This window comes from Zea mays, chromosome 7 (assembly GCF_902167145.1).
Source record: "Zea mays cultivar B73 chromosome 7, Zm-B73-REFERENCE-NAM-5.0, whole genome shotgun sequence".
NCBI classification, from domain to species: Eukaryota; Viridiplantae; Streptophyta; class Magnoliopsida; order Poales; family Poaceae; genus Zea; species Zea mays.
Genome location: NC_050102.1, coordinates 135537115 through 135608107, shown reverse-complemented (window position 1 = coordinate 135608107; position 70993 = coordinate 135537115). Strand labels below are relative to the sequence as shown.

Below are 70993 nucleotides of genomic sequence, written 5' to 3'. Positions count from 1 at the left end.
CCGAATCATAGTCTTCATCCCCCGGTGATGGTACATGTACTCCAATCTCAACAACATCCCAAATGCTAGTGTGGAGTGAGGTTAGATGATGCCTCGTTTTATCACTCCACATATTATAATCTTCACCATAAAACATGGGTGGTTTGCCTAATGGGACAGAAAGTAATGGAGTACGTTTTGGAATGCGAGGGTAGCGTAGGGGAATCTTACTAAACTTCTTGCGCTCAGACGGCGTGTCGGAGCCGGAGGTGGATGGCGACGAAGAGTCGGTCTCATAGTAGACCACCTTCCTCATCTTCTTTTTCCTGTCACCGCTCCGACGTGACTTGTTGTGTGAAGGGGATCCCTTCACCTTGTTGGCGGACTCCCCAGATGGAGCCTTCCCATGGCTTGTGGCGGGCTTCTCGCCGGTTCCGAACTCCCTCTTAGCGGATGCTCCCGACATCATTTCGAGCGGTTAAGCTCTAATGAAGCACTGGGCTCTGATACCAATTGAAATTCGCCTAGAGGGGGGGTGAATAGGGTGAATCTGGGATTTATAAACTTAAGCACAACTACAAGCTGGGTTAGCGTTAGAAATATAAATGAGTCCGAGAGAGAGGGCGCAAAACAAATCGTGAGCAAATAAAGAGCGAGACACGATGATTTGTTTTACCGAGGTTCGGTTCTTGCAAACCTACTCCCCGTTGAGGTGGTCACAAAGACCGGGTCTCTTTCAACCCTATCCCTCTCTCAAACGGTCACTTAGACCGAGTGAGCTTCTCTTCTCAATCAAACGGAACACGAAGTTCCCACAAGGACCACCACACAATTGGTGTCTCTTGCCTTGGTTACAATTGAGTTTGATCACAAGAAGAATGAGAAAGAAAAGAAGCAATCCAAGCGCAAGAGCTCAAATGAACACAAGAGTCACTCTCTCTAGCCACTATTTGATTTGGAGTGATTCCGGACTTGGGAGAGGATTTGATCTCTTTGGAGTGTCTAGAATTGAATGCTATAGCTCTTGTAATGTGTTGAAGGTGGAAAACTTGGATGCCATTGAATGTGGGGTGGTTGGGGTATTTATAGCCCCAACCACCAAAATATGGCCGTTGGAAGGCTGCTGTCGCATGGCGCACCGGACAGTCCGGTGCGCCAGCCACGTCAGCAGACCGTTGGGGTTCGACCATTGGAGCTCTGACAGGTGGGGCCTCTGGACTGTCCGGTGGTGCACCGGACAGGTCCTGTAGACTGTCCGGTGCGCCAACTGCGCGTCCTCTGTCCTCTGTGTGCGCAGGCGCGCATTAAATGCGTTGCAGTCGGCCGTTGCGTGTGAAGTAGTCGTTGCTCCGCTGGCACACCGGACAGTTCGGTGAATTATAGCGGAGCGGCCTCCCATTTTCCCGAAGGTAGCGAGTTCAGCGTCGAGTGCCCTGGTACACCGAACATTGTCCGGTGGTGCACCGGACAGTCCGGTGCGCCAGACCAGGGTGCCTTTGGGTTGTCTTTGGCTCTCTTTGTTTGAACCCTTTTCTTGGTCTTTTTATTGGCTTTTTGTGAACCTTTGGCACCTGTAAAAACTTTATAGACTAGAGCAAACTAGTTAGTCTAATTATTTGTGTTGGCCAATTCAACCACCAAAATCAATTAGGAAAAAGGTGTAAGCCTAATTCCCTTTCACTCCTCTCGACGTAGAGAGGTGAGGAGTATAGTGGTGGCTTGGGAGTTGAAATGCACGATTTGGGCTACATCGTCCTCATCATAATCTTCATCCCCTACGGATGGTACCTGTACACCAAACTCAACAACATCCCATATGCTTTTGTGGAGTGAGGTTAGGTGATATCTCATCATATCACTCCACCTAGAATAATCTTCACCGTCAAATGTCGGTGGTTTGCCTAATGGGACAGAAAGTAATGGAGTATGCTTAGGAATGTGAGGATAGCGTAGGGGGGTCTTACTATACTTCTTGCGCTCTTGGCGCTTAGAAGTGACGGACACGGCGTTAGATCCGGATGTAGAGGGCGAGGAAGAGTCGGTCTCGTAGTAGACCACTTTCTTCATTTTCTTCTTCTTCTCGCCACTCTTGTGCGATCGAATGCGTGAAGGGGATCCATCCTTCTTGTTGTTGGCGGACTCCCTCGATGGAGCCTTCCCGTGGCTTGTAGCGGACTTCTCACCGTCGATCACCATCTTCTTGGCGTGATCTCCCGACATCACTTCGAGCGGTTAAGCTCTAATGAAGCACTGGGCTCTGATACCAATTGAAAGTCGCCTAGAGGGGGGTGAATAGGGCGAATCTGAAATTTATAAACTTAAGCACAACTACAAGCCGGGTTAGCGTTAGAAATATGAACGAGTCCGAGAGAGAGGGCGAAAAACAAATCGCAAGCAAATAAGGAGTGAGACACAAGGATTTGTTTTACCGAGGTTCGGTTCTTGCAAACCTACTCCCCGTTGAGGTGGTCACAAAGACCGGGTCTCTTACAAACCTTTCCCTCTCTCAAACGGTCACTTAGACCGAGTGAGCTTCTCTTCTCAATCAAACGGAACACAAAGTCCCCGCAAGGACCACCACACAATTGGTGTCTCTTGCCTCGGTTACAATTGAGTTGATCACAAGAAAGAATGAGAAAAAGAAGCAATCCAAGCGCAAGAGCTCAAATGAACACAAGTCACTCTCTCACTAGTCACTATTTGATTTGGAATGAACTAAGGACTTGGGAGAGGATTTGATCTCTTTGGTGTGTCTTGTATTGAATGTTATAGCTTTTGTAAGGTGTGGGAAGTCAGAAAACTTGGATGCAATGAATGGTGGGTGGTTGGGGGTATTTATAGCCCCAACCACCAAACTAGCCGTTTGGTGGAAGGCTGCTGTCGCATGGCGCACCGGACAGTCCGGTGCGCCACCGGACACTGTTTGGTGCGCCTGCCACGTCACCTGGCCGTTGGATTCCGACCGTTGGAGCTTCTGTCTTCTGGGCCATCGGACAGTCCGGTGGTGCACTGGACAGGCACTATTCAGTGTCCGGTGCGCCATCTGGCTCTGCTCTGACTCTGGCGCGTACTGTAGCGCATTTAATGGCTTCTGCAGACGACCGTTGGCGCGAAGTAGTCGTTGCTCCACTGGCACACCGGACAGTCCGGTGAATTATAGCGGAGCGGCCTCCAGAATTCCCGAAGGTGAGCAGTTCGGAGTTGGAGTCCCTGGTGCACCGGACACTGTCCGGTGGCACACCAGACAGTCCGGTGCGCCAAACCAGGGCACACTTCGGCTGACTTTTGCTCTCTATATTTGAATCCTTTTTCGGTCTTTTCATTGGTTTGTTGTGAACCTTTGGCACCTGTAGAACTCATGATCTAGAGCAAACTAGTTAGTCCAATTATTTGTGTTGGGCAATTCAACCACCAAAATCAATTAGGAAAAGGTGTAAGCCTATTTCCCTTTCACAATTCTTAGTAACCTTTGCACTTACATTATGCAAACTAGTTCAATTATGCACTTCTATATTTGCTTTGGTTTGTGTTGGCATCAATCACCAAAAAGGGGGAGATTGAAAGGGAAATAGGCTTACACCTTTTCCTAAATTGATTTTGGTGGTTGAATTGCCCAACACAAATAATTGGACTAACTAGTTTGCTCTAGGTTATGAGTTCTACAGGTGCCAAAGGTTCACAACAAACCAATAAAAAGACCGAAAAAGGATTCAAATATAGAGAGCAAAAGTCAGCCGAAGTGTGCCCTGGTATGGCACACCGGACTGTCCGGTGTGCCACCGGACAGTGTCCGTTGCACCACCGGACAGTGTCCGGTGCACCAGGGACTCCAACTCCGAACTGCTCACCTTCGGGAATTCTGGAGGCCGCTCCGCTATAATTCACCGGACTGTCCGGTGTAGCACCGGACAGTGTACGGTGTAGCACCGGACAGTATTCGGTGGCGCACCGGACTGTCCGGTGTGCCAGCGGACCAACGGCTACTTCGCGCCAATGGTCGTCTGCAGAAGGCATTAAATGCGCTACAGTGCGCGCCAGAGTCAGAGCAGAGCCAGATGGCGCACCGGACACTGAACAGTGCCTGTCCGGTGCACCACCGAACTGTCCGGTGGCCCAGAAGACAGAAGCTCCAACGATCGGAATCTAACGGCTTGGTGACATGGCAGTTGCACCGGACAGTGTACGGTGGCGCACCGGACTGTCCGGTGCGCCAAGCGACAACAGCCTTCACCAAACGGCTAGTTTGGTGGTTGGGGCTATAAATACCCCCAACCACCCACCATTCATTGCATCCAAGTTTTCAGACTTCCTACACCTTACAAGAGCTATAGCATTAAATACAAGACACACCAAAGAGATCAAATCCTCTCCAAGTCCAAAGATCATTCCCAATCAAATAGTGACTAGTGAGAGAGTGACTTGTGTTCATTTGAGCTCTTGTGTTTGGATTGCTTCTTTTTCTCATTCTTTCTTGTGATCAACTCAATTGTAACTGAGGCAAGAGACACCAATTGTGTGGTGATCCTTGCGGGGACTTTGTGTCTCGTTTGATTGAGAAGAAAAGCTCACTCGGTCTAAGTGACCGTTTGAGAGAGGGAAAGGCTTGAAAGAGACCCGGTCTTTGTGACCACCTCAACGGGGAGTAGGTTTGCAAGAACCGAACCTCGGTAAAACAAATCCTTGTGTCTCACTCTTTATTTTGCTTGCGATTTGTTTTTCGCCCTCTCTCTCGGACTCATTCATATTTCTAACGCTAACCCGGCTTGTAGTTGTGCTTAAGTTTATAAATTTCAGATTCGCCCTATTCACCCCCCCCCCCTCTAGGCGACTTTCACTTTTATAACTCCAAGGCAGCTAGGAGCTGTTGGAGACAAAATCGGAAGGCCATCCTTGCCTTGTGTCGAGTGGCGCACCGGACAGTCCAGTGCGCCACCGGACAGCTACTGTAGCCTGTCCGGTGCGCGATTGCCTTCCTAATCGGGCACAGATGACCGTTGCAGCTCCGGGCCCGTTGGCGCATCGGACACTGTCCGGTGCCCCCCGCCGACCATTGGAGCTGTCACGCGTCGCCCGCAAATTTCGCTGACGACCGTTGGCGCTGGCGACCGTTGGCTCACCGAACAGTCCGGTGCACCACCGGACAGACCGGTGCACCACCGGACAGCCCGGTGAATTTTAGCCGTACGCCGCTGATCCTTTTCCTGAGAGCGACGAGTTCGCCGCGGATGACTCGCCGGACAGTCCGGTGCACCACCGGACGGTCCGGTGAATTATAGTCGTACGCCGCCGTCGAATCCCGAGAGCGACGAGTTCACCACAGACCAGCCCCACCGGACAGTCCGGTGTGCCAGACTGAGCTGAAATTTTGGCTGCACAGAGCCAAGTCTTCCCTTTTCCTCTCTTCTTCTTTAGTCACTGTTTCTAGCACTTGGATAATCATGTTAGTACATAAAACAATTCATCAAGTCTAGAAACATACCTTTTGCCTTGATTTGTACTTCTCACTTTATTTGGCACATGAGAACTTAATTAAATGTGTTGGACACTTAATCACCAAAACATTATAGAAATTGCCCAAGGGCACATTTCCCTTTCACATGCGAGTGATCAAATAAAAAACATGTGTTGAGTTTTCATTTTCTTTTCATTTTTTGCACCTTGTATGTTTTAAAAAATGATTGGGTATATGAGCTCCATACCTTTATAGAGGATTGCTGGTCAAACATGAACTGCCAGTCAGAGGAAAGAATCATGTTATGGTGAAGGGTTTCTTTTGGCATATCATATATATCTAAGTATTTGAGTCACTCTTATTTCTGCAGATCCTTAAACCAAGGAGCATATTAAGAAATTTCTCTCAATGGGGCATGTGTCTTATGAAATTCTATTACATGTACGTCTCTTATTCTTAAATGGTCTTCCAAGAGCAATCTTTTTGTCTTTTCATTATTATATGACCCGGCGAACACCAAACTATTCTGCAGGTAAGATTTTTAGATATATGGGAACTAGCTGGCTTGCCCACGCTGCGACGACATGTTATGCGTTTTCTCCAATGGTTATAGATATGCACCCTCCTCCCTTTGGACCATATCTGTGGTGTTTCTACCTATGCGGTGTCTCCCCTTTGATGTGAATGTAATGCCTACTTTAGACCAGCATGACTATTGGTTTGATAAAAGCTTGCAATCATCAAGTTTTGAAATACATTTTTTTAGTAGTACTAATTGATAAACTATAATTTTCAGAAGTAACGTTTCTTCCTTACATATGTTGCTCTGGTCAGTGATGGTCAGGGACATACATGTGTATTCTTGCTGCAAAAAATGCAGGTACGTTTGGATTTTTGTTGTCCACAAATAGCAGCAATTCTATGCTTTCTTGCTTGATACAGTGTGGCGAATGACGGCTTGCTTCTACTTGTACGGTAAATGCAAATATTTTTTAAATGATCGTTTATTATCCTCCAATCATGATCTCCTCTATGTGCTGCGAAAGTTGGAGCGGCTGATGCATGTTTTGATTCAAATATTCAAAACTACTTGTACGCCATGCTCCTTAAACTGTTTTGCAAAATTCAGTTGCAATATCTTCCTCAATTTCAACTTCAACCATGTGTCTTGCTATGTCAGGATCCGATTTAGTTCTACTTACTCCATATAAAACTGAATAGAAATTTACACATTTTGCAAACAACAAAATGCCCCAGTTGTAGGAATGAGCTGGTGAAAGGGAAATGTGCCTTTGGGCCATTTCTAAGTATTTTGGTGATTGAGTGCAAACACAAGTGCTTCAATGTGAATCAATGCCCATGGATGAACAAAGTGCAAATCTTCAACAAAGGTATGTTTCTAAGTCTTAGTACATTGGTTTTGTGTACTAATATATTTGTCTAAGTGTTAGAAACAGATAGAAGGAGAGAAGAGAAGACTTGGCTGTGTACAGCCAAGGGGCTGTTTCGGTCTGGGGCACCGGACTGTCCGGTGGTGCACCGGACAGTGTCCGGTGGTGCACCGGACAGTGTCCGGTGCGCCAGGCTCCCTCGGCCGAAGAGCCCGCTCTCGGGTTTTTTCTCCGGCGACTTCGGCTAAAATTCACCGGACTGTCCGGTGTGCACCGGACTGTCCGGTGAGCCAACGGTCGGTCGCACGATCGCCGCGCGACACGTGGCCGAGCCAACGGTCGGAAGGAAGCACCGGACTGTCCGGTGTGCACCGGACTGTCCGGTGCGCCAGATCTGCAGTGGTCGGCAACGGTCGGCTGCGCCTGTTAAGGAAAGAAATCGGGCACCGGACAGTGTCCGGTGTGCACCGGACTGTCCGGTGCGCCCGACGACAGAAGGCAAGGATGGCCTTCCAGAATTGTTCTCAACGGCTCCTAGCTGCCTTGGGGCTATAAAAGGGACCCCTAGGCGCATGGAGGAGAACACCAAGCATTCCTTGAGCACTCTTGATCACTCACACATCAATCTCACGCACTTGTTCGACATTCTAGTGATTTGAGCTCTGTTCTAGTGTGCTCGTCTTTTGAGCTCAAGTCTGGGTCTTGTGTGTGCGTATTCGCTGTGATCTTTGTGTCGTGTGTGAGTTGCTAATCCCTCCCTTGCTCTGTGATTCTCTGTGAACATCTTTTGTAAGGGCGAGAGGCTCCAAGTTGTGGAGATTCCTCGCAAACGGGATTGAGAAAAGAAAAGCAAGAACACCGTGGTATTCAAGTTGATCATTGGATCACTTGAGAGGAGTTGAGTGCAACTCTCGTCCGTTGGGACGCCACAACGTGGAGTAGGCAAGTTTTGTACTTGGCCGAACCACGGGATAACCACTGTGTCATCTCTGTGATTGGATTCTTGTGGTTATTGTGTTTTGACTCCTCTCTAGCCACTTGGCATAAACTGTGCTAACGCCTAATCAAGTTTTGTGGCTATAAGTTTAAGTTTTTACAGGATCACCTATTCACCCCCCCTCTAGGTGCTCTCAATTGGTATCAGAGCCGTTCTCTTCAAGAAAGGGACTAACCGCCCGAAGAGATGGATCCTAAGGGGAAGGGAATTGTGATCAACGACAAGGAGAAGGAGTCCTTCGTCAACGAGCCAAGGGATGACAAGTCCAATGACTCGGGCTCGGGCCACAAGCGAAAAGATGGGAAGAAGAAGAAGACAAGACGCATCAAGGAGATCGTCTACTACGACAGCGATGAGTCCTCTTCTTCCCAAAAGGACGACGACCACGACAAACAAAAGACGGTTAACTCAAACTTTTCTTTTGATTATTCGCGCATTCCATATAGCTCAAATGCTCATTTGCTCCCCATTCCACTTGGCAAGCCTCCTCACTTTGATGGAGAGGACTACGGATTTTGGAGTCACAAAATGCGTACTCACCTATTTTCTCTCCATCCAAGCATTTGGGAGATTGTGGAAAGTGGAATGAAATTTGATAGCTCGGATAGCCCTTCATTCATTAATGAGCAAATCCATAAGAATGCACAAGCTACCACTGTTCTTCTAGCTTCATTGTGCAGGGATGAATATAACAAAGTGAGCGGCTTGGATAACGCCAAGCAGATCTGGGACACCCTCAAGATCTCTCATGAAGGGAATGACGTTACCTTGCTCACCAAAACGGAGTTGGTGGAAGGCGAGCTTGGACGGTTCGCGATGATAAGGGGCGAGGAGCCAACTCAGACATACAACCGGCTCAAGACCCTTATCAACAAAATAAGGAGCTACGGAAGCACGCGATGGACGGACCACGACGTCGTCCGACTAATGCTCAGGTCCTTTACCGTTCTTGATCCTCATTTGGTGAATAATATTCGTGAGAATCCCAGGTACACCAAAATGTCGCCCGAAGAAGTCCTAGGAAAATTCGTCAGCGGGCGAATGATGATCAAGGAGGCAAGGTATGTGGACGACGCCTTGAATGGACCGATCAACGAGCCGCAACCTTTTGCTCTCAAAGCCACAAGGAACAAGGAGGCGCTACCCAGCAAGGTGGCGCAAATTGAGGCGGCCGGTCTTAATGATGAAGAAATGGCCCTCATTATCAAGAGATTCAAGACGGTGCTAAAGGGTCGCAATGGACAGCCGAGCAAGACTAAGACCAAGGGGAAGCGATCATGCTTCAAATGCGGTAAGCTTGGTCATTTTATTGCTAACTGTCCTGATAATGAAAGTGACCAGGAAAAGGGGAACAAAAGGGAGAAGAAGAAGCACTACAAAAAGGCCAAGGGCGAGGCGCATATAGGCAAGGAGTGGGATTCGGATTGCTCCTCCTCCGACTCCGACAATGAGGGACTCGCCGCCACCGCCTTCAACAAATCGGCCCTCTTCCCCAACGAGCGTCACACGTGTCTCATGGCTAAGGAGAAGAAAGTAAGTACTCGAAACTCTACTTATGCTTCTTCTAGTGGTGATGATTCTAGTGACGATGATGAAATAGACTATTCTAGCTTATTTAAAGGTCTAGATAGAATTACGATTGGCAAAATTAATGAATTAATTGATGCATTGAATGAGAAGGATAAACTCTTAGAGAAACAAGAGGATTTATTGTATGAAGAGCATGATAAATTTTTAGAAGCTCAAAAATCTCATGCTCTAGAAGTTAAAAGAAATGAAATGCTTACTTGTGAATTATCTTCATGCCATGAGACAATTTCAAAATTAAAGAGCATTAACGATGAGTTGAATGCTAAGATAGAAATAGCTAGTAAATCAACAACTTGTGTAGAAAATGTTGTTATTTGCAATAGATGTAAAGACTTTGATATTGATGCTTGTAGTGAACACATAGCTTCTATTGCAAAGTTAAATAATGAAGTGGCTAGTCTTAATGCCCAACTTAAGACTAGCAAAAGTGAATTTGATAAGTTAAAATTTGCAAGGGATGCTTACACAATAGGAAGACATCCCTCAATTAAGGATGGGCTTGGCTTCAAGAGGGAAGCCAAGAACTTAACAACCCATAAGACTCCCATCTCCACCAAGGAGAAAGGGAAGGCTCCTATGGCTAATAGTGTTAAGAAGAATCATGCTTTCATGTACTACGATAGGAGATATTCTAGAAATGCTTTTAGAGGTCATGATGTTTTTGATTCACATGCTTATGACTCTTATGCTATGACTGCTTCTAGTTCTCATGTTATGCATGGTAGAAATGGGCTTAGAAGAAATGTTGTTCATCAAATGCCTAGGAGAAATGTTGTTAGGAAAGTAGTGAATGAACCTTCTACAATTTATTGTGCTTTAAATGCTTCCTTTGCTATTTGTAGAAAGGATAGAAAAGTAATTGCTAGGAAGTTAGGGGCAAAATGCAAGGGAGACAAAACTTGCATTTGGGTCCCTAAAGATATTTGTGCTAACCTTGTAGGACCCAACATGAGTTGGGTACCTAAAACCCAAGCCTAAATTTGCCTTGCAGGTTTATGCATCCGGGGGTTCAAGCTGGATTATCGACAGCGGATGCACAAACCATATGACGGGGGAGAAGAAGATGTTCACCTCCTACGTCAAAAATAAGGATTCCCAAGATTCAATTGTATTCGGTGATGGGAATCAAGGCAAGGTAAAAGGGTTAGGTAAAATTGCAATTTCTAATGAGCACTCTATCTCTAATGTGTTTTTAGTAGAGTCTCTTGGTTATAATTTGCTATCTGTTAGTCAATTATGCAACATGGGATATAACTGTCTATTTACAAATATAGATGTGTCTGTCTTTAGAAGAAGTGATGGTTCACTAGCTTTTAAGGGTGTATTAGACGGCAAACTTTATTTAGTTGATTTTGCAAAAGAAGAGGCCGGTCTAGATGCATGCTTAATAGCTAAGACTAGCATGGGCTGGCTGTGGCATCGCCGCTTAGCACATGTGGGGATGAAGAACCTTCACAAGCTTCTAAAGGGAGAACACGTGATAGGTCTAACTAATGTTCAATTCGAAAAAGATAGACCTTGTGCAGCTTGTCAAGCAGGGAAACAGGTGGGAGGCTCTCATCACACCAAAAATGTGATGACGACATCAAGACCCTTGGAGATGCTGCATATGGACCTTTTTGGACCCGTCGCCTATCTGAGCATAGGAGGAAGTAAGTATGGTTTAGTTATTGTTGATGACTTTTCCCGCTTCACTTGGGTGTTCTTTTTGCAGGAAAAGTCCGAAACCCAAGGGACCCTCAAACGCTTCCTCAGGAGAGCTCAAAATGAGTTTGAGCTCAAAGTGAAGAAGATAAGGAGCGACAACGGATCTGAGTTCAAGAACCTTCAAGTGGAGGAGTTCCTTGAAGAGGAAGGGATCAAGCACGAGTTCTCCGCTCCCTACACACCACAGCAAAATGGTGTGGTAGAGAGGAAGAACAGGACGCTCATCGATATGGCGAGGACGATGCTAGGAGAGTTCAAGACCCCCGAGTGCTTTTGGACGGAAGCCGTTAACACTGCTTGCCACGCCATCAACAGGGTCTACCTTCACCGCCTCCTCAAGAAGACGTCGTATGAGCTACTAACCGGTAACAAACCCAATGTATCGTACTTTCGTGTATTTGGGAGTAAATGCTACATTCTAGTGAAGAAGGGTAGAAATTCTAAGTTTGCTCCCAAAGCTGTAGAAGGGTTTTTATTAGGTTATGACTCAAATACAAAGGCGTATAGAGTCTTCAACAAATCATCGGGTTTGGTTGAAGTCTCTAGCGACGTTGTATTTGATGAGACTAATGGCTCTCCAAGAGAGCAAGTTGTTGATTGTGATGATGCAGATGAAGAAGACGTTCCAACGGCCGCCATACGCACCATGGCGATTGGAGAAGTGCGGCCACAGGAACAAGATGAGCAAGATCAACCCTCTTCCTCAATTATGGTGCATCCCCCGACTCAAGACGATGAACAGGTTCATCAAAAGGAGGCGTGTGATCAAGGGGGAGCACAAGATGATCACGTGATGGAGGAAGAAGTGCAACCGGCACCTCCAACCCAAGTTCGAGCGATGATTCAAAGGGATCATCCCGTCGACCAAATTCTGGGTGATATCAGCAAGGGAGTAACTACTCGATCTAGATTAGTTAATTTTTGTGAGCATTACTCTTTTGTCTCTTCTATTGAGCCTTTCAGGGTAGAGGAGGCCTTGCTAGATCCGGATTGGGTATTGGCCATGCAGGAGGAGCTCAACAACTTCAAGCGCAATGAAGTTTGGACACTGGTGCCTCGTCCGAAGCAAAATGTTGTGGGAACCAAGTGGGTGTTCCGCAACAAACAGGACGAGCACGGGGTGGTGACGAGGAACAAGGCTCGACTTGTGGCAAAAGGTTATGCCCAAGTCGCAGGTTTGGACTTTGAGGAGACTTTTGCTCCTGTGGCTAGGCTAGAGTCCATTCGTATTTTGCTAGCATATGCCGCTCACCATTCTTTCAGGTTGTACCAAATGGATGTAAAGAGCGCTTTCCTCAATGGGCCAATCAAGGAGGAGGTGTACGTAGAGCAACCCCCTGGCTTTGAGGATGAACGGTACCCCAACCATGTGTGTAAGCTCTCTAAGGCGCTCTATGGACTTAAGCAAGCCCCAAGAGCATGGTATGAATGCCTTAGAGACTTTCTAATTGTTAATGCTTTCAAGGTTGGGAAAGCCGATCCAACTCTTTTTACAAAGACATGTGATGGTGATTTGTTTGTGTGCCAAATTTATGTCGATGACATAATATTTGGTTCTACTAATCAAAAGTCTTGTGAAGAGTTTAGCAGGGTGATGACGCAGAAATTCGAGATGTCAATGATGGGCGAGTTGAACTACTTCCTTGGGTTCCAAGTGAAGCAACTCAAGGACGGCACCTTCATCTCCCAAACGAAGTACACGCAAGATCTGCTAAAGCGGTTTGGGATGAAGGACGCCAAGCCCGCAAAGACGCCAATGGGAACCGACGGACACACCGACCTCAACAAAGGAGGTAAGTCCGTTGATCAAAAAGCATACCGGTCAATGATAGGATCCTTGCTTTATTTATGTGCTAGTAGACCGGATATTATGCTTAGTGTATGCATGTGTGCTAGATTTCAATCCGATCCTAAGGAATGTCACTTAGTGGCGGTGAAGCGAATCCTTAGATATTTAGTTGCTACGCCTTGCTTCGGGCTCTGGTATCCAAAGGGGTCTACCTTTGACTTGGTTGGATACTCAGACTCTGACTATGCTGGATGTAAGGTCGATAGGAAGAGCACATCGGGGACGTGCCAATTCTTAGGAAGGTCCCTGGTGTCTTGGAATTCTAAGAAACAAACCTCCGTTGCCCTATCCACCGCTGAGGCCGAGTATGTTGCCGCAGGACAGTGTTGCGCGCAACTACTTTGGATGAGGCAAACCCTCAGGGACTTTGGCTACAATCTGAGCAAAGTCCCACTCCTATGTGATAATGAGAGTGCTATCCGCATGGCGGAAAATCCTGTTGAACACAGCCGCACAAAGCACATAGACATCCGGCATCACTTTTTGAGAGACCACCAGCAAAAGGGAGATATCGAAGTGTTTCATGTTAGCCGATATCTTTACCAAGCCTCTAGATGAGAAGACCTTTTGCAGGCTGCGTAGTGAGCTAAATGTCTTAGATTCGCGGAACTTGGATTGAATTGTAGCATACATGTGTTTATGCCCTTGATCATGTTCATTCTGCATTTTGTTGCTTATTATGGTGCTCAAGTTGTACAAACACTCCCTGGACCTCACAAGTCCGTTGCAAAGTAATGCACATGTTTAGGGGGAGATGTGTTACAACTTGACCCTTTGAGACTAACCATGTGCTTGAGTTTGATGATTTAGTCTCGAAGGAGAATTGAAAGGGAAAAGGTGGACTTGGACCATGAAAGACTTCCACTGCACTCCGATGAGAGGGTAACTAATTCCAAGTTCATCTCATGAAATCTTATTGCCATTTGCTCTTAATTGAAGACTTTGGTGAGGCAATGGAGTTAAAAGGCCAAGATTGATCCCGTTTTGGTGCTTGATGCCAAAGGGGGAGAAAATAAAGGCCAAAGCGATTAAATGGATCAGCTACCACTTGAGAGATTTTGAAAAATAGTAGAATAGAGTTTTTGTGTTGTTAAACTCTTTTATTGTCTCTCTTGTCAAAAGTTGGCTTCTTGTGGGGAGAAGTATTGATTATGGGAAATAGGGGGAGTTTTTGAAATCTTTGATCAATCTCTTTTGGAATGACTCTCTTTATGCTTCAACATGTGTGTTTGACTTAGAGATAGAGATTTGAGTTTGATTTGCAAAAACAAACCAAGTGGTGGCAAAGGATGATCCATATATGCCAAAATTGAATAAAACTCAAAGTTAGTTTTTATTTGAAGTAGTTTTGCACTTGTTCCACTTGCTTTATGTTGTGTTGGCATAAATCACCAAAAAGGGGGAGATTGAAAGGGAAATGTGCCTTTGGGCCATTTCTAAGTATTTTGGTGATTGAGTGCAAACACAAGTGCTTCAATGTGAATCAATGCCCATGGATGAACAAAGTGCAAATCTTCAACAAAGGTATGTTTCTAAGTCTTAGTACATTGGTTTTGTGTACTAATATATTTGTCTAAGTGTTAGAAACAGATAGAAGGAGAGAAGAGAAGACTTGGCTGTGTACAGCCAAGGGGCTGTTTCGGTCTGGGGCACCGGACTGTCCGGTGGTGCACCGGACGGTGTCCGGTGGTGCACCGGACAGTGTCCGGTGCGCCAGGCTCCCTCGGCCGAAGAGCCCGCTCTCGGGTTTTTTCTCCGGCGACTTCGGCTAAAATTCACCGGACTGTCCGGTGTGCACCGGACTGTCCGGTGAGCCAACGGTCGGCCGGGCCAACGGTCGGCCGCACGATCGCCGCGCGACACGTGGCCGAGCCAACGGTCGGAAGGAAGCACCGGACTGTCCGGTGTGCACCGGACTGTCCGGTGCGCCAGATCTGCAGTGGTCGGCAACGGTCGGCTGCGCCTGTTAAGGAAAGAAATCGGGCACCGGACAGTGTCCGGTGTGCACCGGACTGTCCGGTGCGCCCGACGACAGAAGGCAAGGATGGCCTTCCAGAATTGTTCTCAACGGCTCCTAGCTGCCTTGGGGCTATAAAAGGGACCCCTAGGCGCATGGAGGAGAACACCAAGCATTCCTTGAGCACTCTTGATCACTCACACATCAATCTCGCGCACTTGTTCGACATTCTAGTGATTTGAGCTCTGTTCTAGTGTGCTAGTCTTTTGAGCTCAAGTCTGGGTCTTGTGTGTGCGTATTCGCTGTGATCTTTGTGTCGTGTGTGAGTTGCTAATCCCTCCCTTGCTCTGTGATTCTCTGTGAACATCTTTTGTAAGGGCGAGAGGCTCCAAGTTGTGGAGATTCCTCGCAAACGGGATTGAGAAAAGAAAAGCAAGAACACCGTGGTATTCAAGTTGATCATTGGATCACTTGAGAGGAGTTGAGTGCAACTCTCGTCCGTTGGGACGCCACAACGTGGAGTAGGCAAGTTTTGTACTTGGCCGAACCACGGGATAACCACTGTGTCATCTCTGTGATTGGATTCTTGTGGTTATTGTGTTTTGACTCCTCTCTAGCCACTTGGCATAAACTGTGCTAACGCCTAATCAAGTTTTGTGGCTATAAGTTTAAGTTTTTACAGGATCACCTATTCACCCCCCCCCCCCTCTAGGTGCTCTCAGCTGGCCATATAGGGTATGATTCAGTTGTACTTCCTCCTGATAAAACTGAATAGACTAGAGAATATCTGAGAACATGAACTAATTTGATTAGTTTGATTTGTTTCAATGTTTGGTGTCAAACAATGTAATCCATTGCTTTCTGAACCATAGGAGCAGTGGCCTGAAGTAATATGTAATTCAGTTTTAGTGCAACAACTATGGATAAGTACTATGTGATTTTGTGAAATTAAAAATGAATAATAGTTTTGTTTTCTAAAATGAGCTAAAAGAAAGGACAACAATTTGTTTGTCTAGGCACCGATCAACGTTTAAGATCTATAGAAATAAAAAATATTTCAAACTATTAAGTGTTAATTATCTAATGTATTTAATGAAGTAACATAGTTAGACTTACCTAAAGAGGCCAGTCGAAGCTTCACTGGATGCATAGAGAAGTACTTTTTTATTATCATGTAAATGCATGGTTCTTTGGAACCATTTGGCCTATCTGATTAATTATTACTATCACTGCTCATAGATAATAAATCATACACGTTGTCCATACAACTCATAGTAACTCGTAATGTACCAAATTAAATGTTCTATTTTACCCTGTAATATCCTATTTGATTAGGTCTTTCAAAAATTTCAGCTTGATCTAAACAATGGAAATTTATTGTGCACTTCAGTACTCAGATGAACTTAAACCAATCACATAACTTACTATGCCTAACTCATCTTGCCTGTCTCTTTTGCAATTCCAGGCATATGCGGGATTCCAAGAATTGCAAAGCATCATCCTGCTTAGCACCGGCACCAACACGGGTGGTGGCTAACTAGCCCCTCGTTGACTGTTTCTCGTCATAGACATCGGGCTGACACTAATCTAGGTCGTGCTCAACACATTCGTGCTTGAAGTCATGGCGTTCCTCGACGTGATCTCCATGTGGTGGTAGGTAACCGCTGCCACATTGGAGAGCCATTCCTCTCTTGGGGCGCCATGCTCCTATTCGTTGCCCAGCTTTCAGCTTTAGCTGATGTTTGGTGTTTGCATGCAGGTGATCGATGGCACCGTCATTGTGGTGATGCTCCTGCTGGTGGGACGCAACCGGTGTCGTAGGTGTTCACCCACTTCTAGACGTCGCTCTACATGACGGAGATCAGTAGCAATGTGGTGCCTACGCCGTCATCATGTCCTTCCTGGTGAGCCAGTATTCACTGTACGTGTACGCGGCAATGCACTACACACCTGACAGAGGAGACCAAAGGCGTCGAAAAGAACGACCCCATCGCCATCCTCTCCAGCATCGGCATCATCTCCGTGTTTGGCTGGGCGGACATCCTGGCCCTCACCTTCAGCATCCAGGTACTTTGGCGGTGAGGCTGTTGTGTTGGTTCCTCCTCTCATCCTGGCCTTCATACATTTCAGATTGATTAAATAAAAAAACATGTGCTTTATTTACCAGCGTAGGACTTCATCCCATGGTTGCTACATGATTCCAACAAGCAACTCGATGACAAGAAGCAGTTCATGGTTGCTACTTATACTTTGAGTGGTAGATGGTAATTATTTAAGAGTAAATAAATTCTAATAATTATGTTTATATCATCTATTGATTTGTCTACCTTCATTAATTACAGCGTGTATTTTTTTGCTAAGGTAAAATTTTCTTGTCAACATGAAGATAAAGTAGTTTACTTGATTGAAGAGTCAAATTATTTTTGAATTGTAGAAAATAATAGTAGAAAATATGAAGTCAAAGGGCGGACTAAAGGTGAAATCAACAAGGGAATGATATTACCATTTCAACCACTAACAATGATGTTTCACAAAATTAACTATTTTGTTGATATGCCAAAGGTTGTTCTTCTAAAACTTTTTATTTATATTTTTATAGTTGATCACCAGCCAAAATTGTTTCTACATGCATATAGGAAATAAAATCATAGGTGTAACTGATAAAAGACTACAGTTGTTATCTGAAGAAAGTGGAGTATTTAGGCCATGTGTCTTAACGACAATGGTTGGCTCAAGTAGTGCTGGAAGGACGACCCATCTTGATGTTTTAGCTGGTAGAAAAACAGGTGGATGTATTGAAGGTGATATCAAGATTTCTGGCCATAAGAACAAAGAACTTTTGCCAAGATAGCTGGTTATGTTGATCAAAATGATATACAGTCGCCACAAATAACAACTGAAGAGTCCTTATGGTTTTTATCAATCTTACGACTTTCGAAAGATATAAGTACAAAAACAAGACAAGTATCACTTGTACTAACTCTTTTTAATCTAGGGGCAAGTGGATATTTTAGATAATGCACACTTTGAGCTATTTTGCAGGAATTTATCGAGGAGGTTATGGCTCTGGTAGAGCTTGATCAGTTGAGATATGCATTAGTAGGGAAGTAGGGTTCTACTGGGTTTTCAACAGAGCAAAGGAAGCGCCTTACTAATTTTTCAAATTATGTTGCTTATTGTAGCAGATTGCCAGAGTTACCTTACTTTTTTCTTGTAAAATAACTATTTTGTTTGTTACTGAATCTCGATTTAGGGGGGGTACTTCTGCAACTATCTGCCCATGATATCATTAAATGTTTTTCTAAGATACTTGTTCTCCACACAAGGCCCTTTTTATCTGATACTAATATTGTATCATCCAATGCAGGTAATTTCAATCTTTTGGAGGATCGTGCTTTTCTTTTGGATTTTGTCTTCAACTATCCTTGTAAGGGTTGTGTTCAGGTTGAGTTGTCCTGAATTATTTGGAGCTCATGGTTCTCCTTTTCTCTTCTTTTTCAGCATTAACCTTTAGATTTGTGTAATGGATTTCTGCAACATCAAGATTGATACTGGCAACTCCATTGATAAGACTGCATGCTCAAATAAAGCTTGGACCATGAAGTGAGATCGAGCTCATGGACAAGTAGCGATCATCTTTTATCCAATCTTAGTGTATTCCCAATAGAGCACACATGAAGAAGAATATTTTGTTTGACTACTGTAAATGTTTAAGGCAATGGAAATTTACAAATCTTAAATAGTCATAGTATATGCATGTTATTCAAAGGAGACTTCGTCTTCAGTTTACTATTTCCTTCGGTTGCACACATACGAGCTTACAAGTGCCACACTTATGGTTTTGAATTCTGATCACATGAGGTGCAATGCAAAAATTTAATATTGCATCTATGGTCTGAAATGTTACCTTTTCTTTGCCCCTATTTACTTAGTTATGTTTCCGTGTTCAGTTAGTGATGGCATAATCTGACTTTCCTACAATGTAGGGACTAAGGTTATGATAATTTGATGACTTTGAGAATCAATAGATTTTATTTTAAATTTGGTCCATGAGTGGTTTTAATGCCTTCTTAAGTGGTTTTCATTAATAGGTGGTTGGATATGCAAGTTCTGTGACGATAGTCCTTCAGATTTACAAGTTTGTTTACTTCTCATGCTCTATAGATTTGCAGCATATGTGTGCTTTATGAGTTCGTTTCATCAAGCTCGATGCTTGCTCCCTCCCATCCAACTACACCATTACTTGTGTTGCCGGGCATATTTTATTGATATTAATGACATGCTTGGGTTTTCTGTCAACAAGCAAGTTGTAAAGAAGAAAAGAACACATCAGGTGTATCCGTTTGAATTATAAGACCTTGTGGTAGTTTTTGAATGTTTGTATAAGTTTGTAATTTATTGTGATAGTCTTAGCATTTAAATGATGCAACTGACATGACATTTTTAAAATCATGTATAGAAGTCTGAATGGTACTGTTGGTTGCAATGTAGTGATGAAATAGCTGGATTGAATTAACAAAATTTATGTATGGCTAGGATCACAAATTAATTACAAAACATTTTCACATAACAGTATAACACACATTTGTTCATAAGTTATCATGATATTATATGTTTCTGTTGCAACGCATGGGCACTCACCTAGTGATTATTGAGATTAATACGAGTATAACCGATGAAGTTTTAGTCCTATCGGAGGTATGTCGCACATCATACTTCGAGGACATACATTGAACACCAGATTTGGTACATGGACATGGATGAATCTATTTACTAGCTAATCGTGGTGGTGCCTCGGACATGTGGTTCCAACGGCCGTGCCTCAGACAGTCTCAGGGTCCGTTGGTGTTGGTGTAGCCTATCCAGTCCGTGATTAAATTAATTCAGACAATAGTTCTTATCCTGCGCGTGCTTATCTAGCTAATCGTGCGGAAATCTATTGTAAACCGCATAGGAACGGGTCCAAACCTCTAACCTTATATTATATATATGATAGGGTATGATCGATTTAGACATCACACAATCGATTAAATCAATCTATTTACTAGTTTCTTTATATTTTCGCCCTAGAAGTAGCAGTAACTTAGTATAGATTAGTTTCTCTCATCCTCAATCTTCACCTCTTCTCAGCTCAACGTTGTTTAGAGACGTCTTGGGTGGCTTGTCATCCCTAAGACAACCCTATGTCCCTATTGATCTTTCCTACCTAACGGGGTACCTCCCGAGGGCAAGATCCAGGTTCTTCAAGAGATTCACAAAGCCATGTGCATGCCTCGCGGATGGTTTGCGCGCCCGCAGGGAAGACTTGAGCCCCTCTACGTAGTCGCGGACGGTCCACCGCTCATCGCAGACGGTCCGCGCTCGTTTAGAGAGGACCCCAAGGACCCACGCACCGTGTGCGCGGCCCGAGGGTTCGTTTGTTGATTGGCTGAAAAGCGAGCCAACATTATGATAGGAAATGTGCTATACTCTACCATGTCACGCAGGAAACTTGCAAGTAAGAGATTGTGGATCATTACCACTAGACACGCAGCGCAGCGGAAGACGAGTTAGAGTAGCGATCCAACGTAGGCACACGTCGATGGAGAGGAAGTAGCCGATCACGATCGTCTCCTCCTCCACAGTCTGTCAGCGCAAAAGTCGCAACTACGGCTCCACGTAGTCCACACGTACGGGGAAGGAACATCGTGCGCTAGTGTGTTAGCACTGCGCGCGCAACGAGGATCTCACGACTAGGTATGGGAAGACGACGGCTAGGGTTTGCACGTGTGGTGGAGTCACCCTAACCCTAGCCCCTTCCCATATATTTATAGAGCGTGTTAATGGGTTGCATCCCATTAAACCTCTAATCCCAATTGGGCCCTAATATGAATTGTGTATGATTGCCTCTTGGGATATCACTAACAATCTCCCACTTGCAATAGAGGCAATCAAATACGCAAGTTCCAATGTTCCATCCCATTAAGTTTGTGACCCGTTAGGTTCGTGTGTATACGGCAGTGAATAGAACCTTTCCAAACCACAAGTCAGTAGCGGTACCTAGCAGGACATATTAATTCCTGAATATACACAAAAAACATATCGGTCAAGCTCAACAAAAGATATGTGTCATCCTTGTTATAGCTTAACCATTCACTCGATCAAATAGTGGATTCAATTCATGACTAACAATTAGTCATTGAGATTAACTCTTTAATCACACGGGCATGGCCATGCACTTTCAAATCCAACTATCTCGTGGGGCCTAGAGATATCTCTCTTGTTATCTAAGAGGGGCAAATCATATTTTGATCTGCACATATCCCATTCCATGCTTCATGGTACACTTGAAGACTCCTTTTATGACTACCCAATTACGAGTAGTGATTGGGAGTCCCAAAATGAGCAACTACAAATAGTGAGAAACAATGGCGATCTCAGGTCTAAGGATTTAATAGGTGTACCACTCGAAAACAACTGATGGCACATACATAATAATAATTCCAACAGTGTTTCGGGGTGGGTCAATCTGACATCATGTTCATTAACATGTATTCACATTTTTTAATCTGATATATCTATATCCAGGATCCGTGAAACACGATCATCAATTAATATATGTGCTAGTTCGTGCGTACTCATTATCTCATATAATGATATGGACTAGGGTTTATCTAGAATAACACATTAATCAACAAACAGTTTCACGAACAAGTCACATACTTGATAATCGATGTAAATGATAGTTATTCAAACAATACTTTATTCAATAGTACATAAACATAGTCATGATATATGTCTCTCACACATTAACACTATAATCAGTGATGTAAGCATCTTATACCCATAGATCTTGTGTGTGCCTCATGTTTTGCATGTGAAAGAGGATCCGTCAATGAATTTGCAACATTTGAATCCATGTGCACCTTGCAAATCTTCACATCACCTCGTTCTATGATCTCTCGAATGAGGTGATACCGCTATAGTATATGTGATATTTTGGTGTGATCTAGGCTCCTTTGCATGTGCAATGGCTCCACTATTATCACAATAGGGATCCACTAGACTCGACGCACTAGGAACAACGTCTAACTGAGAAACAAAGTTTTTGATCCAAACAACCTCTTTTGCAGCTTCTGAAGCCACAATATACTCAACTTCCACCGTCGAATATGCTATTGTACTTGTTTGAAACTCTTCCAACTCACTGCCCCACCATTGAGGTAGAAAACAAAACCGGATTGCGATCTAGAATCATCTATGTCTGTTTGGAAGCTAGCATCGGTTTAACCAATTACAACGAGCTCTTTCTCACCACCAAACACTAAGAACACATCCTTAGTTCTTCTTAAGTACTTAATGATGTCCTTCACAGCTATCCAATGGGCTTCTCCATAATTTGATTGATACCTGCTCGTAACACTTATAGCATAGGAGACATCTAGACATGCACATAGCATGACATACATGATGGATCCTATAGACGAAGCATAAGGAATTGCTTTCATCCTTTCTTGCTCATCAATTGCTCATCAATTGTCACCGGGCACTGACTCTCGCAAAGATGAACGCCATGTGACATTGGCAAGAAAATCCTTTCTTAGAATCCTATATATTGAACCGATTCAATACTTTGTCAAAATATGTATCTTATCTTAATCCAGTTAGCCTTTTTGATCTATCTCTATAGATCTTTATGCCCAAAATATATGATGCCTCTCCTAAATCTTTCATTGAGAAACTCTTTCTCAATGAAGACTTAACGTCCTCAAGCATTAGTATGTTATTCACAATCAACAATATGTCATCTACATACAGGATCAGAAATACAACCACGCTCCCACTAATCTTCTTGTAAATACAAGGCTCCTCTAGATTTTTTTATGAAACCAAACCCTTTGATCACTTAATGAAAACACATTTTCCAACTCTGAGATGCTTGCTTCAACTCATAAATGGACTTATGAAGTTTGTGTATCTTCCCAGCATTTTTAGCATCAACAAAACCTTCAAGACTTATGAAGTTATTTTAGATAATTAATGGATTCATACAATATTTGATATATGTGTCTAGATTTATTGTTATTCTTTTTAAATATAGATGTAAAAATTAAGAGCTAAAATAAATAATATTTTAGTCTGGAGGGAGTAGATGTTAGTATCCTTATATAATTTTGATTATTTTTTTAATCATTTACTTCTTAAAACATATAGTAAAAATTGTATTTTTATAGAGGGAGTATAACTTTTTTAATAAATAAACAAACATGCGTCGGTCGTACTACACTCGCATGCTGAACGCCTGAACCTTTTACCAGACCAACCATCAGTAGGCCCAGCCCACTCGGCCACCCCTTCCGCAGCAAAAGAGCAAACTGCCAAGTGCAAAGCGAAACCATCAAACCGGTGCCGATGCTCTGCCGGCGCCCGTGCCCCGGCGTGTTCCTCCGCCTCTTCGCCACTTCCTGCCGCCGCAGCTCCCTCCACCCCTCGCAGCCGCACCTCCGGACAGCTACAGCTCTCCCGACGCTGCCTGTGGCGAAGAAGGTCCCCTTCAATGTGTCGGCGCACGGGAGGTCGTGGAGTGACCCGTACCACTGGATGCGCGACACCTCCGACCCGGACCTCGCGGTCCTCCTCGCCGCTGAGAACGCGTACGCCGACGCGTTCGTAGGATCGGCAGGTGGCGGCGGCCTCCGCGCGCACCTCGCCGCGGAGATGCGCGCCCGGCTGCCCGCTTCTACTGCCACACCGCCTCAGCTCTGGGGACCTTGGTTTGTATCGCGCTGCCTCGTTGTTCTATACTCTGTATGGCTGGGAATGTGTTGGCATGGATTTCTAAATTGAGGCGATTTTAGGGCGTTGGTCTAGTCCTGTGTAGTATTTAGTTATGGTTTGGCATGGAAAACTGTCGGAAATGAGATTTTGCACTTCTACTGTTTAATTAGTCGATTAGATATTCAGCTGTTTTCTGAATTAAAATGTTAACAACGTAGTATTACTAGGACAGATGTACAAGGACTGTTGTTTAGCTTAGCTAAGAGTTTTAAGAGTATGATGGCTGGTGAAAGTTTTCGGATTGTTTGGTAAGTCCCCGGTTGCAGTAGTAAGATAGTATCCTTGAATGCATTTTACACACTGTGCCTAGGAAAATTTGCATGGTCTGTGTACCATAGATGGATCTGATTGAAATTGTTGCTTTTCAATTTTTATTCGTCTCTTAGATTTTTTGGAGAAAAAACTGTAGCGAAAGGGTGAAACAATTAATTTTATATTATGTTGGGTTTTGACCACTAATTTTCAGTTCTAAAATCTTTATAGTTCAGGATTTAACGGTACAACATGATTGCTTACCGGGAACTGGGAACGTGACCACGTTCCTTGTTTCGGGAACGTTCGTTTCGGGAACGTGGGAACAATCTCGTTCCCGTAATGTTAAAACCTAGTTTTATTAGTGTACCGTGGTAAGTGTACCACGTTCCCGTTTCTCGATCCCATCGATCCGGGAAGCTGGTTACTAAGGTTGTACTTGCTCAAAAAGATGCAGAGGTAGACCTTAGAATATGTAACTTTCTTTTGGAATTCAGGTTGTATTATCAGTATGTTCCAGAGGGAAAGGAGTACCCTGTTTTATCTAGGAAGCTGAGGCCCTCTAGTGGTCTGGTAGGAACTCTGCTTGATTACCTTTCTGGTTCTGAGAAGGAGCAAGTGTTGCTTGATTGGAACGAGGTTGCAGAAAAAAATGGTAGGTGCTAATTTCAGTTTTTAGGCTTATGCTTATTTTGACCTGATATACTTTGCATAGTGTCATATACATTGATTATTTTGCTCATGCAATTTGCTATTCCTTTATGATAATGGGAAGAAAACATCCAGCCTCTGCACCATCCTATTTGCTCCTGTTTACTGATTTTTCAAAATGAGGATGTTTGTTGAGTGGCTGCATACATTTATTATCTTGTTATTTTGGATATTGCACAGGTTATGTCCACATTGGGAGTTGTCGAATCTCTCCAGATCATAGGTTTCTTGCATATACAGTTGATACATCTGGGGGTGAACTATTTTCCCTTGAAGTGAAAGATCTGCTGTCTGAGCATGTCATCTTTAGTTCACCAGACAAGGGAGTAGTTAGTTTAGCATGGTCTGGCAACAATGAAAGTTTATTTTACACTGTCTGTGATGAGACTCTACGTCCTAACCAGTAATTTCTCTCCCACCAAAGTCACATATTCCATTAATTTGAAGCTTGATTAGTTTTTGGTAATTATTAATTTTAAAATGCTAAAATGTGATAGGGTTTTCTGTAAAAAGTTGCAATCGGATGAAGCAGGGTTTCTAGTTTTCACGGAGAAAGATGTAAACTGTTGTGTGGATATTACAAGCACAAAAGATTTTAAGTATATGACTGTCAATTCTAACACTAGGACATCATCTGAGGAAGGTTTCTTTTCAAACTTTTTTCTGATACCCAATGCACTTTGCATCATTGATCTTCTGGCCTTTTGCATATATACTTAATTATTATATTTTGCTTCTATTTCTGCAGGTTTTTGTAATTGAATCTGATAATCTAAGAGAAGGATTATGGCCTATACGGAAACGTGTTGACAAAGTTCAGTACTTTTTGGAGCACCACAACGGGTTCTTTTACATTCTTACCAATGCTCCTGTAAATGATACCGAAACGACAACTGAAGGCTACTATCTGGCCAGGTGTAGGGCTGAAAAGTCACTGGTGGATAGATGGCAGGTTTCTCTCTTTCTCTGTGGTTTATGGTTGATTTAGTTCCATTTTGGAAGTTGAACATATATATATTCATATAGCTGCGTCACAAAAGAGATATGTAGGCAGTGCCTAAGTTTAGTAATGTTATTATATTTGTATTCAGTAGCATTGATAATTTGATATCTCTAATATCAAAAGATGTCGGTCACATCCGCCTTTGAAATACACAGCTTCAATACAATTCTCTGTAGTATGGGTGAATTGTTGTTATCTGTAAGCAGTTTTTCTTTATGTAGGCAGTATTATTTCAAATTAGGGGTGATAATTTGTTTCCTAAGTTGGTGATTGCATGCCTATTTCTAGATTGTGACGGTACCTGACTCGGACTGCACCATTCAGGATATGGACATTTTTCATGATAATTTAGTTCTCTTTCTTCGAAAGAATGGTACTCCTCTTTTTTGCTCCATCAGTATGCCAATTGATGTTGATGTTCAGGTACATTTTCTTGCCTTGTATCATTTGCAATATTGTTGTTTTAGTGTGATAGAACTCATAGACATAATACATATCATATGAGTCTGCCTTAGACTATAAAGCATCTGTTGGAAGCATTGACTTATTTGGGATTGTTTTAAGTTTATTAACGACAGTTGTGGATTAGAAACTGTATTTGATTTTTATTATGGTAACTAAACATTAAAGTTTTTGCTTCTATTTTGTGAATCTCAAGTCGTCTTAGAGCAACCAGATAGATTTAATATATTTATGAATCCTGCAGGAGCCAAAGGAACTTGATGATCTCAACCCATGGTTTTTTCCCATACCGTCAGAGTTATGCAGCATTGTTGCTGGATCCAACAATGATTTCATGTCATCTACTTATCAGCTAGTTATTTCATCACCTGTGGTACAGCTTTTGCTTGTCTATGTGAAAAGTGATTTTGTGTAATATTTTTATTCCAGATATAATTAGACCTCCATTTCTTGAGTTCTAACATCTGATGCTTCATTTAAAACTATTAGACCATATAGCTTAGGGAGTTCCATTGTATCCCTCACGCTGGTAGTGCAGTTTCACTTACAAAACAATTGGGTGTATTTCACAAAACTAGTACAACTAAACAATAGTTTTCCACCATGTTAAAATGCCTAGTTATTTTATTAACCAACGTATCGTACCATACAGACTTGCAGCTTTGTAAAGTCTGTTTCTATAAATCTTTAAATTTGCATGCCTCAGATACCGGACTTAACTGTGGACTATGATTTGAGAAAAAAGACTTTCACCATCCTTCATCAAGAGGAAGTAACTACCATCTCTGCAAATCTAGGCGGCCTGGGCTTTCAATCCAATGTTTCAAGCATCCAACAAAACATGCAGCTTGTTAAAACCTCACAAAATTGGAGTGATCTTTCCAAGCTATTCTCATGTGAAAGGGTTGAAGTTATATCACATGATGGTGTTTCAATACCTTTAGTGATCCTGTATTCATGGGGAGCACATTGTCATGGAGAATCACCTGGGATCTTATACGGTTATGGAGCTTATGGAGAGGATTTGGACAAAAGCTGGTGTTCTGAGAGGTTAAGCCTCCTCTCTCGAGGTTGGGTTCTTGCATTTGCAGATGTTAGGTACGTTTATGCTACAGAGCTGCAGTGACTGCTGTCCCCATCATATTGCAGAGTTTTATATAAAAGTTTGTTTGACAATCAGACTATCCTTCTTGCATAAGTGGCCAGGAGTTATTGCATGGCACAAAAAAAGGATCCATATCCATGGATCCAATGAATCTTAGGGTATGTAGCCTCTGGATTGTTTTTTAGAACAATGAGGAGAACTTTGTGTCATTTCATTAAGGAAGAAAAGAATTAGTTATAATGAGGGGTTTTAACACCCCCAGGCACACTTGAAACACACTACACAGCAACTGAACACAACCACCCTAGACCACACGTCCACACCCAGCCTAAGGGGCAGGAGCCTCCCTTAGGAGGAGCTTCATGAGGTTAGAAGCCCCAGCACATATGGGAATCAGCGGTCACTTGAGCCAAAACCACTTGAGGCTGAGGTTGAGCACCATTGAACACGAAAGCGTTTCTGTGCTTCCACAACTCCCAAGTGACCAAGATGACCAAGGAATTGAACCCTTTTTCAAGTATAAGAGGCGGTTAAGAGACTGCACAATGAGGTGTTTTTAAAATTAGCTACATCATAAATGTAGTTTAGAGGCAATATGTATGAAGAGTCGTGTAGAAATAGAATCTTCACGAAGAGACCGTCTTTTGTATCTTTTTCATTTAACCCCTTAGAGACCCCTCAAGAGGCGGAGTATTAAATGGGGTTGTACGTGCCCTGCAGTACACAAATTTTAACTTTTAGTTTCTGTTAAAGACATAATTTGTTATTTTATTGGGATTAATGTTGCTCCATTTTAGGCAAAAACAACACGTGATTTACTGTCCTGGCATATGTAGTTCCCTATTGAACATTCCCTTATTACAGAGGCACTTGTGAAACTACCTACTTTGCAGTCATGAAGTTCTAGTTTTCATCCAAAGTTGCTTTGTGGTCTGAACAGCCAAGATACTGATATCAGGAATGATGTGCGATATGAATAGAAAACTATTCTCAATTCATTTTCTGTTGTGATAACTGTTGTTTATTTTGATAACTTCTTTTTATATGAGGCACCGAGTTCTTGAACCTAATCATGTAGGGGTGGAGGGGATTTATCATGGCATATGGCAGGAACCAAAGCTAATAAAATGCATTCAATTCAAGATTTTGCTGCATGCGGCAGGCATCTCATAAAGCAAGGCTTTGTTCACCAAAATCGCCTTTGTGCTATAGGCTGTAGTGCTGGTGGTCTGTTGGTGGGTGCCGTCATTAATATGCTTCCAGACTTATTTTCTGCTGCAGTTCTCAAGGTAAGTCAATCGGTTCAGTTAGACATACAAATTTTTGGGCAAGTAGATGGGTCCATTTCATACTGGGGTTTCTCTACCTACTCATGCTTTGCTAATACTCATTTTGTTCAGGTTTTCATTTATCGTTACCATGTATTTCTACTTAAAACAGGTCCCCTTTCTTGATATCTGCAACACAATGTTGGATCCTACTTTACCTCTCACTGTCTTGGACTATGAAGAATTTGGTGACCCTAATAGCCCAGATGAGTTTGAGGCGATCAGCAGTTATTCTCCTTATGATAACTTAGCACCTGATGTGTGCTATCCTCCAGTCCTGGTGACTGCCTCGTTTAATGATACAAGGTTTTTCCGTAGTAAATCCTTTTTTTTGTAGACTGCATGGATCATATGTATATACTTTTTCCACGTGAAACTGTGGGCTCATGTTTTTTTACTACCTCCGTTCACAAATATATGACACCGTTGATTTTTTTAAATCTTTGACCACTCGTCTTATTTAAAATATTTATTCAAAAATTTAAAATTTTAAGTCAAGCACAAACGACCTTAAGTGATAAAACAAATCACAAAAAAATAAATGATAACTCATTATTTTTTGAATAAGATGAGTGATCAAAGTTTTTTTATAAGTCAACGGTGTCATATATTTATGAATGGACGGAGTACATATTTTTTCCTTTTCCTGCCACCTCACAGTCACAGTATTTGGGTACGCTTCTTAGTTGAACATCGTTTGTTTCCTTGTCAGTTTTTCATTATCTTTGTTTGACAGGGTAGGAGTTTGGGAAGCTGCTAAGTGGGTTGCAAAAGTAAGAGATGTCGCGTGCCCATCCTGTTCCCAGTCAGTTATTCTCAAAACTAATATGCAAAGTGGCCATTTTGGTGAGGGTGGGCGTTTCACGCACTGTGATGAAACAGCCTTTGAGTATGCATTTCTCATGAAGGCCTTGGGTTTGGATGACGTAGCTATGATGTAGCGTACTCATGCCTGAGGATTTTCACGGAACAGATTTTTTTGTGGCTCTGGAAGCAAAAACTGAGATAATTACCTTTTGTGATATGCTCAGGGATAAGATTGTATCCTCATAATTATTGATTAAAAGAGCTCGCAATGGAAGGTGATGCACCCTTGAGGTGTGTTCTGTTTGGCATTGGCTTTTAATAGTCAAGCTGTGGATTTCTACATGCATATTATCAACTTATGCTTTCAAAAATAGCACACTTGGATGCTGCTCATCAACAGTGCAAAGGTGAAGCGTTTAGCACTTAAGTTCAGTAACCAGGAGTACTTGATGTAATTGCATTATTAATACAAATAAGTCTTTTACAACAGTAGTAAATGAGGTATCTAACATACCGATCATCTAGGAATTGTTCAGTGACAATATGAATTGATTTTGTACGTCTCTTGCATGAAAGTGGTCTCTTTTTTTCTTTTTTTTTTTTGCTGTGGAAACAAACCATCTTGAATCATGATCAAATATGTCGGAAAAAAAAGAATCATAATCAAATAAGTCTGACTTTATCATGGCTTTCAATGTTTTTTCCCCTGAGTACGCAGGTGGCAGATGAGATCCTTATTATGGTGTTCGATATGGGGCTTTTGACCAAAGGATAAATGGTTGATCATGGATGTTGATTTTGACTTCTACTTCATACGGCAGGTTGGTGCATGTTGCTTTCTTCTCTTTGGGTCATCTGGCAGATGATGTACTCTTTTTACGCCATCCTTAAATTAAGCTCAGGTTCCATGTCACATCCTTGTGCTCATTTTTTTAGCGTAATCGTAATCGTCCTCGGCCGGTCGGCCCCTTGCTATGCCCACACATACTCCTATGTTCAGTGCAACACTACAAATTAAATGATGGCTTGCTAGAACTTATTGAGCACATTTCTCCGAGCTTATCCTAGGCACCCTTTCCTTCCTTTTTTTTCGAGGATCCTAGTCACCGTCTGTATGTATACTTGTGCCCACTTTGCTTAGTGCAGCAATGCAAAGTAAATGATGACTGTTTGAAACGTACCGAGCACATTTCTCTCTGGGCTATCCTATTTTAAAGATCGCGCTTTCCATAGTGATTCAATTATTTAGGCTTGTAGTGCACGGTGCTCGTGCCAATAAGTACCAGTTGGTGCATATGGATCTGCGATATATAAACAACTACCGTACCAAGAAATATTCTATGGCTAACAAATCCCAAGGATAAGTCGCGGAGTTCAAAACTGTCCTCGGTTTTGTCAATATACGCAGTACCCGCGTAGGCTGACTGTTATTACGCATGACCTTTGCACTTGCACATCTGGTGATATGCATGATATGTACCAGCCACTTGTACCGAGTGCTTGAAGGTGAATCTACAATAAAATATATGGATCTGATTGCTGGCTACTTTTCCAAGTTGGTTTCGCTGGTGAATACTTGAGCAAGAACTTCGTTGGAGGATGCGATGAACGGCCTCCGAATCTCAGTTGGTTTCATGATTTTATCATGCACGCATGATCACACCTGATTCCGTGATTCGTCTCTTTGGTTGAGCAAAATGTAATGTGACCAGATTACGGAGGGGATCGGCTGACAATACACAGCTGCTTGGTTCAGTCCAATCCGTTATCAGGTAGCCCGCAATCAGATATCGACCCATTGTACCGCTCCTCCGCCAGTCCTGTTGCATTCTGCCACTGCTGCTTCCCTTGCTATACGCAACCAAACAAATCAAGGCACCTGCTGAGACTCAAGACTCCCCGCGCACTTCCCCCCTTGATCTGTTTTCCTTGCTACGTACGTTACTAGTCACGGAACCAAACGCTATCTAAAGAAGCATTCAGTTGGTCATCACGATTCATAACCATTACGCGGCCACAACTTTACATAGTCCACATGTAGGACATGCCAAGATGGCCTCGGGACGTTGGTGGTGTTGGTGTGGTTGATTTGACTATATGCCGGGCTAGCGCATGCCATCGCATTCGGATTGGGCATCGAAAGGCAGTCTCGTGAGATTATCTACTCCCTTCCGTCCAAAAACGAATTAAAGTACTACTATTTATGATGTCTAATAAGTCCAGTATTGTGATATATTTTTATAATTCAGACATTAATTATGATATATTTTTATAATTCAGACATATTAATAGATAAAAAGGTTTAAATTTGAGATTCAATAAAATCGCTTCTTCAAAATTGAGAAACACATATGTATGCATTTTTTTTTCAGAAGGCGTTACTTTATTTGTCCGACTGCTGTGTTGAGCACTGCTACACAGCCAGTGCTTTTGTGTTAGTACGTCTGAGGCAGAGGCAGAGCACCGCTTGCTTGCTGGAAAACGCAGGACGCCGGCTGCGTTGGTTTCTATGATGACGCGATTATTGCGTCACCTTTGGAATGCGTGGTGATTGTTCTATTGCTATGGTTTATTTGCTCCCACCTGTTGCTATAGTACGTGGATTGTCTTTCAAGCTCCTTGGTGTCAGTGTTGATGCATTGGTGATACAGATATAGGGAGTAGTGATAGTCGTAGAGTGGAAGTAAACCACCTTAGGGCCTGTTCGATTCTGCAGGAACGCACCAAGAATTGTTCCTGTTGATAAAAACTTATACAAATTAGAAAAGCAATCTGGCCAGTAACAGTTCCGGTAGTCCATTCCATATCAACCGAACGAGCCCTTACTCGGTTAATGAATGCATCTTGGATCCGTTCCAAATGAAATCAACCTCTAAGTAGGAGTAACTCCTAATTCGAATTATTTTAATTTTGATCGAATTTATAGAAGAAGGAGAAAAAACATTAATATCTGCGAGACCAAATCAATACCAGCACTAGACGCATCATGAAATAACGTTGCATAATATGCTTATTTTGGTGTTGTAAACGATCTTACCATCTCCCATAAAGTTGGTCAAGTACAATATAGTTTGGCATAGTTCTAAGAAATGGTTTTATTTTTAGGGAGGAGATAGTAACAGTGAAAAGCACCGTCTCTTCTTCGCAGAAACGGCACTCTAGGTGGTAGAGCTCGCTTGAAGGGTGGCTACCAACGGGGAGAGTGGGGGAGCAAGAGCGCGCGTGTCAGGTTCATCCTGTACTGACTCATCAGTTCACGCCTTGCCATGTCTGATCGTGTCCTAGACGATAATAAGTCGACAGGTTCAGGCTAGGTTAGACAGCTGCTCCCAGAAGTGTTTGTTTGACAGAAGAAAACCTTACGTGTCAATTGTGACGACCGCGTGCCAGCTGCTTATGCAAGTATAACCCTGATAATCAGACAAGTTTTCTGTTGAAGACGATACCAGAATCTTACCGCTATTGCTCCAACCCAGTGCCAGTTTGGTAGCACGCCAAATGTGATGCCGTTGCGAGAAGAAGAGCAATCTCGCAGCGATTGGTCCAGAGCAAACATTCCTCTCCCTATACGCAAAGCGATGCCTGGCTCCAGCCAGGGGTGGCTCACTGGCCTTTCTCAAGCTGAAGACGATGAGGCCCCCCTCGGTTTTTGGATGGCTCCATGGGATCCATGCACAGAAGCAGCCCCACGGACATTCCGGCTGTCATCCACTCCTTTTTTTTTAACTTTCCCATTTGTGGCATCTTATTTCTCTTTGGCACTTGGCAGGCCAGAACATTCAAAAGTGCCGTGCGGGTCATAGCCTAATCCTGCCCCACATGCCAGTGTCACTAGTTGCAGATGACCCGTTTTTTCTCTGATATATCTCCAGTCTCATATATCTCAGTCTATCTTATATATAAGCCGGAATTTTTATTAGCAATCTCAAAATCTTCTGGCAGCACAAACCGACGTTAACAGACTTTTTCTTTGTTGAGAACCTATCTTTACAATATACATCTTTTAAATTTAAAACATTTATCTTTTAGATATTAGCACTACACTAGTTAATGCTTTAAAATTGGGTTCGGACAAAACTAGATGCACTCGACTCGCATCTGTAGTTGTCCAATGCGCGTGCTGAAGTCAAACCGGAGGCTTCCTGCACCGAGTCCATGTCCACTGTTCCCCCGACATACAGACCCCGCACATTGGTTTTCCCCTCACAGGCCCGTAGCCTCTGCCCACGCAGGGTCTCAGGCCTCCCTCTCGGCTCTTGCACACGGACAGGCCCCGTGCGCGTACAAATAAGCCAAGCTGGGCGGCCATCCACACGGGCGCGAACTTGACACGCGCCCCCTGCCCCGCCGCCGCAGTTCTCACCTCTCACGGCCACGCCGGCACGTCCGCTCGCGCGCACACTGTTTTTTTTTTCTTGGTAAGGGCCGGCGGCCGGGCCGATAATCGTAAAGGAAGGCGAGGCAATACACCCACCGAGAGAGAAGAACTAAGCTTTGGACACGGAAGATCGCAAGAGCCTCAACCACACTATTCAGGTGGCCTAGGACTCTACGAGGGACGTTCGTCGTGCCTCGGATGAGATGGGTGGCGGCGGCGGAGGAGGAGGAGGCGGGAAGTCCGAGAAGGCGCGGCGTTCGTCGGCGCGGGTGAGGTTGTGGGTCGCGCGCGCCAGCACCGTGCTGCTCTGGACGTGCCTCGTCCAGCTCGCGGCCTACCGGGAGCTCTGGGCGCCCAGCGTGCTCTCCAGGTGGCCTGGCTGCCTCAACCAGCCGCACGTCGTGCAGAGGCCATCGGAGCGTGTGGCGGACGCCGGCCAGACGCAGGCAGCGCGCGCTTTGGTGGTGCTCCCACCCAAAAGTAAGTTGGTGGCTTCTTGGTTCATGTTTTTTTTTTGTTTTTGGAATCAAGCTTCTCTTCTTCCATTGGTCAGGAATTTCTTGGTTCTGTCCTTCCCCTTTGAGAACTTTCGGTGTGAGTCGTTTCTCCCTTCTTACCGCGAAGAGATCATCTTCTCCCCACAACCTCCCCCCTCAGTGAACTTTGAATTGTCTAATCTTTCTCATTTCAGTTGCAGTGTACGTATTCGATGTAGGTTATTTCTAGTCCAATTCAATTCTGTGTTCGCTTTGTCTAGTCACCGGCCAATTTATTTGCCGGCCTAGCTCTGCAGATTAATTCCATTTGACCGCTCCATGTATTTTTCATGACTTCATGTACCTACGCATTACGTCAAGGCACCAGTAAAAGCATGGACGATCGTTTGATTTTTACCAATACTACGTGCAGGAATCTACAGGAACAACGGCTATCTGATGGTCTCCTGCAACGGCGGGCTTAACCAGATGCGAGCAGCAGTAAGCACTGTGTATCGAAATCTAAATACAATTGTCACAAGTTACATCTATGAATGTCTGCCATCGTTAAGCTTTATAATGTGTCTGATACTGAAAATTCAGGCCTCAAGGTTCCACCTATTTCTTGTTGTTGTTGTTGAGACAGATTTGTGACATGGTAACCATCGCAAGGTATCTGAACGTTACTCTCATCGTACCGGAGTTGGATAAGGCTTCATTTTGGGCTGATCCCAGGTACTATTTTCCTTTCTTTCTTTCTATACCGATTCTCTTTTCTGTTCCCTTTCTAAAAAGAACCGTTTTCTTCGGTTTATTCTTTCGCAGCGATTTCCAAGACATATTTGACGTGGACTACTTCATAGCGTCGCTGAGAGACGAGGTCCGGATCCTGAAGCAGCTGCCTCCGAGGCTCAAGAGAAGAGTGGAGATGGGATCCCTCCGGTCCCTGCCACCAGTCAGCTGGTCCGACATCGGCTACTACCGCCGTCAGGTTCGGTCGCGTCCTCCTTAACATCGCGAGCTGAAACCGAATCCGAAACCAGGTGAAGACTGTTTGTTTCATTGGGTGGTGTGGTGGTGGGGAAAAAAAACAGATTCTGCCTCTGGTAAAGAAGTACAAGGTCGTTCACCTGAACAGGACGGATGCCCGGCTCGCGAACAACGGCCTGCCCGTGGAGATGCAGAGACTGCGGTGTCGCGTCAACTACAATGCCCTGAGATTTACCCCTGAAATCGAGGATCTGGGCAGACGCCTGGTTCGAGCTCTTCGCCGGAACGGGCCCTTTGTGGTCCTTCACTTGCGGTATGAGATGGACATGCTTGCCTTCTCCGGATGCACGCACGGTTGCAGCAGCATGGAGGCTCAAGAGCTCACGAAGATGAGGTAGAGCTACATCGTCCTCGTGACGTCCCCCTCCCCAAGATTTCCCCAGGGTGTGTTTTTCATAACCTATTTTTGTGTGCAAAATAAAAAAAATATAAAAAATTGTATTTTGATCTTTTATAGATATGCCTACCCATGGTGGAAGGAGAAAGTGATCGACTCGGACGCCAAGAGGAAAGACGGGCTGTGTCCGTTAACGCCGGAGGAGACCGCGCTGGTGCTGCAGGCGCTCGGCATTGACCGCGGCTACCAGATCTACATTGCCGCAGGCGAAATATACGGCGGGCAGAGAAGAATGGCTGCGCTCACCTCGGCTTATCCCAACGTGGTCAGTTCTTCACCGCCACCATGCATCGACGCTAGCTAGCTCTCAGCGCGTCCTAATGTTTGTCATGGCTGGGTTCCTAAAAGTATCTAGTTCTGTGGCGTGGACGAGCGAGCAGGTTAGAAAGGAGACGCTGTTGCCTTGGGAAGTCGGCCTGTTCCAGAACCACTCCTCCCAGATGGCTGCGCTGGACTACATGGTGTCCCTGGAGAGCGATGTCTTCATACCCACCTACGACGGCAACATGGCCAAGGTCGTAGAAGGCCATCGCAGGTAGGTACTGTGTGAGACTGAGACTCAGACTGAGGTGCCACGGCATAGCTCTCGATAAAAAAACGGTGCTGCTGACGGGAACACACGCACGTCCTGTTCTTGCGAGCGCAGGTACCTGGGGTTTCGGAAGACGGTGCTGCTGGACCGGAGGCGTATCGTCGAGCTCGTCGACGAGTACAGGAACGGCACGTTGCGCTGGACCGACTTCTCGTCTGCCGTCATGGCGTCGCACACCAGCCGCATGGGCGAACCGTCCAGGAGGCAGACGGTTCCTGACAGACCCAAGGAAGAGGACTACTTCTACGCGAACCCGCACGAGTGCCTGCACCAGCCGGAAGATGTCTCCGCCTTGTGATACCCGCGCTCCCGCGGTACAATACAGTACAGTGGATGATGCGCGGGCTTTCGGAGTCCAGAACCACATGTATATGTAATAGACTAATAGCGCATTCGACAGCGTTGCGTTGGCAGAGGGTAAACGTAAACGGACGAGGAGGGCCTCGCGTTCGGTCCGGTTGAACGAGCATGTGAGTTAGGATTCGGTACACAGATTCATGGAACGGTGGTTCGCCGATTCTTTTTTCTGTTCAGAATAAGCAGACCCTTTCGTTGTTGTTCTTGTGTACAGCAGACGAAGTCGTGAAGATAATAACAACAGCAGCAGAATCGTCGTGAAAAAGTCGTTGGAGTAGACTGGTAGAGGTGATTGACTTTGAGACGGAGGTATATCTGTTTGCATCCGTACGTGATGGCAGTGCCTGAAACACACCGCAACCGTCCTGTTTCTCCTCGAGCGATATATATATATATGTGTACGGAGGCACATGTATGCGCGCGCTGCTGGGATTTCAACCCGCTATCTTGTAGGCCTTTCAACGGTTCCCGCCGACCTCCCCTCCCCTACCCCTCTAGCAATTTAGGGTGACGCGTGAGCGCGTCACCTGCAACGGCGCGCTAAACGGCCCTCTACCTGGTACAGTGTAAGAGCATCTCTAAGATACTCTTTATTTTTGACTCTCTATTTGTCTCTCCATAAATATTAAACTGTGTATATAATACCTCATTCCAACAGACTCTCTAAAATACAATTTAGCTTGGCTAGCGAGAGTTGCTAGCTAAATTTGGCTAGTGAGGGAGTTAATTTAGAGAGTCAGATATCTTAGCAAGTTAAATGACTACTCTGTTGGAGAGCTATTATGCTATTAAGTAGCTAAAATTTAGCTTGACAAGCTATTTAGCTAACCTCTTGGAGATGCTCTAAGGGGGCAACCTTCTCTCTCCACAGATATGTGGGCAGTCGCCGTCTTTCTCTTGCACTGTTCGCCGTTGTTTTATGTGCACTTGAGTGTTTCTTAGTTGGTAAAAAATAAGAATAGATGATGAATAGATATGAAAAATGATATTTTATGATTACAGTTCGGACTATCTTGTACACTGTGTTCTTCGGTTGCACTAGGATCAGGAGAAGAGATTAGGGAAGATTAAAAATCCTTTTACTCAGTTCTGACTAGCAAAAGGATCTAGATCTCTTCGAATTCTGTTGAATCCATTCCTGACCGGACAAGCACCTGGGCTCTTCTTCTTCCACCGCGGTGGCCTGAAGCCCAACAAGTGCTCTGGTACGCACAAGAGGAGTACGTGACAAGTACATAGGGGGTAGCATGTGCCGACGCGACTTTGATAGGCTGCCCTAGCTTGGAAGCCGCCATCGTCGTCTCTTGGGACTCAAGCCACCGGTCTGTGCTGTGTGCACGCAACAGCACACGTGCAGCAGCGGGGCGCGTACCGGTAGTACATGCGCCGTCGTCAGCGTCGGAATGACGAGTGATCGGTCCGTGCGCAGAGAGTTTTTTTGTCGCTACATACATACAGCGCTCGTGGTGGCATGGCACGGCGCTCGTAGCGTGAGCAGTGACAGCGTCGGCGTACCTGCATCTGAACGCGAGATCGCCTTGCCCCCACGCCGGCGTGCGAGTTTGATCCCTCATGGGTGGGAGGTGGTTCGGTCAGCGCTTTGTCGGGGCCCCATGCATCTCCAACTCCAAGCCGCCGTGCAGTTTTCGCAGTGCCGATCGAGCGGCGCATGATCGCGACGGGGTACCAGTCTCTACTCGCAAAGTCGCATGTCTGTCTCAGGCAGGCGTGCTGAGTCCACCAAAATCCAACCAGTTGGCATCACCATTAGTGATCGAATCACTATAGTCTATAGCCAACTGCCCCGGTGTATCGCAGTAAAATACTGGTGATGCGTTGCTTGGTCGCGCCACGCAGTGCGTGGGCTTGACGACTATAAAACACCTGATGGTATATTGCACCGCAGGCCGCAGCAGCCACTAGTCCGCCCCACTACCAAAAAGCTAGCCTTATCCTCGCTTGGTCAAATCATCACCCCTCGCAACATTTGGCATTAGTGACCCCGATCGTATCTCGACTCGGGCTCCATACGTCTCCCACGCTTGCCGCCGCCGCTGCGACGGGATCCGTCCACGAATTCCCACACATTCTCACATAGTAAACCGTTGGACAAACAAGCACACAACTGACGAACAGTTCACTGAGACGGCGGGGCAATTACACTCCCAGCATAACAGAACACCGTACATAAAGTAACCCAACAACTCGACTAGCCAGTGGTCTGGCAGAGTTGATTGTTGGGCATCATCACATATCTTACAGGTGGCTACAGGTCTACAACACGGAGATGTGTCAAGGAGGGGGAAGCTTCTCACATTGAATGGAAGCCTGTGTACAAGAGCGGCTTCACAATCCGCGATGAAAAGCTCCACGGTTCCTCTTCTCTACGTAAACAATGGGATGGCGGGCGCGGGGGTGATCGAATCAAAGAATACGCCGGAGGTCTCAGCTTGTCACCAAGCACAGCACACAATGTACAGCCAGCCAGCCAATCCACGAGCCTCCCCGTTGGCTGGGAGGGAAAAGAAGAATGTCACCAATCCGTCATCCGTCCGTCCGTCGGTCGGGGAGCGAGGTGAGGGAGAGCGGCCATCAGCTGTTGCTCCGTTTATGCCGCTTTGTTGCGTGAGAGAGGCAGTCGGCACCGGCACCCGACAGCGTCAACTGATGCCCTAATTCGTTGCTAGATGCCGGATCAGCTGGTTCCTGCGCCGGATTCAAGTCCCATGTCAAAATCATAAATCAGCGTGGACGAATGATGCAGATGCAAAATGTTCAGAGCTTCCAGATGCCTGTGAGATGATATTTCAGAGCTTCCACCGCTTGTACAGAACACTGCTAAAGACTCACAAGTTATATGCATATATCAAGTACTAAGCAGGCACATATTTCCATCGTAAAAAAACCATGCCCATTTTTTAATTGTGAAAAGGCCGTTGCGTATTTCCCATCTCAAACCTAAAATGAGTCGTCTTGCTGGAATGCTATCTTCTAAATGAACACCTGTTCATATGGTCGGGGTACTGTACCTTGGAGTTGCTGGATACACCAGCAGCGGGTCTCTTGGCGGCACGCTTTCCCATGTTGATCTGCACAGAGATGTTGGCTTGGGACAAATCTACACCTGAGCTTTGAAGGGCATGAGTCAACGAGTTAAGCAACCTGTCCCAAATAAAAGAAAAGATGTATCAACATACATTTATCTTCGGCGAAGATAACAAATCATTAGCTGCCCATGCCCAAACACAAAGTGCTTTCTGAGCTAATATTCTGAAAGAACCAAGGTACAAAGAGAAATAGCAAGAAATTTATGGTGGGAAAACCTAATGGTGGACCCACTAAACAGGAAAAAAAAGACTTAACAATAAGAATGAGAGCTTATGAGAGAAAAGTAGTAGTCTGTTGGGTTATGTTGTTTAGGACAAGATTTAGTCAAACCTTAAAAAAATCAAACTTTTAAATCGATTAGTTTGAAAATATGCAAGTTATATGTGTATAATTGTATTGACAAATACTAGCAAAATATCATAAATTTTAAGGATTAAGGCTAAGAACATGTTGCCAAGAAAAATTTTGTACTCAAAGATATGCACCAATGACTATGCATAATCAAATGTGGCAAGCATTTTTGAACGGAATGAGCAAAATATAACTCATATTCTTTGCGACTTACTCTTGGGAATAGTTACTGGACACTCTGATTGTTCCTTCATCAATCACCAACTGCTGGTTGTTAAGCGTCTCACTGTTCACTGCAGAGTCATCCACAGGGGACGGACCAGTCCATTGAGGTTGGGACTGAGACATAGCATTATCTGCATATAAAGAAGACTCATAAGTAACCAGTGGCGCTTCTAGTTTCAAGCACTTCTGAGAATATTGCTAAAATCATGTGGACCATCGATCATACTTGTAAAATTCGCCGTAGTTTCTGCTGATCTGTAGCATCCGCTAGCCATGTGGTCGGTTTCTACCTGATCCTGTGCCCCTGATGCAGCTGCAGATGTCACTATGTTGTGATTATCATCAAGTTTCCCAGTGAAATTAGATCCAGGGGAGGATCCATTTCTCATGAAATGTGAAGGGTCAGGCGGGGAATCTCCTGAGATTTGGCCTTTACTCTGCAGCACAAGGATAACAAGAATGCATAAGATGTTGGTCGGAAATTATTGATACATCATTAATGATTCAGTAAGGCAAATGCATTGTTAGCAACAAACACTTGCCTGTGCATTTTTCCAGAATGATCGAAAATACATATTTGACTGCAAAAATGTATAACTACATTCAGACACAGACAATCAAGAATTGGCTGTTCCTTCCCTGACAGCAGTAGCAACTAGCAAGCATTGGAGCTCTGGAGAAAGAAGCAATTACCCATGGAAGCATCTTTGCATTTTCTTGGTTCCATTCTGGAAATGTTGCCTCATATTTTTGCACCTTCTCTTGCAAAAACCGTATATATTCAATAACCTGCATAAGAAAGGATGGCACGAAGGAATCATGTGTTAATCAATTGAGAAAATTTTCTTCGATAAAACAGGAAACCTGTTGAAACCTTACCTCCAAGAGAAATGTTGCTTTGTCTCTCTTTTGATCACTGTGTGGCAACAGCTCCCTAAGTATCTGAAACCTGTAGGAATGATGTGGAGTAATATAAAAACACAGTCCATAGAGGTCAACTTATTTGAGGCCTTATAATTGGTCATTAAATTACTGCATCAAGGCACCTATCATTGATCTTGCTGCGTCTGCGCTGCTCTGTGGCCGAGTGTTTTGACCGCGGTGTGTTTGGCCGCTGATCCGTACCACCATCGCTGCAGCTCCCACCCTTCCGGTCCACCCTTACTGTCAAATCTGTTGACACAAACACTATCCGTTAGTACAAAACATTGCAGAGAATGACATGTGAGCCCCTTCTTACTCCAATTAAATTAAAGTGCACAACTTTTTGTGAAGCAAAATTTCCATAGTATACCATGCTCATTTGATGATATGAGTGCCCTACCATGGTTGTGTTATGGCAAGGAGGGATACACGAGAATCCATTATGAGGCTGGGACACCAAAGGAAAGAATTATGGGATATGACCTAGTTTGCCTCATGTTAAATTAAAACATTACATATGCTCCCTCAGCAAGAATGATGGAAGAAAAGAGCATTCAAAAAATTCTTATCCGCCTCCACTCTCAAATGGAGTTGGAGAAAGAAGATTAAGCAAGGCAAAAATCTCAGCAGCCCTAGGATGTGAATGATCCCCTGCATGGAAGGAGTGCATCTCTCCATTAATATCAATGGAGCTCCACCCTGTTGCCTTGCTAATGCCCCTCTCTCTCATGGACACCCTGACACCAGCAACATGGCTCCACATCCCGGCAGATGCATACAGGTTTGCAAGCTGCACATAATGCCCTGCGTTGGAATGCTCCAGCTCAAAAATATGCTGCGCAGCGCACTCAGCCAACGCCATGTCTGAGCGCCCATGCATCCTGCAACCATGAAGCAACGCACCCCACACACTCATTTCTGGCTTGATGGGCATGTCCATTATAAACCGGTAAGCCCTATCAAGATGACCAGCACGAGCAAGCAGGTCCACTATGCAGGCATAATGCTGGTGCCGGGGCTCAATTCCATAGTCACGTTTCATTGAATGGAAGTAGCTCCACCCTTCATCCACAGCACCGGCATGGTTGCAAGCTGACAGGAGGCCCAGGAATGTCACATCATTCGGTTTCACCCCAGCATGCTTCATGTCATCGAACAGGGCAACAGCCTCCTTGACATGACCATGCACCCCGTAACCACCAATCAAAGCACTCCAAACGACCACATCCCGCTCCTGCACGTCCATACGTTCAAAGACTGTATGTGCACGGGCGATGCTCCCTGCCTTGGAATACATGTCGATGAGCGCTGTGTTAACAAGCACATCATCCCTGTACTTGCTGCCTTGGACATAGCAATCCATCCATTCTGCAAGTTCTACGGATCCAAGCTGAGCACAAGCCACGATCACCGATCGCAAAGTGACAGAGTCAGGGGTCATGCTCCTTGCAACCTTCCTCGTCTGCTTGAAAAGTTGCACGGCTTCATTGGCAAGTCCATTCTTAGAATAACCTGATATCATGGCGTTCCAAAGGACCACATTCACCCGTGGGGTTGGCACCCTGTCAAAGAGTGTCCTAGCAGACACGATGCACCCAAACTTAGCATACATGGCTGTCAGAGTAATTATCACATCTAGTTCATTGTCAAAGCCACTCTTGACCACTAAGGCATGGGCTGCTGTGGCACCAGGAAAGTCATCGAGCTCCATATAGGCTTTGAGGACGGATATGAGCAACACAAAGTCAGGGCACACCTCACTGTGCATCATTGATGCAAAATGGCGAAGCCCTTGTAAGGGGCAGCCGTTCTGCACAAGTCCCGATATTAGCGAAGTCCATGTGACAACATCCCGGTCAGACATTCCCTCGAATACTTGGCGTGCGCTCCAGCCGTCGCCACAGGCAAAGTACATGGAGATGAGCGTGTTGTCAAGGAAACGAGCATCCACTGCGTGTGCGGCAACTCGCAACGCGTGGGCATGTGCTGCCCGGCCAGGGGCGGACTTCAGCACGTCGGCGATGGCAGGGGCGGGCGGGAGGAAGGCCGGATGGCGCGCACGTAGAGCAAGGTAGTGGCGCAGCGCGAGGGAAGGCAGGCGGAGGCGGGAGGCGAGGCGCGCTGCGGCGTGGAGGAGGTGCGGGGACAGGTGGGGAATTCGGTCGAGCAGATGGTGGGCGAGCGGGCGGAGGCAAGGGGACGCTGGGACACGGCAGGCGACGCGCAGCAGCGTAAGGGCGGCAAGGGTAGGCGAGCCGCTGAGGCGGCCGGAGACGAGGAGGTGCGCATGCAGCCGGTGGACGTGTGCCGGCTGCCACTGCCAGCCAGCGCCCGTCGCCACCAGCGCGTGCGGACTCATCCCTTCCACACCAGTCATCCTCTTCCTCACCGTTAACTCTGCTACACGAACACGGAACACTACCCCCGATGAGAACAAGGACGGGGCGTCTTTAAAAAAATTGAAAAAGGAATGGGCGGAAACCGTCAAATATCTAGATAAAAAACCGAGGTTTGTATCGTCGCTGGAGTCGAGAGCAACACGAGGAGGAATTTCGCATAGATTCAGCGGAATTGAGGTACCTTGGAGCGAAGAGGAGACCTCGCGGCGCGTCGTGAGGCCGTCGTCGTCGTCGAACCCCGCCCCGCCGCTGGATCTGGAGCCAGACTCCATGACGCCGCCACCGGCGCCGCCCCGGCCCTTTCTATCCGGAGGCGCCTGCTGCGGCGGCAGCCTGACCTGCCCGGCGCCGGCGAAGGGGAGCGCCCACTGCTGCTGGTGCCCTGCTGGTGGTGGTGGAGAGACCCACAACACAAGAAACACACAAAAGCGCCCGCCTTTAGCTTTTGCTACTATTTTTTTTTTATTTCGCAAACAGTTATCGAAGAATGGCGCAGGCGCCAGGCGGAAGCCGTTCGGCCCCACATGTCGGTGAGTGGTTGGGCCGGTGGCAGCTAGCGTCCGGCGTGGATGTAGCCGGCGGCTCGGCCATTAAGTGGGCCGGGCCCGGCGGGCAAGCACCTGGAGGTCACGTGGGTGGGGTGGGTCTTGCGAGCGAGACAGAGGACGGGACGTGACACGACACGAGGCTGAAGGTGCACGGCCAACATGGGCCCCAAATGGGCCCGGTCTGCTTGAAGGTGTACATGCACGGGCCACCCCACTCTCTGTAGAGTAGGGACGTACGAGTAGAGTCTCGCTCTAGCTCTCCATGCACTGTTGAGACTTGAGACAGGCACGCAAACGGCAAACCCCACGTCCCCAGAGCACGAGTAACCCATGCGACAGTGCGACCGCGGCGCCGTGTTTGTGTGGCGTGTGCATTCGCTATGTCGCTATAGACGAAACGGTGTAAGCAACTTAACAGGCCCTATATATCCTTTTCCTATTCTTCGGGGTAGATATTTTGGTACTATTTTTATGTAAATAACCCTTTAAATAACAATTTGAGAAAGAAAAATCTCTACGATGGACAAGTACCTCGCGCGCCCGGATGGAGCGTCGCGGCAGGCTGGCCCCAGAGCACGAACGGCGGCTCCGACTTGACGACGGCCGCCGGCAGCGCGACGGACACGGGCGCGGGGCTGATGCTGAAGGTGCCGACGCCGCCGGGCAGGGGCAGCGCGTGCTGGTTCGCGACGACGACCTGCTGCTGCGGCTGGTGCCTGCTCTCCGCGGCGGAAGCGGGCAGCGGCGACGGCTCCGGCGGCGCTCCCGGCTTCTGATCCAACGGCTGCAGGAAGTCGTGCGTCTTCAAGAGGAAATTACCTGTATATATATACATACGCAGTAACTTTTATTATCGGCGGTAGCCAGTGATAAGAAACTTTCCCTTACAAAACAAAAAATAGCCGTAAGAAGAACGAATGAAAATCAACACGCGATTGTTCGTATAAAAACATTTCCATGCGGCTTAAGCATGAATAAAGCCAGCCAGCCCGTGGGTCGGGTCGGGGCGGGGTGGGTGGGCCCGGACAGATGGGACGGAAGGCCGCCCGTCGACGGCTCCTTGCGTCCGACGCACACGTGATCCGCCGTTGCTTTTGGTTGTCGCTTCTTATCGCCGTCCAGCTTAAATTGCACGAAATTTATAGGGTGCTGTACTTTATTACATACTACTAGTTAAATGAACCCCAATCATCACGCGTCAGTGCGAGGAACATGCTAATTTGATTGGTTAATTAATTAGTCATTTACTACAAGCTGGCTTGCAAGGTTTTCTTCCCCGGTTTGATCCAGGCAGGAAACAAGGAATTGCAACAGGCAGATGTTATATTGCTTGCGCGGAGGTCCAACGAGAGGGAGTAGAATTGGCGTGAGAGGAAGGGAGAATGAAGGCTGCAGTGTGTGCGTGCGGACCTTGAGAAGGAGGCGGCGCCTTGGAGTCGTGTAGCAGGAGAGGAGCGTCCTTGGCGGCGGCGGCGGCGTACAGCGAGAGGAAGTCGTGCTCGTGCGTCGCCGCCTTGTTCCCTGCGCGCGGCGGAGGTTAATTTCCCCTGTGTCCGCCAATGACTCGAACGAAAGCCACGCAGCAGCACACAAGATCGACAGGCCATACATGCCCATGCGCGCGTGCTCCTGTACGTACCTTGGATGCCCATAATCGTAGCACGTCAATCGTAGCGCCCCGCCATCACTGCCTCTGGACCCGCAATTCTCTTGGGCCGGTTGGTACAGTAGCTTCCTGCTGCCTCCGCCGCCGGCCGTCGGCCGCCGACCGAACCGGAACAGGCCGCGCGCGGCGAGCAGAGGGAGTCCGCCGCTCCTGTGGGTCAGGAGACAGTTGTCACGTGACGCAGGTAGAGGTTCTCCACCTTCCTCCCTCTCCGGCTCCGACGACCTTGCCCTGGCTTCGCTTCGTCTTCTCCCTCTCCTCCTCCTCCTCCTCCTCCAGTATACTACTACTACTCACCAGCTATGGCTGCCGGTAGGCGCTCGCGAGACGCTTTATACGCCAAGCAAAGCCCCCCGTCAGTTTCCTTCGCGGCGCCCGCTCAGACAGACGCATATGTACGCAGACCCAGGCGGCGGACCAGCCCCGGCGCGCACGTGCTGGCTTCTGGTTCTGGTTAATCAACCACCGCGCCGTGCCGATGCTCTCTCTCTGCCGAGCTCCGGGGTTAATGAGTCGATTGGATTTCAGATTTGAGGGGAGGGGGTGGGCGGCGACGTGGACTGCGGACTATGGGTCACGTGACGGTTTGGAGAGGTGGGGACTGGGGAGGCACATGACAATGAGGCCGGGAATTGCGGGCATCCCGTGGATGGAGACGGCCACCGGGCCACGCATGTGCTCCAGATTCGGGCCTGGCCACTCCTGCCCCATTCATGGCTGCGAGCCTCCCCTTTCATGGCTCCATCAAAGCTTCAGGCTGTGTGTAGATAAGTTAACAGGAGAAACGATCTGGATCGTGGCGTGCCCCTACCTTTTTTCACAGGAGCGACCGACCGAGATGTGGGCACTGCAACAACAAAAGTTCGTTACTGGCCGTACAACGTTTGCGGTAACGAATATAACTAGAGTCGTCGAGGAGCCACGTCCACGGCAGCTCCTCATCGTGCCTTTTCCTAGTTCGCGGCTCAGCTTTAGTTTTTTTCCCTCTCTCTCGCTGTCGCTGCGGCGCCTCTAGCCGGCTAGCCCGCTGGCCTTTCGCTTTCCATCTTTTCGACCCGTGGTGTCGGTAAAACGGATCCGCTGAAACCGACCGCCGGAAGCATGAGCCTCCTCGCTCGGTGAAAAAAAAAGCGGCTACCAAGCTATCTGCTCCTCCGAACCCCCCACCCTTTCACCGCGCAAAAAATAAAGACCAGCAGCAGGAAGACGATGGGTATGGATCCACCGTACGCAATGCGTCCCCTCCGCCGACCGCTCGCTTCCGGGCGAATTCACCGCACGTGGCACGCCGCGCCGATCGCCCCGGATGCGCGCACGGCGGCACGTAAACTCCACGCCTCGCATCTAGGCCTGCTAATGGCAAAAAGTCCAATCCACTCCCACCCATACCCAAATCTAATTACTTTGATATCCATCCCACACCCAACCAAAAATACTATAAGAAAGTTAAACCCAACCCATCCAATAACAATATTGATCCTGTTGAGCACCAAATTGAGCGCGGAAGGCGTCAACAGATCCCAAACCAACCCGTAATTGGGTGGAAACCCAAGGAAAACCCGTGGGTTTAGCTTATTGTCTCACATCAAGCCAACTGCATACACTGATACACAGTGATAATTTTATAGGTAGTTTTAGTGACATACAAAAACATAGTTGCATACACAGTGACAAATTTGGTCAATGAACATTTAGATCTCGAGAAAATAACAAAAAACATATGTTAAGGATCCTTAATCCATCTATGTTTAAAAGAAAAATAAACAACCTCAAAAGAAAAATAAACAACCTCAAATTTGTATAACTCATCATGATGTACATTTTATATTTTGAACATTTCTTCATATGACAAACTAAAAATAAATTTGTTCATAAAACCTATATCTCTCTCGTAGTTTATGGAACTACGAGAGATATGTATAGAATTTGTGCATATTGTTAGAACTATCATGTGAGATGAACAAATGATCAAACAACCAAAATAAACTTTGTAGATCTTGAAAAGTTATAGAAGTTTGTAGTTGACAACTTTTTCATTTGAAGTCATATTTTCAACGAAAACTATGTCTGAATTTTAAAAATTTAAAATTTGAATTTTGAAAACAACCTCAAAAGAAAAAATCACCAACATGAAAGTTGTAGGTATTGAAGAGTTATTAAACTTTGTAGTTGACAATGTTTTGGTTTGAAATCATCTTGTCATGCAAAACTATGTTTGAATTTTGAAATTTGAATTTTTCAAACTACCTCGGATGAAAAACCACCAAAATAAAAGTTGTAGGTCTTGAAATGTAATGAAATTTTGTAATTGTCAACTTTTTTATTTGAAATCATCTTATCATTGAAAAATTCGTGTGAAGTTTTCAAATTTAAAATTCAAATTTTGTAAACGGCATCGGATGTAGAAACTATTAAAATAGAATTTGTAGATCTCAAAAAGTTATGCAACTTTATAGTTGGTCACATTTTCAAATAAAATGGTACTGATAAAATGGCATAGTATAGTGTGCTGTGTGTGACTAAATAAATCAAAGACTTCTCTAAACCTGAAATAAAATAGTACTGATTAGGGTGGTAGTGTGATTGGTGAATACCCATAGAAACCCATACCTATACAAATACATCTATACCCATGGGTATCAACCATTTTGACCCGCAATATAAAATAAACCCACCCAACCTGTTAATAATTAAAACACATCACAACCCACCAAAACAAAATCATTTCTTAAACCCACCTAAAATACTCATTTACATCGACCCCATTTGCAGGCCTACTCGCCTCGCATCGTGCGGTATCCGATGGAGGAGCGCGCGTGCGGCCGTACGCGTACCCAAGACCACGTCGAAACACGCCACGTTCCACGTACCACAGGAGACGCGTGCGTGCGTGCGTGCGTGCGTGGAGATGTGACCGTGTGTCGCGTGCCTGCGCTCGGTGCCGTGTGGAGGCTCGTGACGGCGAGCCCGGCCGCACGTAAAAGGCGCCGCTGGGCGATGCGTGGTCCACGACTCCACGTACGCTGGGGGCTCCAAGAGAGAGAGAGGTGGATCTGGCGGTGGTTCCGCGGGACGATCAGACTGGCAGGCAGGACGGGGCATGCACATGCGCCGCTCCAGCCCCCCTCCTCCGCCTCCAACCACCGCCCCCCGGCCGTGTTCACTGACGAAGTGTGCCCATCTGTCAACTGATGCGCATGCCCGTCTGTGTGGACTGTACAGTTGCTGTCACCTAAAGCGCGTGCATTAGAGAGTGTGGCGCGCGAATTGATGTCCGTTTGACATCCGTCGCGATTCGGACGACGGCGACAGGGCGTGCCGCGTTCGGCCGCAGCCCGCTTGTTTTCTATAGCACGCCTCGTGTATACGCAGAACACGTGTCACCACCTGCTGGCTGCTTCCTAGTGGGTGCCGGCCTAACTTGCGAGGGAGAAACGGCGTCCTCGTGCAACTTCCTGCTACACTTTGGGCGGCCTTGGCCCTACCGCCCTACGCCTATTTCTTCGCTGGGAATGGTGTTGCTGTTGGCAGGCTCCTTTTTAAGCGGTTCATGGTTTGGATGCGCTGCCTGTGGGAGAAGGGAAAGAGAGAGACCGGCGGAGACGATCGAGACCAGTCACCAGTCAGCGGCTCAGCGCGCAGCTAGCGTATGGTCACGTACGCGCGACGCGATATGCATGATCAGCTAGCTCGCTAGCACAAGGCAGACCAGGCCAGAGCGGGAGACAAGGGCCCGTGCGCGTGTGCAGAACGGGGGGGGTGGCCCGGCCGGGCCGGCCACTACGAACCCCGGCGCCCGCACCCGCCACGTCCGCGGTCCAAGCGACCAAGCGCTGCGCATGCAACCAACATCCGGCCGCGCGGGCTCGCGGCGCCGGTCGGGTGAGCGGATCGAGCGCGCGCTCGACGCGGCGGGGCCTGGCCGCCGCTCGACCGCCCCCGTCGCCTCCGCGCGCGTGCCGGGGACCATCGCTGGACGCTGGGCCTGGTACCGCTCACGTGTGCCCTGACACGCGCGCACGTGCCAACAGTGGCGGCACGTCCTGCTGCGAGATCTGCAAAAGGTGCCACGCGCAACGGCGAGGCGGCCGGGGCCGACGACGGATCAACGCCTACACGCGCGCCGGCCCCGCCCGGTGTAGGGCATGCCGCATGCATGCATGCATGGCCTGCGTCTCTGCGTTGGGGTCAGGAGGTGGGGCCTCTCTCTTTCTCTCTGCCGACTGCCGTGCGTGCTGTCGGATAAAGCCGGGCTTGATCCAGCAGTAAAAAGCCAAGCATGCACTGGCCACTGCAGTGTTACAGTAACTTCCCTGCGGGGAGCTCGTGCGACACCAGTAAAAAAGGCTCGTGGTAACTAGCAGAATGCAATCCCTGTACTACATGGGTTCACATATATTTGCATCGTACGTTGCATGTGCGGAGTACAGTGAGATTCATGTTACGTTGATCAGTCAAAGGACCAGCTGCGGCAGGAGGAACTTTTTATAAGTTATTAGTAGCGAGTAAACTACGTCAATACTGTTAATAAGCTGCTGTCTACATGAAGACCAGCTGCATGGAGCAACGGCAGCGGCATCTGCTGATCTGCGTGTCAACCAGTGTTGCAACTATTGGCGTTTATCGCAAGCATATAGAGATTCGTTACCAAGTATGTGGGCTTGCTTGTGGGCATGTGGCAATACGCCCGACTTTGTAGCAAGATGTGGTACATGCACCGATAGTTAGCGTAGCCATACACACATTTGTCACCAACAAACGTCATGACAAGAGCTCGTACTGCCACGCTAAAAGTATGTTTTCAAAGGTGTTATGGCCACGACCATCCTACCGTCACAATAGTACCATTTACCACTCAAGTTTATGCGGTGTGAGCACCTAACCTCAATCGCCCAAGTAAACCCTAAGGCTTTGTTTGGGTAAGAAGGGATTGGAGTGAATTGTAGTGTTTTAAAGGGATTGAGAGAAAAAATAGTTCATATTACACTTCAATACACCTCATACCAGCCTAATCCACTCCAATCCAAAATTACCCAAACATGCCCTAACTTGGTTATTCTAACCAGGTTAGGCCCTAACCTAGATCACCCAAGCAAACACTGACCTAGTTATCCCGACCAAAGTCAGGCCACCAAACTTAGATCGACCAAAAGCGAGAACCAGGTTGACCCCAACCACAACCGCTCTAAGCTAAATTCATCTAGGCCATATATACTAACACGATAAGACTCTCCGGCACCACATTCTAGAGGCTCCATGAATTTCTGTGTAGAGCTAACACATAAATGGCTCTCTAGCCGTTAGGGCGCACACACCTGACTTGGGCGAGCGCCGAATAAGGTAGGTATAGTTTCACGGATGATGAACACATACGTGTCCAACCACCCCAACTCTTTAGACCTACAACTTTATTTGTCATGTGTTCTAAACCACAACAATGATGCTATGTGCTGCCACCGTAATGGCGTTGGTCGTCACTTATGTCTTGATATCTTTTGACATGGATGAGAGAAGGTATACGAGTACCTATTAATCTGTTGCATAACAATCTTCATAGACAGGGTTGGTGTCTTGGTGGTAATGGCTTTTTTTGTTTATCCTGTTGTGTTATTATTAGAGCTTATGGGGTTGGTCACGCCTACTTAAGGTTGTATTTTAGGCACACTTCTGGCAGCAAGACACACTTCTCTATAGGACATGGATCGTCTCGTTGACCTTCTCGACAAAAAAATGTGATTGAGAAGGTAGGCACATATGGTGGCTATATTCTTAAGTGTAATTAGCAGTTTTGGTTACTATATTGAAAATCAGAGATAGCTAAAAGCATAACACCTGAGCATCCATGTTTGTGTATGTATATTTCAACCCTTTATATCATAAAATATATAGCTAGCAGGAATTCTTGTTTAATATAGATTTTTTTATAAAAAAAATATTTATGACCTGAGCGGTCAGAAAAATCTGTAGTAAAAATATTTGGCCTAGATACTTATCTTACTGACATATCGGGCGACATCTAGATAGGGTGAACAGCAGCAACCAGAGCTGAGAGCAGCGCAGATTGTTGCCACTTTTGCATGGGTTGTCATGTCGGGGTTGTATAATACTATATCCATTTCGGCACGAATTTTTTATTATCAAGTATCCTCTAATTCGATCGGTGGAGCTAGCTTTAGAAAGATCCATGCATGGCAGCCAATCGCACACCAACACCATCATGCGCGCACGCAGCCCAGCATCGCGGCACCCATGTGTCGCCCTCGCCCCTTTTGCTTCGCCTTTTTTTTCCCTCCACTTTCTCCGTTCACCCCCTGGTACGGTACAGTAGTACCAAAACCGAACCGTGTAAACACGTCTCTAGCTCTTGTCGTCGTCTTCTTTTCCATTTCGCCGTCGAACGGGCATGCAGTCGACGACTGTCATCTCCACCAAGCTAGATCGAATTCACCGCCGCCGCCACTGTCACAGACAGGCTTCGGACTAGGATAGATCTGGGTGCTGCAGCACATCACAGGCGATTAATAAGCTTGACACTGACTTTTCACGGGGATGTAAAATCCTGGAAGTGGAAAGGCGCGGTGATGTACTACTATATATATATGCCGAAGAGAAAAATGCATGGAGAGCCCAAAAAAAAAGGAACGACCAGTAGACTTGTAGCTGCTAGCGCTGATGATGATGCTGAGCTGAATTATTGAAATCATGCGCGCACATGCGTGCATGACGATCACAATGCTGTCTCCGTCTCTCTCTTAAAAAAACAAAGCAAATGAGGCGGCGCTAATGATTACGGCGCCGTGGGCAGGCGGACAGACAGCCCCAGCATAGATTAATTAGCAACGAGCACGCGCAAAACCCACCTGTCTGTCATGCTGGGTATTGCTTAGCAGTTGGCACAGCTGATCTGACAGCCCTCATAGCTAGCTAGCTCTCTCCCTCAACAAAGCGCTCCATGGATCCATGGAGCTAGGAAGTAGTTAGCTCGAACAAAAGCCATGCATGATGGGCTGTGGGAAGCTCTCTTCCCTTTTGTAGAGAAAACTTCCCTTTTGTAGAGAAAAAAAAACAAGCTCGCTCGATCGATCGAGCGGTGTGGAAATAAACAAAGCAGTCACATGGCAAAGTGTTTAGGCAAAAGTACTATAATTGCCCCGGCAATGTGCCAGAGAGGAAGATTCCATGGATAATTAGAAAGCGCAAAGCTTTGGCCGGCCAAGCCTCTGAGTTTTTTTTTTAAATGAAATAGTTTACAGATCGAGTACAGCAACTCCTTGTTACTGTAGTACTGTACTTACATGTGTAGCAGCACCGCGTGGCGTGGATCGGACATTCCCTCTGCGCAGGGGCCAGGGTCTGGGTCTCTCTTCCTTTTTTTTTCTGTTTAAGATAAGGAATCAGCATAGGGATCAGTAAATTAGTCTAGCCTAATGAACCACTACCCTCCCGTGTCCGGCGCAGCCACAGGGGAGGAGGAGCGCGCATGCGACATCGAGAAGAAGAAGAAAGAAATAAAATAACGAGCTCTTTTGTCTTGTAACCAATGGTGCCGGTGGATCCGCATCCCGGGCCGTCCTCTAGCCACGGCCCGTGGCGTGAATTATGTAAATCCATATGTTTTAGTCTAAAATGGTTCATATAACAGAGGAGAAAACAAAATTCGTACACTCTATCGATAAACCATGAGCTGTAACAAAAATGGTGAGTATGGCCACTAGAATTATTAATTTGGTAAATTTATACTTCGTGGTCGTTTAGCCTACTCTTATGGAGCATGGAGGAGCAGAGCTATTTTTAGCGTCGGTGGACTGGGTGGAGTGGAGCTGTCTAAAAAGGCCCCCAATGCACGTGAGAGCTGATCATCCCGCTGGCGTGTACTAACGCGCGCCGGGCCATGTGGCCGAGTGGCCGCTGGTGGCCCAGGTAGACCCATCTGCGAGGACATGGTCCCACGGGAGTTTCTTCCAGCGGCTTCCGGTTCCCCTGCTTGCGCTTTTGCAGCCCTGCGAGCTGTGCGGTGCCTGTGCACGCCCTGGTGTCCCGCTCGTATTTTAGACGCCAGTATAAAGCCAGCGAGAGAGAAAAAAACAAAGAATTCAATGAAAAGGCGCACCGGATTCCTGTGGCGGTGGACGCGTGCGGGTCCGGTTTTATCCATAAGCAAAATGTCCAACGGCATAATGTTCGCGGCAGCGGCTGCCTGACTCCCAACGTAGGCCGGGCCGCGGCGGCTCACCGTGACCACGCCATCGCCTTGATGCATGCTGAGAGTTGCGAGAGCTCGGCGCATACGTCTGGTACGACAGCGCGTCCCTACGACGCGCGCTCTCATCCGCGCCACGGAATCTGCGGGCGCCATGCCATGGACATGGACATGGACATGGATGGGGCGGCACGCCGCGACATCGCTGTCGCGCCGCGCAGGGCACGTGAACGCCTCCGCCGCCCGCCCGCCCGCCCGCTCGCGCATCACTAGCCAGCCAGTGGCCTACCCCGCGCGGCGCGGCACAGGTGTCCGTTGCGCGGTAGGCCGTAGGCCCCGTCGAGCGCGGGCGACGCCGCGCCTGGCTGGTGCCCCTATCCGGCTATCCCTATCCGTTTGGGCGGCGAAGGAAAAGGATCATTGGTCCAGACTCCAGCGGTCCAGACTCCAGGGCCGCCAGGCCTAGCAGTAGACCAGTTGTAGAGGGGGCTGCAGCACCCAGTACCCGCTGCAATCACCACGTGGGCTCGAAATTGATCGGCCCACGAATTGGTGAGCTCCTTCGTCACAGGAGGACTGGGGTCGTAGTGCACCCACGCCCTGCCCTAACTGTACACCTCGCCTCGTTCTGCATTTTTTGTTGTCTGGTTCTCGTTAATGAAGAACGTGCCCCCGACAGTTTCTGGAGAACTGTCTTTCTGTCTGGTTAATGCTCCCACCTAAAAAAAACACTGCCTCCATCCAAAGAAAATGATATAGAAGCTTTCTCGGTGAAGTATACAAAGATTGACGAAAAATATAGATAAATTAATTAAGATAAATTATTTTCTGCTAAGTACTAGCATGTACGTGTATATATATATATATATATATATATATATATATATATATATATATAAAAATAGATGGAACATATGCCTATAGTATATTTTTAAATAGTATATATGGCAAGTACACAAGTATATATACGATTATATTTAGTTTGTATAATGGTATATTCGGATACATGTCCTTACACAACTTGAAGTCTCTTGCGGCCTTACAAAAGATCGGAATCTTAAAATGGATTTAGGATAGAACAGAGTACAAACATGAGAGATCAAAAGCCAACAATACAACACAAAGAGAGAACACACAGGCGCACACAACACACAAAACGAAGAATAACATTATGTCGTCGCCTAGATCTCGCTTGAATCGCTTGAATGAGTTGTGACAGAGTTTTAGAGTGTTGGGAGTCACTTAGAATGCTTGTGTACTAAATGGAGGTGCCTAGACCTCCTTTTATAACCCGCAACTTCCTTGTGGAAAACTGTTAAAAAGCTTCTGTCTGCAGGGGCACCGGACCGGGTCCACCTGCTCCTAGTTCGAGATCCTAATTAAACTGTTTCCTTAACTGAATGGCACTAACCGGTCCTCCATTTACATTTCATTGTGTTGAGAACTACGTTACCACAGATCACCAGATCCGCTCCCTTCCATCCCGTCAGCAGTAGAGGCGCAAGAAGATGTAGAGAACTCGTCTCCCTTCCCATAAGCACGACAGAGGAAACACACGAGACACAAGATATAGGGTTGGGCCTCTGACCTCTTTCTGATCTCTATTATGAGGGGTGTACATGTTCCTTATATAGAGATGTGAGACCCCTCAGGGGCAAAGCAGATATTTGCCCACATAACCCTAACTAGGGTTACTTAACACTCCCCCTTGGGCGAATACCTCGACCAACACATGCCTCGTTAAAACTCCGAAAAACCCAGTGGGAAAAATATGGAGAAAGAGTGCATGGTGATACAAATTGCATTTGCACTTTGTTGCCTCGTTAAAAATCTCATGTGACAAACTTGAAAAAAAACTCACCAAGGGAAAAAGAGTACAACAGTTGTCATCGGGACAGATTTCGATTATCTGGGATCTAGATTTGTCGGGTACCGTAAGTAGGGGTACCCCCAATGCTCCTTAATCCGGCTGGAAAACATCTTCAGAACAAGCCATACACGGCTGATAAAGCACGATTCAAGTCCGGGCTGAGGCCAAGTCGGGCCGCCATGTCGTCGTCTTCGTCATCATCATCATCATCCTCATCGTCGTCGTCAGGCATCTTCGGCGACGACTCCTTCGGGAGCCCATCCCTCGCCTGCATCCGACGATGCTTCTCTAAGGCTTCCCGAGCTAGCATCCTCTTGCGAGCTCGGGCCTTCTTCGCGTCCTTCTTCTCCTTCTCCTTCTTCGCGGCAAGCCTCCGCACGGCTTGGTCCGCCGCGTCCTCCGGGACTGGTGGCCGGACGGGTTTATAAATCCTCAACCCCTGGGGACGAATAAAAATCCCAACAGTAAGGATCAAAGGCGTAGAAGAACTCGGCGCAAAACAGAAGGAGGATCGGACACTTACCAGGGACACATACCCACGGTCGGGACGCATCGCGGGTTGGCTAAGGGCGCCGACATCCGCCCTCCCTACCGTATTTGTTACCCACTTGAGGAGGTCGTCGGCGGAGAGGGAGGTCGACCGTGAGTCCTCCGAATAGACCCCCGGCCTCATCTCCGCGAGCCGCAATCGCCGCTCGGCCAAAGGGAGCACCCTCCGATGATGGATAGCGGCGACGACCCTGAGAGCACCTAGAGGGGGGGGTGAATAGGTGATCCTGTAAAACTTGAAACTTAAGCCACAAAAACTTGGTTAAGTGTTAGCACAATGATCGCCAAGTGGCTAGAGAGGAGTCTCAACAAAACACAGTAACCACAAAGATGTCAATCACAGAGATGGCACGGTGGTTATCCCGTGGTTCGGCCAAGACCAACGCTTGCCTACTCCACGTTGTGGCGTCCCAACGGACGAGGGTTGCAATCAACCCCTCTCAAGTGGTCTAAAGACCTACTTGAATACCACGGTGTTTTGCTTAGCTTTTCTTAATCCCGTTTGCGAGGAATCTCCACAACTTGGAGCCTCTCGCCCTTACACTTGAAGTTCACAAAGAAGCACGGAGCAAGGGAAGGATTAGCAACTCACACAAGACACAAAGATCACAGCAAATACGCACACACAAGACCCAGACTTGAGCTCAAGAGACTAGCACACTAGAACGGAGCTCAAATCACTAGAATGTCGAACAAGTGCGCAGGAATGGAGTGTGAGTGATCAAGAGTGCTCTAGGAATGCTTGGTGTATTCCTCCATGCGCCTAGGGGTCCCTTTTATAGCCCCAAGGCAGCTAGGAGCCGTTGAGAGCAATCTGGGAAGGCAATTCTTGCCTTCTGTCGTCTGGCGCACCAGACAGTCCGGTGCACACCGGACGGTGTCCGGTGCCCGATTTCTTTCCTTCTACGGCGAAGCCGACCGTTGGCAGCCAGAGAGTCGTTGGCGCACCGGACAGTCCGGTGCCCCCTTCTAGCCGTTGGCTCAGCCACGTGTTCCGCACAGATCGCGCGGCCGACCGTTGGCCCGGCCGACCGTTGGCTCACCGGACAGTCCGGTGCACACCAGACAGTCCGGTGAATTATAACCGTACGTCGCCGGTGAATTCCCGAGAGCGGCCAGTTTGCTCGAGCCAGCCTGGCGCACCGGACACTGTCCGGTGCTCCCAGACTGAGCAGACTTTGGCTGAACAAAGCCATCTCATTTCCAATTCGATTTTTCCTGTTTCTAGCACTTAGACACAATACATTAGTCTCTAAAACAATGTACTAAGTCTGAGAAACATACCTTTATCCTTGATTTGTACTTTGTCCACCATTTTACACTTAGGCACTTGTGTTGGACATTAAATCACCAAAATACTTAGAAATGACCCAAAGGCACATTTCCCTTTCAATCTCCCCCTTTTTGGTGATTTATGCCAACACAATATAAAGCAAGTAGAACAACTACAAAATCAATTCAAATAAGAACTCAAATTGTTTTGATTCAAATTTGACATATATGGATCACTCTTTGCCACCACTTGGTTTGTTTTTGCAAATCAAACTCAAATTTCTATCTCTAAGTCAAACACACATGTTAGGACATATAAGAGAGTCATTCCAAGAGAAATTGATTCAAAATTTCAAAAACTCCCCTTTTTCCCATAATCAACATTTCTCCCCACAAGAAGCCAACTTTTGACAAGAGAGACAATAAAAGAGTTTTGACAAACCAAAAGCTCTATTCTACTATTTTCAAAATCTCTCAAGCGGTTGTTGATCCATTTATTGCTTTGTCCTTTATTTTCTCCCCCTTTGGCATCAAGCACCAAAACGGGATTAATCTTAGCCCCAGAACCCCATTGCCTCACCAAAATCTTCAATAAGAATACAAAGGCAATAAGAGTACATGAGATGAACTTGGAATAAGTTACCCTCTCATCGGAGTGCAGTGGAAGTCTTTCATGGTCCAAGTCCACCTTTTCCCTTTCAAACCTCCTTTGAGACTAAAACAAGCAAACTCAAGCACATGGTTAGTCTCAAAGGGTCAAGTTGTAGCACAGCTCCCCCTAAATATGTGCATCACTTGCAAAAAGGACTTGTGAGGTCCGGGGAGTGTTTGTACAACTTGAGCACCATAAGTAAGCAACGAAATGCATAAGGAACATGATCAAGGGCATAAACACATGTATGCTATAAATCAATCCAGGTTCCGCGAATCTAAGACATTTAGCTCACTACGCAACCTGCAAAAGGTCTGCTCATCTAGAGGCTTGGTAAAGATATCGGCTAGCTGGTTCTCGGAGCTAACATGGAACACTTCGATATCCCCCTTTTGCTGGTGGTCTCTCAAAAAGTGATGCCGGATGTCAATGTGCTTTGTGCGGCTGTGTTCAACAGGATTTTCCGCCATGCGGATAGCACTCTCATTATCACATAGGAGTGGGACTTTGCTCAGATTGTAGCCAAAGTCCCTGAGGGTTTGCCTCATCCAAAGTAGTTGCGCGCAACACTGTCCTGCGGCAACATACTCGGCCTCAGCGGTGGATAGGGCAACAGAAGTTTGTTTCTTAGAGTTCCATGACACTAGGGACCTTCCTAAGAATTGGCACGTCCCCGATGTACTCTTCCTATCAACCTTACATCCAGCATAGTCGGAATCTGAATATCCAATTAAGTCAAAGGTAGACCCCTTTGGATACCAGATCCCGAAGCAAGGCGTAGCAACTAAATATCTAAGGATTCGCTTCACTGCCACTAAGTGACACTCCTTAGGATCGGATTGAAATCTAGCACACATGCATACGCTAAGCATAATATCCGGTCTACTAGCACATAAGTAAAGTAACGACCCTATCATTGACCGGTATGCCTTTTGATCAACGGACTTACCTCCTTTGTTGAGGTCGGTGTGTCCGTCGGTCCCCATCGGAGTCTTTGCGGGCTTGGCGTCCTTCATCCCAAACCGCTTTAGCAAGTCTTGCGTGTACTTCGTTTGGGAGATGAAGGTGCCGTCCTTGAGTTGCTTCACTTGGAACCCAAGGAAATAGTTCAACTCGCCCATCATCGACATCTCGAATTTCTGCGTCATCACCCTGCTAAACTCTTCACAAGACTTTTGGTTAGTAGAACCAAATATTATGTCATCGACATAAATTTGGCACACAAACAAATCACCATCACATGTCTTAGTGAAAAGAGTTGGATCAGCTTTCCCAACCTTGAAAGCATTAGCAATTAAGAAATCTCTAAGGCATTCATACCATGCTCTTGGGGCTTGCTTAAGTCCATAGAGCGCCTTAGAGAGCTTACATACGTGGTCGGGGTATCGTTCATCCTCAAAGCCAGGGGGTTGCTCCACGTACACCTCCTCCTTGATTGGCCCGTTGAGGAAAGCGCTCTTCACATCCATTTGGAACAACCTGAAAGAATGGTGAGCTGTATATGCTAGCAAAATACGAATGGACTCTAGCCTAGCCACAGGAGCAAAAGTCTCCTCAAAGTCCAAACCTGCGACTTGAGCATAACCTTTTGCCACAAGTCGAGCCTTGTTCCTCGTCACCACCTCGTGCTTGTCCTGTTTGTTGCGGAACACCCACTTGGTTCCCACAACGTTTTGCTTGGGACGAGGCACCAGTGTCCAAACTTCATTGCGCTTGAAGTTGTTGAGCTCCTCTTGCATGGCCAACACCCAGTCCGGATCTAGCAAGGCCTCTTCTACCCTGAAAGGCTCAATAGAAGAGACAAAGGAGTAATGCTCACAAAAATTAACTAATCGAGATCGAGTAGTTACTCCCTTGCTAATATCACCCAGAATTTGATCGACGGGATGATTCCTTTGAATCATCGCTCGAACTTGGGTTGGAGGTGGTTGCGCTTCTTCCTCCATCACATGATCATTTTGTGCTCCCCCTTGATCACACGCCTCCTGTTGATGAACCTGTTCATCGTCTTGAGTTGGGGGATGCACCATAGTTGAGGAAGAAGGTTGATCTTGCTCCTTTTGTTCATGTGGTCGTACATCACCAATCGCCATGGTTCGTATAGCGGCCATCGGAATATCTTCTTCATCTACATCATCAAGATCAACAACTTGCTCTCTTGGAGAGCCATTAGTCTCATCAAATACAACGTCGCTAGAGACTTGAACCAAACCCGATGATTTGTTGAAGACCCTATACGCCTTTGTATTTGAATCATAACCTAACAAGAACCCTTCTACAGCTTTGGGAGCAAACTTAGAATTTCTACCCTTCTTCACTAGAATGTAGCATTTGCTCCCAAATACACGAAAGTAAGATACATTGGGTTTGTTACCGGTTAGAAGCTCATATGACGTCTTCTTGAGGAGGCGATGAAGGTATACCCTGTTGATGGCGTGGCAAGCCGTGTTCACGGCTTCCGACCAAAAGCACTCGGGGGGTCTTGAACTCTCCAAGCATCGTCCTCGCCATATCGATGAGCGTCCTGTTCTTCCTCTCTACCACACCATTTTGTTGTGGTGTGTAGGGAGCGGAGAACTCATGCTTTATCCCTTCCTCCTCAAGAAACTCCTCCACTTGAAGGTTCTTGAATTCGGACCCATTGTCGCTTCTTATCTTCTTCACTTTGAGCTCAAACTCATTTTGAGCTCTCCTTAGGAAGCGCTTGAGGGTCCCTTGGGTTTCAGACTTATCATGCAAAAAGAATACCCAAGTGAAGCGGGAAAAGTCATCAACAATAACTAGACCATACTTACTTCCTCCTATGCTTAGATAGGCGACAGGTCCGAAGAGGTCCATATGTAGCAGCTCCAGGGGTCTTGATGTGGTCATCACATTCTTGCTGTGATGCGCTCCTCCCACTTGTTTACCTGCCTGACAAGCTGCACAAGGTCTATCTTTTTCGAAAGTAACATTGGTTAGACCTATCACGTATTCTCCCTTTAGAAGCTTGTGTAAGTTCTTCATCCCCACATGTGCTAAGCGGCGATGCCACAGCCAGCCCATGCTAGTCTTAGCAATTAAACATGCATCTAGACCGGCCTCCTCTTTTGCAAAATCAACTAAATAAAGTTTGTCGTCTAATACACCCTTAAAAGCTAGTGAACCATCACTTCTTCTAAAGACAGACACATCTATATTTGTAAATAGACAATTATAACCCATATTACATAATTGACTAACAGATAGCAAATTATATCCAAGACACTCAACTAAAAACACATTAGAGATAGAGTGCTCATTTGAAATTGCAATCTTGCCTAAGCCTTTCACCTTGCCTTGGTTCCCATCACCAAATATGATTGAATCTTGGGAATCCTTATTCTTGACGTATGAGGTGAACATCTTCTTCTCCCCCGTCATATGATTTGTGCATTCGCTGTCGATAATCCAGCTTGAACCCCCAGATGCATAAACCTGCAAGGCAAATTTAGGCTTGGGACTTAGGTACACAACTCTTGTTGGGTCCTACAAGGTTAGTCACAATTGTCTTAGGGACCCAAATGCAAGTTTTATCACCCTTGCATTTTGCCCCTAATTTCCTAGCAACTATCTTCCTATCCTTTCTACAAATAGCAAAGGAAGCATTTAAAGTATGATATATTGTAGAAGGACCATCCATAACTTTCCTAGAAACATGAACAATATTCTTTCTAGGCACATGATGAACATATCTCCTATACATAGCTCTATCATGCATATAAGAAGAACTAGAAGCAAACATAGCATGTGAATCATAAGCATGTGAATCATAACTTCTATAGTCATTTCTAGCATGTCTCTTGTTATGATACATAAAAGCATGGTTTTTAGTACTACTTGCCATAGGAGCCTTCCCTTTCTCCTTGGCGGGGATGGGAACCTTATGGCTTGTTACGTTCTTAGCTTCCCTCTTGAAGCCAAGTCCATCCTTAATTGAGGGGTGTCTACCAATCGTGTAGGCATCCCTCGCAAATTTTAGCTTATCAAATTCGCTCTTGCTAGTCTTAAGTTGAGCATTAAGACTAGCCAATTCATCATTAAGTTTGGAAATTGTAACTAGGTGTTTACTACAAGCATCAATGTCAAAATCTTTACACCTATTACATGTTGCAACAATTTCTACACAAGATGTTGATTTACTAGTTATTTCTAACTTAGCATTCAAATCATCATTAATGCTCCTTAAGTTAGAAATTGTCTCATGGCAAGAAGATAATTCACAAGAAAGCATTTCATTTCTTTTAACTTCTAGAGCATGAGATTTTTGTGCTTCTACAAATTTGTCATGTTCTTCATACAACAAATCCTCTTGCTTTTCTAAAAGCCTATTTTTATCATTCAAGGCATCAATCAATTCATTAATTTTATCTACCTTGGTTCTATCTAGGCCCTTAAATAAACAAGAATAATCTATTTCATCCTCATCACTAGATTCGTCCTCACTTGAAGAAGCACAAGTAGAGTTTCGAGTACATACCTTCTTCTCCCTTGCCATAAGGCATGTGTGACGCTCATTTGGGAAGAGGGATGACTTGTTGAAGGCGGTGGCGGCGAGTCCTTCATTGTCGGAGTCGGAAGAGGAGCAATCCGAATCCCACTCCTTGCCTAGATGTGCCTCGCCCTTTGCCTTCTTATAGTTCTTCTTCTTCTCCCTCTTGTTCCCTTGATCCTGATCATTATCATTGTCGGGACAGTTAGCAATAAAATGACCAAACTTACCACATTTGAAGCATGAGCGCTTCCCCTTTGTCTTGGTCTTGCTTGGCTGCCCCTTGCGACCTTTTAGCGCCGTCTTGAATCTCTTGATGATGAGAGCCATCTCTTCATCATTAAGTCCGGCAGCCTTGATTTGTGCCACCTTGCTAGGTAGCGTCTCCTTGCTTCTTGTTGCCTTGAGAGCAAGAGGTTGAGGCTCATTGATTGGACCATTCAATGCGTCGTCCACGTATCTTGCTTCCTTGATCATCATTCGCCCGCTCACGAACTTTCCAAGTATCTCCTCGGGCGTCATCTTGGTGTACCTAGGATTCTCACGAATATTGTTTACAAGATGAGGATCAAGGACAGTAAAAGACCTTAGCATTAGGCGGACGACGTCATGGTCTGTCCATCGCGTGCTTCCATAGCTTCTTATCTTGTTGACAAGGGTCTTGAGCCAGTTGTACGTTTGGGTTGGCTCTTCTCCCCTTATCATAGCGAATCTCCCGAGTTCGCCCTCCACCAACTCCATCTTGGTGAGTATTGTGACGTCATTCCCCTCATGAGAGATCTTGAGGGTGTCCCAAATTTGCTTGGCGTTATCCAAGCCGCTTACTTTGTGGTATTCATCCCTGCACAAGGAAGCTAGAAGAACAGTAGTAGCTTGTGCATTTTTATGAATTTGCTCATTAATGAACATGGGACTATCCGTACTATCAAAGTGCATTCCACTCTCTATAATCTCCCATATACTAGGATGGAGAGAGAACAAGTGACTACGCATTTTGTGACTCCAAAATCCGTAGTCCTCTCCATCAAAATGAGGAGGTTTGTCAAGTGGAATAGATAATAAATGAGCATTTGTATTTTGAGGAATACGAGAGTGCGGCAGAACCTCCCAAGTTATTGGGCCCACATGCATCTGTCCTTGTCCCAAAGACCTCAGACGGCTATGCATGTGCACCAGATAACTTAACAGGATCCGTCCGAGTGTCCCAAGGACCCCGGATAAACCACTTACAACCAGGATCGCAAGATTAAGTAAACACAAATCACACACTAACATTTTGCAGCGGAAAAATCTTATTACCAAATTTTACAAGTTACAACAAGTTTACATTGTATTTATCGGAGTGATTACAAAAGTGGTTTAAAGGAATAACTTTGAGATGTTATAAATTATTTGTAAGTTTGAAATATATGCTAGCTCAAGTGACCATCCTCAATAAGAAGTATAGAAGAATTACTTAGACTTATAAGAAGGCCGAGCCCACCGGCACTTAACACCATCAACAGCAGCACAAAACTATAACCTGAAAAACAACAGGGAATAAAACCCTGAGTATGGAATTACTCAGCAAGACTTACCCGACTAAAGAAAAGACTCTCAAGGGTATGCTGGCTAGAGGGATTCAAGGTATGGCTTATCAAGAATCAAAGACTCTGTTTTGCAGAAGAGCTTACTAGTAGTAAATCCTTATGCCAAAATTTTACTTCACAAGTTTAGTATTTTTCCTGAACCTAGATTTTCCTAATCTAGAGCATCCACTTGTCCTGGTCTAGCTTTCTTTTAGCCAATTCATATTTCACTTGTCAACTACGATGAGTGGTCGGAGGGTAGAGTCTCCATGACCGAGGAGCAACGACGATTCGAACCGATTATACCCAGCTGGGGATCCCTAACCACACGACATATGTAGCACTTAATCCTTGCATATGTCAACCGTTCCCACAGATCCTCCACAACGTGAACCGGCCCGCGCTACCCGGGAGCACAGTACTCCTCCATCCAGCCTCTAGCCAGGAGGGTACACGCTACTCCCACCATCTCCCACGCCCAGTGCGCGGTTGTCTTTTCACGTATGGAATAGCCGGGTTCAGGCTTACCGGAGCATGTGGCTAGTTGCAGGGTCTCCACCACAACAGGCCTACATCGAACGGTCCTTAATCGACACAGATGGGCGACCACGTCCGCTCAGCGTCTTGTCTAGATGTATTCAAACCATTTTCCCATTTTTGGTACCCGACAGGGGTACTCTTTTCCGAATGATGAACCCACTCCGGCCGAAGTGGAGTCATCACCATAAGTTTGCTTTGATTTTTGAAACGAAAGGCCCATAACCAATGTTCCATAATCATTCTTTTTGAAAACAAATGATTTTTCAGTTTCTAAGCAGGGCTAAGCATTATCAGTTCTTTTTATAAAACTGGGATTAAGGAGTTTCCAAGGAATGGTAATGCATCAATTGTTTATCACACAACTCCTATCACCTAATGCATCAGATAAGGTGAAAAAGCATTTAAAACACAAGGAAGGGGCAAATGCACCGGGGCTTGCCTGGGTAACACTAAGTTAGTGTTTGTTAGACGATGTCCACTTGATGATCATCCTTTGTCTTGGCATTCATCAGATTATCCATATTCAGGTTCGTCCGACTGACGACGTCGTCTTGCGGAGATGTCCAATCTCTGCATTATCCTGGGTCGACTTGGGGTCGTCTTCCACATTACGCGATCAACGATCGTACCTAATTGAAATGCACGATGCGCATGAATGCATATTAACAGAAATAGCACAAATCTAAATAGTGCTATACGACAGCGCATTAAACACCTAGTGGCGAGGCGTTGTACAATTTTATACTAAAACACTAGTTATCGATGTACGACTGAGCGTAATAAGTACGCTTTTCTAGATTAACCGAATCTAACGCAAACATCATGAAATAACAAACAATACATATTTAATATAATTAGCCTAAACACAACTTATCAGCTAATTAATTAGAACACTAAACCTATCCTACTCATCACCTACACATCTCATATGTATATATTTATATAAACCAATACACTATATACGATGAAGCATTTTAATAAACAATTAATACAACCACAACGCACGGTTACTACCGTCCAGAGAACTGACGCAACTAATATAACTAATTAATCCAAGCCTTGAACTAATAATAAAAACTAGCGAACCAGTGTACTATTACTAGTCGATATAAAATTCGTGAGAACGGCGATGATTTCAGTTCATACTATCCATCAAACATTAAGCACGCGATGAACAACGTCCTTCCCGTCATCACCCAATAGCTAGAATTTCACTTCTATCATCGACTCCCTAATATCACACACCCTAACGACATAAAAACGAATCTAGCCATAATTACCAAGTGCACACCTCGCATTACTAGTATTTCTAACTTAATCGTATATGTATACGAAATGTCTTATTTTACGATCATAAAACCGATAATAAAAATAGTGAATCGGCTCACCACATCACAACTCGATTTGGTAGTTGTCTGACGACGGCCTTCAGCTGAAGTCCTCGATCGCACATCTGACGAGCGTGACCGACGAGCTAAGGCTGAGGCGAAGCTTGACGACGAGATCGAATAGGGGATGGTGAGCAAGAGGCAGCGACCAAAGACCGAAGCACATAGCACGGCGGACATACTTAGCCACGGCGAGGCCGATCGACGAGGGAGAACAAGAAACATGACAGTGAGTCGATGAGCTAAAGATTGGGAGCGACAGCCGGTGAGGAGCTTATCTCCAAAGAGCCGCGCGAGGGAAGCTAAAAATTAATCTGACAGTGGTTCCGCGGTAAACAATGGCCGGGTCTGAGGGGCCAGCAATTACTTGAACATGGTTGACGGCGAGGTCGACGACATAATTGGGAATTAAAGCTGAGCGAAGAAAATTCGCGCGCGTGACTAGATGGAATTGGGAAGCCACGGCGCTAGAGGAACTTCATGGCACGCAAACACCAGAGAACTCGACGGCGATGCGTGAGCAAGGAGACACGCGCGGGCAGGAAAATTCACGGCGCGGCGGTCAGAGAGCTCGACCGGGCATTGGGCAAAGTCAGGACGCGACACAGGAAGGTCAGCTGCCAGCCGTGGAAATCGCCATGGCGAGCTTAGGGGAGCTCGCGGCCCTGGAGATCTGAGCTGCGGCCAGGAAAAAGGTTCCGGCCATAGGGGAAAATCCGAGCAGGGGTCGCAGCCGGCTAGCTGAGGACACGACGGTGCGCAGGGAAATAAGACAGGGGCGCGCGGCTAGCAGAGAGGCACTGGGCAGCACTGGCAGGAAAGCAGGCGAGCAGATGGTCAAGCGCCTAGGGAGCCGGACGCGCCATGGCTGGAGCTGGAGCTTCGGTCGGCTGGAAGGGGAAGCACGACGCGCGGCACTGGGAAAAACTGAGCCGGCCGACCGGACCTGGGACCAGGTGGCTTCGGCCAGGGAACAGGCGCGCCGGCAGGGGAAGGCCAGGAGCGAGCGAGCTGGGGAGAGAGAGCGAGCTGCAGGGAGGAGGGAGATCCAGGCACCGAGCGTGGAATTCCGGCGAGCTGCTCGGCAGCCATGGGAGGGGGAATCCGAGCTGAAGCTCGCGACGCAGGGAGCCAGCGTGCGCAGGAACCGAACAGGGACGCAGGGGGAGGAAGAAGGAGACGCGGTTGCCCAGGAAGACGGCTGGGCTGAGGAAGAAGATAGGGGCGAGCGTCGGCTGGATTTTTGAAGCGCCCAGGGGCGGCGGGATTTTTCCACTAGAGCCGTGCAGGGATGAGATCAATCGCAGAGAAAAAAAAATCACGCCAGGAGCAAAGCAATCGGTAGAGAAGAAAAAATCTGAGAGACATATCTTTCTCCGGCATGCCGTGCAGCAGGAAGAAGCAATCTGCGCGCAGGAGGTAAGAAGCTTGCGCGAAAAAAAATCAAACGATTGAGCGGTGGTGGATAGAAGCGCAGAGAAGATTTTCCTCCCGTGCGTGGATGAGAACGAAGACTAGAAAATCTGCGTAGTGTACGTGAGGAGATAAGGAGAGAGAACACTGTGAGAAGATTTTTCTTGGATTTTGAAACAGGAAACATAATTGGTCAGCAATGGTTCCGGTTTCGATTTATTTGAAAAGCCTACCCCATATAGCGCATGTACCGAATTTATAGAGATGACTTAAATCGAGCGAAATACTTAGGCGAAAATCTTAGCTCGTCTTGACCGATTAATTTTTAAACTGGCACTAGACTCGATACTTTAGAAAGGAATAAATTTTAAACCGTGCGAGCCGAATGCGGCATCACAATCGGAGTTCCCGGAGACGATGCCAGCATCGTCACGGGAGCGAGCTGTAGACGGGTTCAAACCGGACGAGATTAGATTCGATATTTTAGTCGTCGAGTTCAAATTCATTTGTCGGGGACAAAAATCTCAAGAGTCGTATTTGCGCGAGCGATGAATTTTAAATAACCACCGAACGCACCGATTTTCGGAATGACAATGTTCCGAACATCACGAAAATTTCGGAAGAGCCCGGATAGATAAAAACGATGTCGAACTCGTGACAGACGAAACAGATGCGATAATGAAATCGCGATAGACGAAGATGTTTAAAATTTAACATCTGTTTTATTCACTGATTACATGCTTAAATCTGTGCTCGTTGTCAAGCGGAATATAAACACCTGGGGTGTTACAGAGAGTAATCAAAAGAAAAGTTTGAATTGACCGTTTCCTTTTTCTCGTAGTCGTCGTCGTCCTTTTGGGAAGAGGAAGATTCGTCGCTGTCATAGTAGACGATCTCCTTGATGCGCCTTGTCTTCTTCTTCTTCCCGTCTTTGCGCTTGTGGCCCGAGCCCGAGTCGGTAGGCTTGTCATCCTTCGGCTCGTTGAAGATAGACTCCTTCTCGTTGTTGTTGACCACCGTCCCCTTTCCCTTAGGATCCATCTCTTCGGACGATTAGTCCCTTCTTTAAGAGAACGACTCTGATACCAATTGAGAGCACCTAGAGGGGGGGGGGTGAATAGGTGATCCTGTAAAACTTGAAACTTAAGCCACAAAAACTTGGTTAAGTGTTAGCACAATGATCGCCAAGTGGCTAGAGAGGAGTCTCAACAAAACACAGTAACCACAAAGATGTCAATCACAGAGATGGCACGGTGGTTATCCCGTGGTTCGGCCAAGACCAACGCTTGCCTACTCCACGTTGTGGCGTCCCAACGGACGAGGGTTGCAATCAACCCCTCTCAAGTGGTCCAAAGACCTACTTGAATACCACGGTGTTTTGCTTAGCTTTTCTTAATCCCGTTTGCGAGGAATCTCCACAACTTGGAGCCTCTCGCCCTTACACTTGAAGTTCACAAAGAAGCACGGAGCAAGGGAAGGATTAGCAACTCACACAAGACACAAAGATCACAGCAAATACGCACACACAAGACCCAGACTTGAGCTCAAGAGACTAGCACACTAGAACGGAGCTCAAATCACTAGAATGTCGAACAAGTGCGCAGGAATGGAGTGTGAGTGATCAAGAGTGCTCTAGGAATGCTTGGTGTATTCCTCCATGCGCCTAGGGGTCCCTTTTATAGCCCCAAGGTAGCTAGGAGCCGTTGAGAGCAATCTGGGAAGGCAATTCTTGCCTTCTGTCGTCTGGCGCACCGGACAGTGTCCGGTGCCCGATTTCTTTCCTTCTACGGCGAAGCCGACCGTTGGCAGCCAGAGAGCCGTTGGCGCACCGGACATGTCCGGTGCCCACCGGATAGTCTGGTGCCCCCTTCTAGCCGTTGGCTCAGCCACGTGTCCCGCGCAGATCGCGCGGCCGACCGTTGGCCCGGCCAACCGTTGGCTCACCGGACAGTCCGGTGCACACCAGACATTCCGGTGAATTATAGCCGTACGTCGTCGGTGAATTCCCGAGAGCGGCCAGTTTGCTCGAGCCAGCCTGGCGCATCGGACACTGTCCGGTGCACCACCGGACAGTCCGGTGCTCCCAGACTGAGCAGACTTTGGCTGAACAAAGTCATCTCATTTCCAATTCGATTTTTCCTGTTTCCAGCACTTAGACACAATACATTAGTCTCTAAAACAATGTACTAAGTCTGAGAAACATACCTTTATCCTTGATTTGTACTTTGTCCACCATTTTACACTTAGGCACTTGTGTTGGACATTAAATCACCAAAATACTTAGAAATGGCCCAAAGGCACATTTCCCTTTCAGACCCCCGCAGCGGTAAGGCCCGCATCTCGTAACTTCTGCAAGGCCTGCAGGATAGACTGGAGCTTCTCCTGCTTCTCGCGCGTGGCCCCCTAGCGCCAGTTAGTGCCGGCGGCGGTCACCACTCGACACTCATTGAGAAAACGGTGGAAGCATCCCGCCGTCGTTCCGGAGATAAAACCATCGGTTCTGCCACCCCTTGTTTGAAGATGCAAGGGTGGCAGGGATGTACTGCTGCGCGCGCCCCGGCCTCAGCTGAAGGGTGCCGCCACCGGCCCGCACCGCCATATGGACCTTCTTCGCCTCCGTCGTCGCGGCGAAGAACTCTGCGGAAAAGAGATGGGTCCACAGGTCCCAGTGAGGGTCAACCCCCAAAAAACCCTCTCAAACCGCCGCGAAGATGGCTGCTTGCGCGATAGAGTTGGGGTTGAAGTTATGCAGCTCCACTCCGTAGTGGTGCAGGAGCGCCCGCATGAAGCGGCTCGTTGGCACTCCGAACCCCCGCTCATGGAAGGGGATGAAACTGAGCACATACCCCGGCGGCGGAGTCGGGTCAGCCTCGCTTGAGGGGGCCATCCACTCCGGCTGCAGCCCATCGGAGAGGGGACGGAGCAGACCATCGGCAACGAGGGTCACCAGATCCTCCACAAGCGACGGTGGAGAAAGGCCACGGGTCGTGCAGCGAAATGACAGTCACCTTGTCAGCCATCGCCGAACGGAGGCGGTGGAGGCAGAAGGGATGAGGTGGGTGGTTTCCTTTTTTTTGTCTGCTCTCTTAGGTTGCTGAAACCAAAGAAGAAGGCAAGCGCAAATGGTAGGGTAAAGAACCAGCACCGGCCCCT

General features: G+C 46.5%; 3 protein-coding genes and 1 pseudogene across 18 annotated transcripts; 2 read left to right on the top strand and 2 right to left on the bottom strand.

The window, feature by feature from the left end:
• The first annotated feature begins 23245 nt into the window (after positions 1 to 23245).
• On the top strand, positions 23246 to 32201 carry LOC100285233 (uncharacterized). 10 transcript variants are annotated; one of them, XR_004851239.1, is made up of 13 exons: positions 23248 to 23675; positions 24489 to 24646; positions 24883 to 25105; positions 25200 to 25341; positions 25451 to 25654; positions 25994 to 26128; positions 26412 to 26540; positions 26874 to 27265; positions 28351 to 28561; positions 28713 to 28906; positions 29337 to 29814; positions 30126 to 30228; positions 31780 to 32201. XR_004851239.1 is itself a non-coding variant. In NM_001158127.3 (11 exons), the coding sequence occupies exons 1-11, from the start codon at positions 23314 to 23316 to the stop codon at positions 29539 to 29541; spliced, it is 2355 nt and encodes a 784-aa protein (NP_001151599.2). In that variant the 5' UTR covers positions 23264 to 23313; the 3' UTR covers positions 29542 to 29982. The 10 variants fall into 10 exon arrangements, 1 of the variants encoding a protein (NP_001151599.2); XR_004851240.1 differs by lacking the exon at positions 31780 to 32201 and adding an exon at positions 30344 to 30589; XR_004851238.1 differs by lacking the exon at positions 31780 to 32201 and having other exon boundaries at positions 30126 to 30635.
• Positions 32202 to 32596: 395 nt separating this feature from the next.
• On the top strand, positions 32597 to 36860 carry LOC100384451 (uncharacterized). Of its 2 annotated transcripts, NM_001176987.2 has the most exons (8): positions 33731 to 34265; positions 34695 to 34762; positions 34908 to 34996; positions 35087 to 35252; positions 35356 to 35645; positions 35769 to 35973; positions 36089 to 36243; positions 36355 to 36856. In NM_001176987.2, the coding sequence occupies exons 1-8, from the start codon at positions 33989 to 33991 to the stop codon at positions 36596 to 36598; spliced, it is 1494 nt and encodes a 497-aa protein (NP_001170458.2). In that variant the 5' UTR covers positions 33731 to 33988; the 3' UTR covers positions 36599 to 36856. The 2 variants fall into 2 exon arrangements, with proteins under 2 accessions (XP_023156327.1, NP_001170458.2); XM_023300559.2 differs by having other exon boundaries at positions 32597 to 34265; positions 34908 to 35252; positions 36355 to 36860.
• A 1919-nt stretch (positions 36861 to 38779) lies between these two features.
• On the bottom strand, positions 38780 to 46589 carry LOC100191909 (uncharacterized). Of its 6 annotated transcripts, none has more exons than XM_008652596.2 (12): positions 45852 to 46587; positions 45623 to 45733; positions 44744 to 45031; positions 43846 to 44046; positions 41388 to 41514; positions 41221 to 41290; positions 41035 to 41130; positions 40884 to 40922; positions 40568 to 40778; positions 40331 to 40472; positions 39687 to 39819; positions 38780 to 39363 (listed from the first exon to the last, which is right to left on the bottom strand). In XM_008652596.2, exons 1-12 carry the CDS (start codon positions 45862 to 45864, stop codon positions 39250 to 39252), a joined length of 1545 nt encoding a protein of 514 aa, XP_008650818.1. In that variant the 5' UTR covers positions 45865 to 46587; the 3' UTR covers positions 38780 to 39249. The 6 variants fall into 6 exon arrangements, with proteins under 6 accessions (XP_008650818.1, XP_008650819.1, XP_020395878.1 ...); NM_001350318.1 differs by having other exon boundaries at positions 38848 to 39363; positions 43846 to 44049; positions 45852 to 46203; XM_008652597.3 differs by lacking the exon at positions 40884 to 40922 and having other exon boundaries at positions 38784 to 39363; positions 43846 to 44049; positions 45852 to 46589.
• Positions 46590 to 64217: 17628 nt separating this feature from the next.
• On the bottom strand, positions 64218 to 67872 carry LOC103632902 (uncharacterized; annotated as a pseudogene).
• Positions 67873 to 70993: the final 3121 nt, after the last annotated feature.

Bases quoted from the DNA above. Each gene is read 5' to 3' on its own strand.
- LOC100191909 (NM_001350318.1), bottom strand. The intron at 41,131-41,220 runs GTAAGGTTTCAA...TTTCTTATGCAG, and splicing joins AAGCAACATTTCTCTTGGAG to GTTATTGAATATATACGGTT. The intron at 40,473-40,567 runs GTATGATCGATG...CTTTATATGCAG, and splicing joins AACTACGGCGAATTTTACAA to ATAATGCTATGTCTCAGTCC.
- LOC100285233 (NM_001158127.3), top strand. From the start codon at position 23,314: ATGCTCTGCCGGCGCCCGTGCCCCGGCGTGTTCCTCCGCCTCTTCGCC. The intron at 25,106-25,199 runs GTAATTTCTCTC...AAAATGTGATAG, and splicing joins GAGACTCTACGTCCTAACCA to GGTTTTCTGTAAAAAGTTGC. The intron at 26,129-26,411 runs GTACATTTTCTT...TGAATCCTGCAG, and splicing joins CAATTGATGTTGATGTTCAG to GAGCCAAAGGAACTTGATGA.
- LOC100384451 (XM_023300559.2), top strand. From the start codon at position 33,989: ATGGGTGGCGGCGGCGGAGGAGGAGGAGGCGGGAAGTCCGAGAAGGCG. The intron at 34,266-34,694 runs GTAAGTTGGTGG...TACTACGTGCAG, and splicing joins GGTGGTGCTCCCACCCAAAA to GAATCTACAGGAACAACGGC. The intron at 36,244-36,354 runs GTAGGTACTGTG...TTGCGAGCGCAG, and splicing joins GTCGTAGAAGGCCATCGCAG to GTACCTGGGGTTTCGGAAGA.